The 53966-nt window shown below is 42.2% G+C and overlaps 1 protein-coding gene across 1 annotated transcript; it reads right to left on the bottom strand.

Moving 5' to 3' along the window:
* Positions 1-21197: 21197 nt before the first annotated feature.
* LOC112266939 (alpha-2-macroglobulin-like) lies at positions 21198-51971 on the bottom strand. The gene is made up of 36 exons (XM_042297305.1): positions 51718-51971; positions 48532-48715; positions 47852-48008; positions 47648-47700; positions 47350-47370; positions 47040-47208; positions 46836-46920; positions 46557-46671; positions 46341-46449; positions 46149-46258; positions 45041-45208; positions 44645-44881; positions 44302-44365; positions 43891-44036; positions 42520-42669; positions 41797-42033; positions 41451-41532; positions 41218-41371; positions 40771-40996; positions 40454-40580; positions 39712-39833; positions 39491-39542; positions 39251-39334; positions 38796-38972; positions 38276-38357; positions 37846-38002; positions 35729-35803; positions 33940-34105; positions 33665-33861; positions 33129-33344; positions 32803-32921; positions 32244-32334; positions 31945-32013; positions 31626-31731; positions 23174-23215; positions 21198-21534 (listed from the first exon to the last, which is right to left on the bottom strand). Exons 1-36 carry the CDS (start codon positions 51798-51800, stop codon positions 21512-21514), a joined length of 4455 nt encoding a protein of 1484 aa, XP_042153239.1. The 5' UTR covers positions 51801-51971; the 3' UTR covers positions 21198-21511.
* Between the last annotated feature and the right edge of the window lie 1995 nt (positions 51972-53966).

Below are 53966 nucleotides of genomic sequence, written 5' to 3'. Positions count from 1 at the left end.
CATGATGATTTTTAATTCAAACTCAGAACAGTAAACAATAAATGACAACGTGAATTTACAAAACCGAAACAGTGCCAAACACTCACACGGAAACAAACACCCACAATCCAAAAGTGAAACCCAGGCTACCTATGTATGATTCTCAATCAGGGACAACAATTGACAGCTGCCTCTGATTGAGAACCATACTAGGCCGAACTCAAAAACCAACATAGAAAAATAAACATAGACTGCCCACCCCAACTCACGCCCTGACCATACTAAAACAAAGACAAAAACAAAGGAACTAAGGTCAGAACGTGACAATGCCGGTACTCCCGGGCGTCACTCCCAGGCTCTGCTGCATCAGCCACTGCCAACACGTCAACCTTATACAGCCTGTGAAAACTTAAATATTTGTCTAGGCAGTAATGGGTGAAATGTGGCAGCTGGCTTACACAGAGGTCTGGTCCCTGACCGCAACACTTCCTCTCTCTGTCTGTAGGCATCTCCCTGCAGTTGCCAAGGTGCACCTGTGGTGGCTCACCATTCCGCCGGCGGTAAATCTCTAGGACAGGTATTCCCAAACTGGGGTATGCGTACCCCCAAGGGTACACGCAATGACATCGGGGGTACGCCAAATCAAAATGTGATTCACTTTTTTTATATATATATTTATTCTTCACATTTTCAAACAGTTCATTTATTTTTCAACAGGTCCATACATTTGGGTGAGTTTTTTTTCTTGACTGAGTAGCCTCGTTTCACTGCCAAAAATAAAATTAAACCATCTAGTGTTCAGCAAAATAACAACAAAATGTCAAATACAGGTAGCCTAGTCAAATAATTAACGTCCAATCACATTAACCGTTACTCTCTCGCAATAATTCCACTAATGGTCCCTATGTAGCCAAACGTAGCTGCTGCTCATACCATTTGCTTGTAGCCAAATGTAGCTGCTGCTCATTCCGTTTGCGTGTATGAGCTTATTATTTGTATCTCAGTGCCATTTACTTGGATAGCTATAGCCTAATGTTAACTCGCTAACATTGAACCTGGTTGGTTAGCTACGTGTAGATTCATGCAGGGTAGTAACGTCATGAGTTGGGATTATGGTTAATTGTTTACCTAGCTAACTAACGTTAGCTGGCTGGCTCGCTAGCTAATGTTACGTGTATGATCTTATTATTCATATCTCACAGCCATTTGCTTGGCTAGCTATAACCTAATGTTAGCTATCTAACATTGAACCTGGTTGGTTAGCTAGCTGCAGATTCATGCAGGGTAGTAACGTCATCAGTTGGGATTATGGTTAATTGTTTACCTAGATAGCTAGCTACATGTCTTAACAAAAGATTCCACTATACAAGTAACCATTTCAGGTGCGTTCTTAAATTCTGTCTGGCCATCTACTCCGATTTCAAAGCACTCTCGTCTGAGTATGCCAGAGCGCAGAATAACTGATTAATTTACGAACGCTCAACACCCGTTGAATATGGCCGGTGTCAGTAACAGTCTGCAAAAATGTGTAATTCAATTGTTGACAGCAGCACAGTTACAGTCCCCAACTCTCTGGATAACATGAAAACAGCCTAACCAGCTCTGCTAGGGTGAGTAAAATGGTCAGAGTGGGGTATTTTCTCATTTGTGTCTGGAAGTAGCTAGCAAGCTAGCCAATATTTGCTTGGGTGCTTGACTGCAGTTGTGAGGTCAGAACGTTCGGATCAACCCTACTCATCGGCCAGTCGCTCTGAATTATTTAGGAATGTACAATTTTACAGCACAGTTGCAGTCACCAACGCTCTGGATAACATAACAGCCTAACTAGCTCTGCTAGGGCGAGTAATGTTCAGTGAGCTGTTCTCTCATTCGTGTCTGGAAGAAGCTAGCAAGTTAGCTTGGGTGCTTGACTGCTGTTGTTAGTACAGAATGCACAGATCAACCCTTAAAGAGATGGGTGGGCTAAAACTTAAGATGGTGTGAGCGATGCTGAATGGGTGTAGACAAAGAAGGGCTCTCCAGTAGTAGTACCAAAACATTCAAAGGCCATTCTTTCAAAAGTGAGTTTACATGTTTATCTTCTTTCAAAGCACAATTACTTTCCCATTGTTGCTCAACTGTAGTATATGATATGCCATTTTGTAGCACCGAGTCTCTACTTTTATTGAATGTAAAAAACACCATTTCAAATTTTGCTACATAAGACCAATTTGAGGTCACTATGTATTCAGCCACCAATTATTCTGTTCATACATCAACTATTTAAAAAAACAATGTTATTTTTGTTAAATATATAGGTATTTTGAACATAATACAAACCTGTGTGGCAGCCATTCTATCACAGAGAGCAAAACGCCTCTCCTCATTTCTGTCTCGATGCACCTGCCTCTGCCCCCTGGCTCTCCCTCTAGCCCTGCTAGTCGGACTGCCATCATCAATTTTGTCCAACGCAACCTGTGCATACAATGAATGACGTTAGCTAGATGTCCTGCTATGTGAAATACTTTCTTACAAATATTGGCTATTACTAGCTGTAGCTGCAATGGTGTCAAACTAGCTTGGGTTTAGCAAACGTTAGCATGGGAACCGACAGAACACATCACGGAAAATCGAAAAGTTGGTTCAGAGATCGTTTTGATATTTCAATCTGCGTGTCCTGATCGCGTCTGGTGTGGGTGGACAAAATCAACATGCGCGCGACAGCGGTCTGGTCAGCATGTTAGCATTGCAAAATAAATTGACACATACATTTTATTCAATCATTGCACCCACACTGCTCGCAAGCGTCTGCATTAGTAGTTTCACAGTTCCAGGCAAAAACACATTCTTGACCGGGCATTGACATCGCATTACTAGTTTCACAGCCCCATGCAAAAAACACATTCTTGACCAGGTATGGACATCACTTTACCAGTTTAACAACATTCAAGAACACACGATAGGCCAGGAATGGTGGTTGCATTACCAGTTTCACACTGTTTACTTCAGATACAATTTACTGGATTTAATCAAGTCAAACTTTGGGATTATTCAGGAAGAACAGCAAGCACACCAGTAACTAGTAGTAGGAACCAATATAATTCAATGTGCAAGGGTATATCGCAATATCCTTTAATCCTTCCTCTTAGCAAACACTATGTTTATTAAGGTAAATGTGTGTGCTTGCTAGCCTTGAAGTATTAATGGTTGTGAAATAGTAGTACGTGATAGTGGTAATGAAGGCAGTAGGCCTAGTAATGGTAGTACTTAAAGGTAGTTATTTCGTGGTGGTTTGTAGGTGTGGACTTATTATAGTGGGTTATAGTGGGAAATTATAATAGGCAAGCGTGAGTGCTGGTGCATTATTAGCAATAGAATGGGTTTTTAAAGATTTCCATTTTTGTTTGTTATAATAGTCTGATTGTTCTGTGGCAGTGATTTCAGTTTAAAATGTTGAAGCTTGCATTCCACCATTGAAATGAATGGAGATACAACAAGCTTTATCGTTTATAAAGTATGAATGGTGGCAAAAAGCTGTGTTGAGGAAATCTAAATTAAGTCAGTCAGCACATGTCAAAATTGGGTGGTTTTTGTAGTTGAAATGGATCAAGAGCAGTGGCGAAAATTTTTTTGCTCCACATTCTAAACTGAAGTCACTGCCACAAAAATTTCTGAATGTTTAAAAATATAATTAAGCTTAAAAACCCATTATATTCCTAATGATGCTATAGTACTTACTCTAACCTATTATACTTGCCCACTATATTAACTCCACACCTACAAACCAACCCAAAATAACTAACTTTAACTAACCCATAGCCTATGACAACCCTATTACCACCAATACTACAACTACCATTAGCTACGCATACTGCCCGTCATTACCACTAATACTACTTTTTCACAACCCTAAATACTTCAACACTAGCAAGCACACACATTTACCTTAATAAATATAGTGTTTGCTAAGAGGAATGATAAAACGATATTGCAATATACCCTTCAACATCGAATTATATTGGTTCCTACTACTAGTTATTAATGTGCTTGCTGCGCAGAAATATGAACAAAATGTGTCTGCTTATGGTATTGTTTTTACTGAATTATCTCAAAGTGTTACTTGATCAAATCCAGTAAGATATATCTGAAGTAAACGGTGTGAAACTGATAATGCGACCTCCATACCTGGCCTATAGTGTGCTCTTGAATGGAGTGGTAAAACTGGTAATGCAAATAGCAACATTTGTTTTTGTCCAAGGCTCAACCAGTCTTCACTTGAACACCTAGCATCATAGCATGAGTTTTGTCTAACCTCCAAAAGCTTCAAACACCAACACAGAAGGCAGACGTTTTACGTGCCCCCAACCGTTTTTTTTGTTTGCAGCTTATTTTTAGAAGTCGGATGCGATCGAATAAACCCCCAATTCTGCTAGCAAACATATAATCTTAGGACAATAAAATGGATGAGTTACTGGGAGGATTAAATGACCAACAGGTCATTAAAAACTGTAACATCTTATGCTTCACGAAGTCGAGGCTGAACGACGACAATATCAACAAACAGCTGGCTGGCTATGTGATGTTCCGACAGGATAGAACATCGGTGTCTGGTAAGACAAGGGACGGCGGTCTATGTATTCTTGTAAACAACAGCTGGTGCATGATATCTAAGGAAGTCTAGGGCTATTACTTGCCTGGGGTAGAGTTTCTCATGATAAGCTGCAGACCACACTACCTACCGAGAGAATTTTCATCTATATTCTTTGTAGCTGTTTACATACCACCACAGTCAGAGGCTGTCACTAAGATAGCATTGAATGAGCTGTATTCTGCCATAAGCAAACAAGAAAACGCTCACCCAGAGGCGGTGCTCCTAGTAGCCGGGGACTTAAATGCAGGGAAACTTAGATCAGTTTTATAAAATTTCTATCAGCATGTTAAATGTGCAACCAGAGGGAAAAGAACTCTAGACCACCTATACTCCACACACAGATATGCATACAAAGCTCTCCCTCGCCCTCCATTTGGCAAATCTGACCATAATTTCCATCCTCCTGATTCCTGCTTACAAGCAAAAATTAAAGCAGGAAGCACCAGTGACAAGATCAATAAAAAAGTGGTCTGATTAAGCAGATGCTAAGCTACAGGACTGTTTTGTTAGCACAGACTGTAACGATTGTCGTCGGGAGAAAGAGAGGACCAAGGTGCAGCGTGGTAAGTGTTCATTGTAATTTAATAAAGAATGAATACTGAAACAAAACCAATACATGACAAACGAACAGTCCTGAATGGTGCAACAACACACAGAACAGAAAATAAACACCCACAACTCAAAAGTGAAACCAGGCTACCTAAGTATGATTCTCAATCAGGGACAACGATTGACAGCTGCCTCTGATTGAGAACCATACCAGGCCGAACACAGAAAATCCCAAATTATAGAAAAAAGAACATAGACAACCCACCCAACTCACGCCCTGACCATACTAAAACAAAGACATAACAAAGGAACTAAGGTCAGAACGTGACACAGACTGGAATATGTTCCTGGATTCCTCCAACGGCATTGAGGATTACACCACATCTGTCATTGGCTTCATCAATAAGTGCATCGATGATGTCGTCCCCACAGTAACCATACGTACATACCCCAAACAGAAGCCATGGATTACAGGCAGCATCCGCACTGAGCTAAAGGCTAGAGCTGCCGCTTTCAAATCCCGCAATGCCCTCCGACGAACCATCAAACCACCATCAAAGTAAAGCGTCAATACAGGACAAAATCGAGTCATATTACACCGGCTCTGATGCTCATCGGATCTGGCAGGGCCCGCAAACCATTACAGACTACAAATGGAAGCACAGCCGAAAGCTGCCCGGTAACACGACCCTACCGGATAAGCTAAACTACTTCTATGCTCGCTTCGAGGCAAATAACACTGAAACATACATCAGAGCACCAGCTCTACGGGAGGACTGTGTGATCATGCTCTCTGCAGCCGATGTGAGTACATTTTTAGACAGGTCAACATTCACAAGGCCGCTGGGCCAGACGGATCACCAGGACATGTACTGCAAGCATGCGCTGACCAACTAGCATGTGTCTTCAATGACATTTTCAACCTCTCCCTGTCCGAGTCTGTAATGCCAACATGTTTTAAGCAGACCACCATAGTCCCTGGTGGTGCCCAAGAACACTAAGGTAACCTGCCTAAATGACTACTGACCCGTAGCACTCCCGTCTGTAGCCATGAAGTGCATTTAAAGGCTGTTCATGGCTCACATCAACGCCATCATCCCAGAAACTCTAGACCCATTCCAATTTGCATACCACCCCAACAGAACCACAGATGATGCAGTCTCTTTTGCACTCCACACTGCCCTTTCCCACATGGACAAAAGGAACACTGTTACGAATCCCTTTTGGCCCGACAGTCTAGGGGGGATGGTAATGAGACCCGTAACATAACTCATGCAATTTATAATAGTGACAAAGTAAAAGTGAGAACGAAATAACCACGACAACTGAAATCTACCGTCAAACTCAAGGTTTATTGGAAAACACACGGTAATGGGGGGAGCAGGAAAAGGGGCTGAGCTGGACCCAAGGAAAGAAATAATAAGTATTCAAAAACACCCCTAAGCTAGACTAGCCTATTTCAACAACAGCTAACTAACTAACCACTATGTGAAAATGCTATTCATTGACTACAGCTCAGCGTTCAACACCATAGTGCCCTCAAAGCGCATCAATAAGCTAAGGACCCTGGGACTAAACACCTCCCTCTGCAACTATATCCTGGACTTCCTGATGGGCCGCCCCCAGGTGGTAAGGGTAGGTAACAACAAATCCGCCACGCTGATCCTCAACACGGGGGCCCCTCAGGGGTGTGTGCTCAGCCCTGTCCTGTACTCCCTGTTAACTGATGACTGCAATGCCAGGCATGACTCCAACACCATCATTAAGTTTGCCGATGACACAACAGTGGTAGGCCTGATCACCGACAACAACGAGACAGCCTATAGGGAGAAGGTCAGAGCCCTGGCCGTGTGGTGCCAGGACAACAACCTCTCCCTCAACGTGATCAAGACAACGGAGATGATTGTTGACTACAGGAAAAATAGGACAGAGCATGCCCCCATTCCTCGTCGACAGGGCTGCAGTGGAGCAGGTTGAAAGCTTCAAGTTCCTTGGTGTCCACATCACCAACAAACTAACATGGTCAAGCACACCGTGACAGCTTCTACCCCCAAGCTCCTAATGACTACCCAGAGTATTTGCATTGCCCACCCCCCAGCACCCCCACCCCACTGCCACTCTCTGTTGTCATCTACTCATAGTCACTTTAATTAACTCTACCTACATGTACATACTACCTCAACTTACTGGTGCCCCGCACATTGACTCTGTACCAGCACCCACCTGTATATATTGTTCTTTTTTACTGCTGCTCTTTAATTACTTGTTACTTTTCTCTCTTATTCTTATCCATATGTTTTGGTTAGGGGCTTGTTAGTAAGCATTTCACTGTAAGGTCTACACCTGTTGTATTCGGTGCATGTGACTAATAAATTTGATTTGAAGCTTTGTATTCCCGCCAAACCACCACCACAAATGCCCCTACACCCACTTAACCTTCCATGTGGGATCCAACACTGCTCTTGAACCATTTATGCTACAAACACCAAACCAAATTGTACATGTGCAGTCTGACTTAACTTAAATTGCTTCAACACAGCTTGTTGCTACAATTCATGGGTCTTTCTATAAACTGGGGTACCAGTGAGCATTTCATGTTTGGAGCTGTTACAAAGTCATTAATAATCATTTGCCTTTTTTCATTGTGAATATATTAACATATAAAGGGGGAACATACTGTAGATGCATTCATTGTAATTCATGAGTTGAATCAAAACCTATGTTTAAACCCTTTCTCGTGCTGTCCGGGTAGCTGGTCAGACGATCCCGCAGGTGAAGAAGCCGGATGTGGATGCTCATAAATGCTCATTATGTAAACAAATTTGTGAACAAAACTCAAGAGAATTAAGCTTTTTGTGCGTATGATACATTTTGCAATCTTTATTTCAGCTGAAACATGTTGCGTTTATATTTTTGTTCAGCATGCTTTAAAACAAGCTAGAGAGCACACACATGTTCTTCAAGAAATGTACAGGAAACTGACAAAATAAAGGAAACACCAACATAAAGTGTCTTAATAGGGCGTTGGGCCACCCACGATGCAGAACAGCTTTAATGGAGGGATGTGACACCATGCTTCCATGAGAAATTCCATAATTTGGTGTTTTGTTGATGGTGGTGTAAAACGTTATCTCAGGCGCTGGTCCAAAATCTCCCTTAAGTGTTCAATTGGGACGAGATATGGTGACAGACGGCCATGGCATATAGTTTACATCATTTTCATGCTCACCAAACAATTCAGTGACCACTCGCACCCTGTGGTTGAGGGCATTGTCTCTCTTGAACAAGGCATATTCCCCATGGACATGAAACACACTAAAGTTATACCTCTGTATAAGAAAGGGATAAAGTCTGACCCTGGGAATTATAGGCCTGTATCTATAATCAGTGTAACATCAAATATCCTGGAGAGAGTTTTACATGAGCAAATGTATGATTTTCAGTTGGGTTTTAGAAAAACATACTCCACTGATTCATGTCTACTCAGTTGTGTAAAGTAACGAAGTAGAAATACTTTGTTACTGTACTTAAGTCATTTTTGGGGGTATCTGTACGTTACTATTTATATTTCTGTCGACTTTTACTTTACTACATAAAAAAGTAGACTTTTACTCCGATACATTTCCCCTGACACCTTCATTACTCGCTACAAAATCGAAACAATCTGAAGCTGGAAGAAAAAAAAGAATCATGTTGGCAAAAAGATGCAAGCAACATTGTAGAGTCGGCACACACATGGGTGAACTTGTTTTGCTAGGCAGCAGGCAACGACTTACAGAGTTGATCCAATCCTCATCAGTTTGGGCAAATCCAAGGGTCCTAAAGTGTAAACCCCATCCACCTGGAGCCTGTCACTTGCAAAACAGTCATCCACTCAGCAGCACTTCGCCCAATTTTGTCCGAAATCGCACAATAATGTCCGACATCGCTCTACCACCACCGCCAGATGAGGACGAACACCCTTGGCTGTATCTAAAATAAATGTATTCTTTTCTCGGAATGAAGGATTCATCCTACCGGATGAAATGTCTTATGTTTACCAAAAGTTCAGGAAATACTAGCGTTCAAGAACTCACCGTCGATCCTAAAAAAAAACACATTAATGTAAGTCTACTGTTAGCTTGCTAGCTAGCTAGAATAACGTTAGCATGCTAATTAGTTAACCTAACATTAGCTAACCTAACTAGCCCACATTTGCGAATGCAACAAGCAGTGTTAGTTGATGCTAGCTAATCCTATATAGTTCACTAGCTAGTAGCTACCTACTTTAGCTGGCTAAAATGTGCCCAGATTCAGAAGCTTTGTTAGCTAAAGCAATCTTTTTGCAAGACGGCGCCGATAAAGATGGCAGCTTCGATTCAAGTCCTTAGGAAACTGCAGTATTTTTGTTTTTTTAGGTGGTATAATTTCTTAAGTGTTATTACATGCAACAGGGAAGAACTATTGGATATCAGAGAGACGTAAATTTACCAGAACAATCACACACCACCCACCGCTTCCGAGTATATTACTCACTAATGTCCAGTCCCTAGTTAACAAAGTCGACGAAATTAGGGCAAGAGTTGCTTTCCAAAGAGATATCCGGAATTGTAACATACTCTGTTTCACGGAGACATGGCTAGCTGGGGACGGCTAGCTGGGGACATGATGTCGGAGTCCGTACAGCCAACAGGATTTTTAGTGCATTGCGCAGACAGGAACAAACATCTCTCTGGTAAGAAGAAGGGCGGGGTGTGTGTTTCATGATTAACGACTCATGGTGTAATTGTATCAACATACAAGAACTCAAGTCCTTTTGTTCACCTGACCTAGAATTCATCACAATCAAGAGAACTCTCCTTGGTTATCGTCACAGCCGTGTATATCCCCCGCAAGCGGACACCAAGACGGCCATCAAGGAACTTTACTGGACTTTATGCAAACTGGAAACCATATATCCTGAGGCTGCATTTATTGTAGTTATTGTAGCTGGGGATTTTAACAAAGCTAATCTGAGAACAAGGCTACCTAAATTCTATCAGCGTATCGATTGCAGTACACGAGCGAGTAACACACTCGACCACTGCTACTCTAACTTCCGCGATGCATACAAGGACCTCGCCATTCCGCCTTTTAGCAAATCTGACTCCATCTTGTTGCTCCCCTCCTATAGTCAGAAACTAAAACAGGAAGTGCCCATGCTTAGGTATATCCAACTGGTCTGACCAATTGGATTCCACGCTTCAAGATTGCTTTGATCACGTGGACTGGGATATGTTCCGGGTAGCCTCAGAAAATAACATTGATGTACACTCTAACTCAGTGAGCGAGTTTATAAGGAAGTGTATAGGAGATGTTGTACCCACTGTGACTATTAAAATCTTCCCTAACCAGAAAACGTGACTTGATGGCAGCATTTGTGCAAAACTGAAAGTACGTACCACTGCATTTAATCATGGCAAGGCGACTGGAAACATGACTGAATACAAACAGTGTAGTTATTCCCTCCATAAGGCAATCAAACAAACAAAGCGTCAGTATAGAGGCAAAGTGGAGTCACAATTCAACGGCTCAAACATGAGACGTATGTGGCAGGGTCTACAGACAATCACTGATTACTAAAAGAAAACCGGCCCCGTCACAGACATCGACATCTTGCTCCCAGACAAATTAAACAACTTCTTTGCGCACTTTGAGGACAATACAGTGCCACCGACACAGTCCGCTACCAAAGACTGTGGGCTCTCCTTCTCTGTGGCCAAAGTGAGTAAAACATTTAAACGTGTTAACCCTCGCAAGGCTGCCGGCCCAGATGGCATCCCTAGCCGTGTCCTCAGAGCATGCGCAGACCAGCTGGCTGGTGTATTTACGGACATATTCAATCAATCCCTATCCCAGTCTGCTGTCCCCACATGCTTCAAGATGGCCACCATTGTTCCTGTTCCCAAGAAAGCTAAAGTAACTGAAATAAATGACTATCGCCCCGTAGCACTCACTTCTGTCATCATGAAGTGCTTTGAGAGATTGGTCAAGGATCATGTCACCTCCACTGTACCGGTTACCCTAGACCCTCTCCAATTTGCTTACCGCCCCAATAGGTCCACAGACAATGCAATCACCATCACACTGCACACTGACCTATCCCATCTGGACAAGAGGAATACCTATGAAAGAATGCTGTTCATTGACTACAGCTCAGCATTCAACACCATAGCTTGAGACCCTGTGTCTCGACCCCGCCCTGTGCAACTGGCTCCTGGACTTCCTGATGGGCAGCCCCCAGGTGGTGAGGGTAGGAAACAACATCTTCACTCCGCTGATCCTCAACACTGGGGCCCCACAAGGGTGCGTTCTCAGCCCTCTCCTGTACTCCCTCTTCACCCATGACTGCGTGGCCATGCACACCTCCAACTCAATCATCAAGTTTACAGATGACACTACAGTGGTAGGCTTGATTACCAACAATGACGAGACAGCCTACAGGGAGGAGGTGAGGGCCCTCGGAGTGTGGTTTCAGGAAAATAACCTCTCACTCAATGTCAGCAAAACAAAAGAGATGATCATGGACTTCAGGAAACATCAAAGGGAGCACCCCCCTATCCACATCGACGGGACAGCAGTGGAGAAGGTGGAAAGTTTTAAATTCCTCGGTGTACATATCACCGACAAACTGAAATGGTCCACGCACACAGACAGTGTGGTGAAGAAGGCACAACAGCGCCTCTTCAACCTCAGGAGGCTGAAACTCTCACTAACTTTTTACAGGTGCACAATTGAGAGCATCCTGTCGGGCTGTATCACCGCCTGGTACGGCAGCTGCACCGCCCACAACCGCAGGGCTCTCCAGAGGGTGGTGTGGTCTGCACAATGCATCACCGGGGAAAACTACCTGCCCTCCAGGACACCTACAACACCCAATGTCACAGGAAGGCAAAAAAGATCATCAAGGTCAATAACCACCCGAGCCATTACCTGTTCACCCAGCTTCCATCCAGAAGCCAAGGTCAGTACAGGTGCATCAAAGCCGGGACAGAGAGATTGAAAAGCAGCTTCTATCTCAAGGCCATCAGATTGTTAAACAGCCACCACTAGCACAGAGAGGTGGCTGCCTACCTACAGACTTGATATCATTGGCCACTTTAATAAATGGAACACTAGTCACTTTAATAATGCCACTTTAAGAATGTTTACATATCTTGCATTACTCATCTCATACTGTATACTGTATCCTTCACTATCTCTTCTTTACTATCTATTGCATCTTAGCCGCTCTGTCACTGCTCATCCATATATTTTATATTTATATATTCTCATCCCATTCCTTTACTAGACTGTGTGTATTAGGTTTTGTTGTGGAATTTTTTAGATATTAGGTTTTGTTGTGGAATTGTTAGATATTACCTGTTATATACTGCTGCACTGTAGGATCTAGAAGGATAAGCATTTCACTACACTCGCAATAACATCTGCTAACCATGTGAATGTGACCAATATTGGACACAAGCTAACTAACTGGCTTCTGAAGTTTCCGAATCTGGGCACATTTTAGTCAGCTAACGTTAGTCTAGCCAAATACCTTTTTTTCAAACACCCAGTCAAGCTAGTTAGCTAGCTAATGTTAGCTTTCTAATTTTAGCTAACACCCAGTTAGCTAGACATTTTATTCTTTGTGTTAGTTGATAAAGTTGTTCTTAACTTGCTAAGTTATTGACATAACCTACTGACTAGCTAGATCAATTAACATATTTGTTTCTCATTGTAATATTAAATAGTCACTAACTGTCACTTAACTAATGTTGTTTATAGCTTTAAAATTAGGATCCTATACCTTAAGTATTTGGTGATGGTAGTTATCTAGTAACTGTTTTTCTCTTTTCCTTTTCTTATTTCAGAGAAAGCATGTACAATCTAGAAGAAAAAGAAACGCACACCTATTTAGGTGAGGTGCTGGCTAGCAGAGTAGAACATTAGAAAATTAAGAAGAGCCGTACACTGAAGGAGCTCAGATGCAAAAATGTAATATCCAACGTTTCGACAGCCAAGCTCTCTTCATCGGGGTATAATCACAAACACTGCGGGATGACTCGTTTATATAGTGTCAAAAGACACACAGGTGTCTGTAATCATGGCCAAGAGTGGCCTAATATCATTGGTTAATTCTCAAATATTAAAATGGCGTACAAAGAACATACAAAAAACAAATGGATAGCATACGATCATAAATTAATTTTAGACTACACAAGCTTACAAACAATTACAATGGCAAAGTCACAATAATCACAAGAATGGCATCAGAGTCTACGTTGAGACCGAAGGGAGCAAGGGTCTTTAAGTTAAAGATCCAGGCAGCCTCTCGTTTTAACAATAAATGATCAAGGTCACCCCCTCTCCTAGGGAGGGTGACATGTTCGATGCCAATATAACGCAGAGACGAAATCGAGTGGCCTGCCTCCAAAAAGGAATTTATGATCGTATGTTATCCATTTGTTTTTAACTTAAGACAGAGCTTCATTAGTGTTACTGCCCACTGTATAGACCCTGACAGTTTCAACAGATGCTCTGCAGCCCTGGCCTGTAAACGGTTGACAGGATCGCACACCTTTGATGTGTTGGCAGGTGCCCTAAATAACATCCATTCTGAGTTTGAAATCATGGTTAAGATTGTGAGAACAACAACAGACAACGGCTCTAACTTCTTGAATGCTTTCCATGTTTTTGATGAAACAATGAAAAACAACGAGACAGTGGAAGCAGTGGGTGGTGAAGCAGCTCAGCCAGGACAGGAAGATTGCGAAGAGGAACAAGAGGAGAGTGAAGAAGTGGAGTTTGTTGATGTGGCAATGATCCTGAATGAAGATGATGGTTTTGAGTACCAGCTGCCGATGCACCAGCGCTGTGCTTGCCACAGACTCAACTAAGTATCTACAGTCAATGCCCTGAAAGCAACATTCAGAAAAAAAAGAAAAAAGAAAGTGTCCCGTTCAACATTTGGCAAGTGTCAAGCCCCAAGCACTTTGGAACAAATGAGTAAGATCCACACTTGCACCTGAAACGTTTGAAGATGCTTGTAGCTGCTGTGCCCGAATGCTACAGTACAAGGTGGAACTCCTGGTTCATGGCTGTAGAAAGACTCCTGAGGATCGTCAAAGACAAAGGAGATGCGGCCGTCAGAGTTCTCTGCACAGACTTCGAGGTTCCAATGTAAGTAAGGATTATGTATGATTTTGTCATCATTTAAGTTCTTGAATGTTTAAATCTGTTGCAGTTTCCTGACCCTTTGCTTGGGGACTTATATCTGTTTCACATGTTGTAGCCATACACTAACATTGATCCATTTAGTCAACTACTCATCCAGCCATTGATTACTGTAGTTGAATCAGGTGAAATGGTTAGTGGTCCCCTTTGTATAGGGTTAGGAAACACAGTATTATTATATATATTTTTTTTCATAGGTTCAATCCAGCTAAACTCACCTTCCTCACGGTGTATGCTGCCATCATGAGCCCAGCCGCAAAGGCCATCAACATCCTGCAGGCTGAAACCAATGTCCAGATGGGGTGGCTACTTGCAACTACCAACCTGCTCATTACAAAAATTGACCGAATCAAGTTGTCCCTGAAGTACTGTAAGCCTCTGGTGGATGTGCTACAACTGAGACTGAAGAAGCGCTTCAGCCACGTTTCACGGCCCTGAGCTGATAGCCGCTGCAATCCTTCTCCCCAAATTCAAAACAATGCGGACAAAGGATGACGCCACCACCAGAATGGGTAAGACAACATGTGGTAGATTAATAGTATTTTATTATTCATAAACAACTGTGTATAGTGTACATTTTGACACTTCATAGATTTGAGAAACACCCATTTAAAGTACAATCCTGACTTTGTGGTTCAGTCCAACGTGTAGCCTATTTACCCCTGTTGCTTGGTTTATATAGATAGGGGATGGGGATGGATTAATGTAGGCTCTTAACTGCATGATTTCTATTGTCGTCTTCTTTATATTTCAGGAATGGATTACATCAAGGACCACCTGGAAGAACCCTTGCTGCAGCTAGGTGATGGAACCAGTTCATCTGATGAGGACTTCTTCTCTGCCATGAAAACGTCTCAAGCACAAGAAAGCTCCAAACAGATGGACGGACACCTGGCCTGTTCAGCGGATCATATGGAGTTGCTCAAGTCCTTCCCGGCAGTCTGTAAGCTGTCTCTGAGGTTAAACACACCCTTACCTACATCAGCTGCCTGTGAAAGGCTGTCCAGCATTGCAGTACTTGTTTTCAGCCCCAGGAGAGCAAGGCTGGATTCCAGAAACTTTGAAAACCAGCTTTTCCTGAAGATGAACCGTAAATTCTTCAACTTCAAGTAATGACAGCTTAACGCTAGCAAGCCCAAGGACACGACTGCCTAATGCGTTTTGTTAATTTATGTTTAAAATTCACAAGTTTTACCCCCAAGCCATAAGACTCCTGAACAGGTAATCAAATGGCTACCCGAACTATTTGCATTGTGTGCCCCCCCAAACCCTCTTTAACGCTGCTGCTACTCTCTGTTTATCATATATGCATAGTCACTTTAACTATACATTCATGTACATACTACCTCAATTGGCTCGACCAACCAGTGCCTCCACATTGGCTAACCGGGCTATGTGCATTGTGTTCCACCACCCACCACCCCCTTTTACGCTACTGCTACTCTCTGTTCATCATATATGCATAGTCACTTTAACCATATCTACATGTACATACTACCTCAATCAGCCCGACTAAACAGTGCCTGTATGTAGCCTCGCTACTGTTATAGCCTCGCTACTGTATATAGCCTCGCTACTGTTATTTTTCACTGTATTTTTACTGTTTTATTTCTTTACTTACCTATTGTTCACCTAATACCTTTTTTGCACTGTTGGTTAGAGCCTGTAAGTAAGCATTTCACTGTTGTATTCGGCACACGTAACAAATAAACTTGATTGATTTGATTTATAGGTGTCCTTGTTACAAAGGTATGATCTAACACACCGATTTCTAATACAGTTCCATCAGTGGTGATGTCCTCATATTCCTACAGTGAGGTTGTGTGCAGTTCTAAACATGTACAGAATTGTTTATTTTTTTAAGTATAGGATTCTATTTTTTCTAAAGCAAAGTGTCTGATTGTAAGTGCTTGCGTTTACTGGCTATATTCCTTCATTAAGGCATAATTCTATTTTGTCTGTAAGAGATGTATTTTGAAGTGCTGCCTATTTGAGAATCCAGTTGTTGTTTTTTTTGTATCTGAGCTATTCTTGCATCTGTAAGACTACCTTTCAGAAAAGCTCAAACCAAATAAAAGGGCTGGCTGTTTTGCTTTTTGGATTTACAGCTCCTATGTTTCATACTTTTACTTTTGGAGCCAGATACTTAAGGACATCCAACAATGTTTAAAATAAGGAATTTAATGTACAACTTTTACTTTTACTCAAGTTTGAGTACTTTTTACACCATTGAACTTAAGTATATTTAACACCAGATACTTTTAGACTTTTACTCAAGTAGTATTTTACTTGGTGACTTTCACCTTTACTTGAGTCATTTTCTATTAAGGTATCTTTACTTTTACTCAAGTATGACAGTTGATTACTTTTTCCACCACTGTGTCTACATTAATTCACTGACCTCATCAGGAAAGAGATTGAGGGAAATCTCTGTGGAATGGTACTGCTTGACCCACAAAAGGCCTTTGATACAGTTAACCACTGTCTCCTAATCTCCAAACTGGAGGCACTGGGGTTAAGCAGTATCCCTCTAGGTTGGGTAAAGTCCTATTTATCAGGTAGTGAGCAAGTAGTAGAGGTTAATGGTTCACTGTCTCAGGCAAAACCAATGAGTTGTGGCGTTCCGCAGGGGAGCGTGCTTGGGCCTCTCCTGTTTTTTTACTGTATATTAATGATATGAAAGATGCTTGTTCTTGCCATCTTTTCCTTTATGTGAATGACTCCACTTCTTGTGTCTCACAAAAGTAAAACTGTTGGAGAGCATACTTATCTCAGAGCTTACTAGCAAATGGCATGGCGATAATAAGCTATCTCTGCACTTAGGTAAAACTGAGGCAATTATTTTTGGAGCCCGACCTAAATTGAGTAGCTCCTCTGAAATCAGAGTGGAGTTAGGGGGTGAGGTGCTGACAACTAAAACCTGTTAGCAACCTGGGATGCTTCCTTGATGGAAGCTTGGGAGGTGTGAGCAGGGTCTCTAAGTGCAAGGGAAGGTTAATGCCAGGACTAAGCTTTTGTCTAGAAAGTCCAAGCTGCTTGATAAGGACTCCATGAAAGCACTAGCCACTGCCCTCCTTCAATGCCATTTTGACGACGCTAGTAATTCCTGGTTTGGGGGCTTATCTAGGCTTAAGGGGAAGCTCCAGATAGCCCATAATAAGCTGATCAGGGTAGTATTGAAGGTGAAACTCAACAGGCTGCCTGTTGAGGCTAGGGTGTCCCAGATTAGACTGGGTTTGGTTTACAGGAGTATTTATGGTCCTGCACCCAGATATCTAACTGATTACTTTCCCCATGTTAGGGATACACAAAACCACAGTACCAGATCAGGTGTTGCTAATGTGTGGTTATACAGATTCAGGAGTAATGCTGGGAAAGGCACTTTTTAGTTTACTGGAGCCTCAGACTGGAATGAGTTGCCTCTGCCCATAAAATTACATCTTCTCTGGGCAGCTTTAAAAATAAAGTAAAAAACTGTTTGATGTCTTCTGTGTCCATATGAATGACCCCTATGATGTAACTACAATGATAATGTTCTTATTCTTTGTTTCAAGAGGACCACAACAGAAATGAAGCCCCAGACTTAGTGTTATCCATGATGATTTTACTCATGTATGGCTTTTTCAAGTTTTATGTTTTTTTTGTTTTTTTTAAATGGTCAAATTAATAAACTAAACATCATATGGGGGCTTTGCCATGGTAGCCAAAATCAAGGCCAGCCCAGCAATTTATACATAATCCTAAGTATGATGGGTTGTTAATTGCTTAATTAACTAAGGAATCACACCTGTGTGGAAGCACCTGCTTTCAATATACACTGCTCAAAAAAATAAAGGGAACACTTAAACAACACAATGTAACTCCAAGTCAATCACACTTCTGAGAAATCAAACTGTCCACTTAGGAAGCAACACTGATTGACAATCAATTTCACATGCTGTTGTGCAAATGGAATAGACAACAGGTGGAAATTATAGGCAATTAGCAAGACACCCCCAATAAAGGAGTGGTTCTGCAGGTGGTGACCACAGACCACTTCTCAGTTCCTATGCTTCCTGGCTGATGTTTTGGTCACTTTTGAATGCTGGCGGTGCTTTCACTCTAGTGGTAGCATGAGACGGAGTCTACAACCCACACAAGTGGCTCAGGTAGTGCAGCTCATCCAGGATGGAACATCAATGCGAGCTGTGTCAAGAAGGTTTGCTGTGTCTGTCAGCGTAGTGTCCAGAGCATGGAGGCGCTACCAGGAGACAGGCCAGTACATCAGGAGACATGGAGGAGGCCATAGGAGGGCAACAACCCAGCAGCAGGACCGCTACCTTTGCCTTTGTGCAAGGAGGAGCAGGAGGAGCACTGCCAGAGCCCTGCAAAATGACCTCCAGCAGGCCACAAATGTGCATGTGTCTGCTCAAACGGTCAGAAACAGACTCCATGAGGGTGGTATGAGGGCCCGACGTCCACAGGTGGGGGTTGTGCTTACAGCTCAACACCGTGCAGGACGTTTGGCATTTGCCAGAGAACACCAAGATTGGCAAATTCGCCACTGGCGCCCTGTGCTCTTCACAGATGAAAGCAGGTTCACACTGAGCACATGACAGACGTGACAGAGTCTGGAGACGCCGTGGAGAACGTTCTGCTGCCTGCAACATCCTCCAGCATGACCGGTTTGGCGGTGGGTCAGTCATGGTGTGGCATTTCTTTGGGGGGCCGCACAGCCCTCCATGTGCTCGCCAGAGGTAGCCTGACTGCCATTAGGTACCGAGATGAGATCCTCAGACCCCTTGTGAGACCATATGCTGGTGCGGTTGGCCCTGGGTTCCTCCTAATGCAAGACAATGCTAGACCTCATGTGGCTGGAGTGTGTCAGCAGTTCCTGCAAGAGGAGGGCATTGATGCTATGGACTGGCCCGCCCGTTCCCCAGACCTGAATCCAATTGAGCACATCTGGGACATCATGTCTCGCTCCATCCACCAACGCCACGTTGCACCACAGACTGTCCAGGAGTTGGCGGATGCTTTAGTCCAGAACTGGGAGGAGATCCCTCAGGAGACCATCCACCACCTCATAAGGAACATGCCCAGGCGTTGTAGGGAGGTCATACAGGCACATGGAGGCCACACAAAATTATCATTTTGACTTGTTTTAAGGACATTACATCGAAGTTGGATCAGCCTGTAATGTGGTTTTCCACTTTAATTTTGAGTGTGACTCCAAATCCAGACCTCCATGGGTTGATAAATGTGATTTCCATTGATCATTTGTGTGTGATTTTGTTGTCAGCACATTCAACTATGTAAAGAAAAAAGTTTTTAATAAGAATATTTCATTCAGATCTAGGATGTGTTATTTTAGTGTTCCCTTTATTTTTTTGAGCAGTGTACTTTGTATCCCTCACTTACTCAAGTGTTTCATTATTTCGGCAGTTACCTGTACTTTTCCAGTCATTATTATTCGCCTTCCACTGGAACCTCTGACGCAACAGTTTTTAAAGTTACTGAGACCAAAACAACCCCCAACAACACCCGACCAAAACTTTAGGCTGACTTTCTCTAGGATGCTTGGAAAAAAACATTTTTGATAGTACTATTACTTTTCCTACGACAACCACATTTGCATGAATCACAATGGAGTTTACCCAAACAACCCAATATTCAAGCCTATCAAAGTAGTCATAGTGCTAAACAGAACTCCACCAATCCTTAGATAGAACCTCCATATGCAGCCTACTCTGTGTCAGTCTTAAACAGCACTTCCCAATCTCCGTCCTCGGGACCCAAAAGGGTGCGCTTTTTGACCTAGCACTACAAAGCTTGATGATTAGTTGATCATTTGAATCAGCTGTGTAGTGCTAGGGCAAAAAAACAAAACGTGCACCCCTTTGGGTCCCGAGGCCCGAGATTGGGAAACCCTGGTCTAGAATGGCAACACAGTACGCTATTGAAGCACGTTCTTTCCGTGGCTTACCGCCCCCGGTTGAACTGGCTGTGCCTTCACTGCCGTGGCTGAGGAGAATGGTCATTGGAGCCAAGGGGGGGGTGGCACTGTACTGTACTGTGCTGGCTCTGGTATATTCTAGACACATTCTCCTTTCTGGCACAGTTCCAGCAATTATGCTGAATGCCCATAGGAGAACCCTTTGAATAACCGTTTTGGGTTCCAGGTAGAACACTTTTCACTGATGGTTCTACATGGAACCAGAAAGGGTTCTAAGCTGGAACCAAAAAGGGTTCTCCTACGGGGACAGCCGAAGAACCCTTTTTGCTAAGAGTGTAGAGACTACATAATGACACCACAGACAACAGTACTGGATATGTAATAAATCACTCTGTGCCTTGAGATGTCATAATACTCCTCGTCTGTTAACTGAGCAGAATCGTGCTGGTCTACAATCTTTGTTGTTGAATTCTCATACTGTTAACAGCAATACACAAGTGCATGTGAACAGTAACCTCCCCTGAATTTCAAATCAAGTTCCAGCCCCCACTACATCCTATGCACTTTCGGATTCAGGGTACATTTCAGTTTTAATAGAACATCAAATGATCAGGTAGCTTGACATCATCATTGTAAAGTATTCAGATAGGCTCCACGATCACAACAACATTTATACTCACCATCTGAATATCTTTTTTAGAGAAGACTACGCTGTGATTTTGAACATGTAAACCTCAGTGTTTAATGTATGGATTATAGAGATTTTGTCAGATTCAAACCACTGTAGACTCAACATGGCCATAGTTTCATTAAAACATTTCATTTTCAGTAGATGCAGTCGTATGCATTTTCATCATCGCAGTAGAAACATTGAAATGTCTCACAACTTTAATAGCAGGTTTAGGGTTACAACAGCAGGTTGTGACATGTGTTAGCACAAATCAAATTAACAAAATAAAAAAAGGAGTTAAAAAGGTAAAATCCTACGGCCCATCTACGCCCATGTATTAAAATGTTTTTGTTCACTTACAATATTAAAAACAGATCATGAGTTGGTCAATGTGTTACCAGGAACTACAAGCATCAAACCAAATAAATGGAGAGGTTCTATGAGCTCTGCCTAAAAAAACCCACATGACTTCCTTCACATGAAAGCACTTGGTCGGGTCCAGGTCCACTGTCTGTCACACTTCATTGACTTCGTCACCTGTGAAAATGTAAAATCATCAATAGAACATTCCCTGCTTGGCCTAGGATTTTACTCCATATAAAACAATGAACATCAATCTTCACAGGGCCGGCTCCCGACCAAATAATATTAATATATATTGAGTATATAAAACATTAAGAACACCTGCTCTTTCCATGACAGACTGACCAGGTGAAAGCTATGATCCCTTATTGATGTCACTTGTTAAATCCACTTCAAATGAAGGGGAGGAGACAGGTACGTTTTTTATTTTTAAGCCTTGAGACATGGATTGTGTATGTGTGCCATTCAGAAGTTTAATAAACAAGACAAAAAATGAAAGTGCCTTGGAACGGGGTATGGTAATGGATGCCAGGTGCACCGGTGTGTGTCAAGAACTGCAACGCTGCTGGGTTTTTCACACGTTTTTTTTCTCCACAGTTTCCCATGTGTTGTGTGTTATAATTGTAGAATACACAAGGTGCAGTTTCGAAATTTTGTTGTGGATCAGCAGTTTCTCTTGTTATGTCCATCACTCAATCAGCCATGTCAGCTCACAATTCTTAGATTGGAGTCGCTCTGGATGTGCCCAATTAAAGTAACCGTCCACTTGATCAAGGGCACCAACAGATTTTTCACCTAATTGGCTTTGGGACTTGAACCAGCAATTTTTTTGTAGTACGTTTACTAGTTTCTCCTCAATTTCATAATATCCATTGGTAATTACAGTCTTGACAGTCTTGACCCATCGCGGCAACTCCCCTCCAGACTCGGGAGAGGCGAAGGTCGAGAGCCATGCGTCCTCCAAAACACGACCCTGCCAAGCCACTCTGCTTCTTGACACACTGCTCGCTTAACCCGGAAGCCAGCCGCACCAATGTGTCAGAGGAAACACCATCCAGCTGGTGACCGGGGTCAACTTGCAGGTGCCCGGCCCACCACAAGGAGTCACGTGAGCGCAAGGTGGACAAGGAAATCCCAGCCGACCAAACCCTCCCCTAACCCGGATAATGCTAGGCCAATTGTGCGCCGCTTCATAGGCCTCCCGGTCACGGGATTGAACCCCGATCTGAACCCTGCCTCAAGCACTGCGATGTAGTGCCTTACCACACCACTGCGCCACTCATGAGGCCCCTCAGCCCAATGATCTTAACCGCTAGGCTATCTGCCACCCCGCTGATTTTGTTAGTCACTCTCATATCATTAACATGACAAAATGTGTAGAATTGCAGGACATTAGCTTGAAAAACATAAAAACTTCTCTCAATCCCATGACAAAATGGGAAGAATTGTAGGAAATTAACTGTAAAACTACACATTTTATACTGTAGAATTGCATGGAATTTGATATAAAGTTGCTAAACTTCTCTCTGAACCATGGCAAAATCTGTAGAATTGCCAAAAGTTTGCTTTAGAAATGCAACATTTTCTTTACTCCCCATGACAAACGTATAGAATTGCAGATAATTAGCTTTACAACAAATATATTTATCTCCTCCGTCAAGAGAGGGGGGCCACTAAATGTTTTTCCTGGGAGGTGCAAATCTCACTTAGGGCACTCAAAAGGCTAGGGCAGGCCCTGCATCTTCATTCCTGTCATTTAAGCATGAGTATGAGAAATGTAGGTTTGGTTATAGAAAGGTTGTTATGTACTTACTCTCTGCACACGGGGAGCTGTATTCACTCACAGCTTCATCACCTGAGAACAGAAAAGAGGAGAATGCAGAGGTCAGTTCCATTCTAATGATAACTACTTCCCTGTCAGTCAACGTCATTAAATTCCCACTTCAATGGTGAACCAATGGGCCCATACTGGTGATGTCTCATTTCCTTCTTCAGGGAACTAGAGTTATGGACAGTACCAGGCAAAAGTTTGGACACACCTACTCATTCAAAGGTTTCTTAATTTTTTTACATTGCGGAATAACAGTGAAGACATCAAAACTATGAAATATGGAACAATTTAGTAACCAAAACAAAGTGTTAAACAAAATCAAAACATGTTATATTTGAGATTCTTCAAAGTAGCCACCCTTTGCCTTGATGACAGCTTTGCACATGCCTGGCATTCTCTCAACCAGCTTCATGAGGTAGTCACCTGGAATGCATTTCAATTAATAGATGTGCCTTGTTAAAAGTTATTTTGTGGAATTGCTCTCCTTCTTGCATTTGAGCCAATCAGTTGTGTTGTGACAAGGTAGGGTTGGTATACAGAAGATGGTATTTTACCAAATAGGGCTAAGTCCATATTATGGCAAGAACATCTCAAATAAGCAAAGAGAAATGACAGTCCATCATTACTTTAAGACATGAAGGTCAGTCAATGTGGAAAATTTAAAGAAATACTTGATTGGGCCAAGAAACATGAACAATGGACATTAGATCGGTGGAAATCTGTCCTTTGGTCTGATGAGTCCAAATTAGATTTTTGGTTCCAACCGCTGTCTTTGTGAGATGCAGAATAGGTGAACTGATGATCTCTGCATGTGTGGTTCTCACTGTGAAGCATGAAGGAAGAGATGTGTTGGTGTGGGGGTGCTTTGCTGGTGACACTGTTGGTGATTTATTTAGAATTCAAGGCACACTTAACCAGCTTGGCTACCACAGCATTCTGCAGAGATACGCCATCCCATCTAGTTTGTGCTTAGTGGGACTATCATTTGTTTTTCAACATGAATGACCCAACACACCTCTAGGCTGTGTAAGGGCTATTTGACCAAGAAGGAGAGTGATGGAGTGCTGCATCAGATGACCTGGCCTCCACAATCATCCAACCTCAACCCAATTAAAATGGTTTGGGATGGGTTGGACCGCAGAGTGAAGGAAAAGCAGCCAACATGTGCTCAGCATATGTGGGAACTCCTTCAAGACTGTTGGAAAAGCATTCCAGGTGAAGCTGGTTGAGAGAATGCCAAGACTGTGCAAAGCTGTCATCAAGGCAAAGGGTGGATACTTGAGAGATTCTAAAATATATTTGGATTTGTTCAAAACCTTTTTGGTTGCTACATGACTCCATATGTGTTATTTCACAGTTTTGATGTCTTCACTATTATTCTACAATGTAGAAAATAGTTAAAATAATGAAAAAAAACTTGAATGCGTAGGTGTCCAAAATTTTGACTGGTACTGTATCCCAGACAGGTATGGCAGTGCCACCAAACACTGAGCAAAAATATAAATACAAGATGCAACAATTTCCAAGATTTGACTGAGTTACAGTTCATAAGGAAATCAGTCAATTCAAATAAATGAATTAGGCCCTAATCTATGGATTTCACTGGGCAGTAAATCACTATCCACAAATGCAATTCACTATCCACAAACAAACACCTTTTGATTTGTATTTGTAAATCGATATATTGCATTAGATTTTTTTTTAGAACTGCAGGTCATTTCCAAGGGCCTTAAGTAAAATGACTGCCATAGAGACAAAACGTTCTCAGGCATAGAAAGTGATTTGTAGTCGTAGAAAAAAAGGTTGATCCCATTGATGCTGTTGACTCGGATCACTGGTTGCTGCGGAAAAGGAGGTGAGTGTAACCGGTGTGAAATGGCTAGCTAGTTAGCGGTACACGCTAATAGCGTTTCAAACCGGTGACGTCACTCGCTCTGATACCTTGAAGTTGTTGTTTCCCGTGCTCTGCAAGGGCTGTGGCTTTTGTGGAGCGATGGGTAATGATGCTTCGAGGGTGACTATTGTCGATGTGTGCAGAGGGTCCCTGGTTCAAGCCCAGGTTGGGGCGAGGAGAGGAACGGAAGCAATACTGTTACAAAGTCTGATCCCATATCCTACACCTCCCCTTTGCATGCCTCTCCTGGGGAAACATTTAGAGGCTTCAGGAATACCTATGTCTCTTTCATGCTCATCGTCTGTGCAACTTGAGACAGCGAATGGATTATAATCACTTACAATGTATGACATAGCACCACTAAATGTGAAGGATATCACACTTGCCAGCTAATTCAACTATTTGGGCGATGAACAGGTGTACACTACAATAGCGTTGCAAATATAGAGTAATCTAGGGTTTCGATTATTTACGTTGGACATTCTGTGATTACACATATGGTTAGCATATTATGGTTACCATACTATAATTTCTGCAGCCTTGAAAGGCAGGCATCAACATGGCCGAACGAGGCTGCCAGCGATGTATAGAAATCACCCTACAAATCGCTTTCTATGCGTAATAACTTCTTTCTATGTGTGAGAACTTTTCTACGCAATCGAACTGTCTTTTTCTTGTCATCAAATCCCTGCCAAAAGTCAGGTAGGTGACCTAAGTGCTTCCAAATATGGAGTTGCAGGTTTGCCATATCTGTTATGTTTGCGCATATGTCTCCAAATCTTTATGGCAGCCATTTTACTTAAGGCCCTTGGAAATGATCTGCATATCTGCAGTTATAAAAAAATATATATAATCAATATATCGATTTACAAATACAAATCTAAAGGTGTTTGTGTATTGCGAATTGCATTTGTGGATAGCGATTTACATTTGTGGAAAGTGATTTATATTTGTGAATACATTTGGCATGATATTTTTGTGCGTGTTTTGCATGTTATTTTGCCATTAATACGTGTCACATATCAGTTTGCAAACAATGTACAATTTTTATAATCGATGAGTTAATAAAGCTGTATACAAACATGGTCTCTTTTTTTCTTTGAGTAATGCAGGTGTTTCAGACTAGCCCAGTGCTTTCTGTGGTGATGGGGCAGCCAGAGGAAAATACGGAGCGTAGGGGGTTGGTAATGTTCTCCAATTACGCCGTGATTGGCTCAGTGTTCTGTCACTCATGGGGATACTATGTCACTGCAAAATGTACGGGTAGAGCTAAAAAATTCAAGCCCTTTGGATGCTGCAATAGAGTTGCATTAGAAGTGCCTATCCAAGAAGGCTCAAGGTCATTGGACAGAAATAAAATGACGTCAAATCACGTTATATCTACCGTAGCTTTAATTGGACTGATCATGTGAACATCGTCATTTCAGAATCTCAGCTAGCAAGCTAGCAGTCATCATCATCATGAATCAAGTCAACAATCTACTGGCAAATCCTTTTCCATCATTGTCATATGAAGATAAATTATGAAGAGAAATGATAGATCAAACACTGGTGATCATTGGCCATAAATATTACGCAAGTTGGAAAATCGCAAATTCAACAATAAGTGGTTTGGAAGGAATCAGTAGCTAACTGCAAGCTCTGCAAAGCAATCACTAGCCTGCTTATCAGTGGATTGGGTGTGTGCTCCAAGTCTGGATTTAAGGGTCAACATTGGCCATTCAACATTGGCCATGCTTTCAATCCAACATCACTTCAAGACAACTGGGAACTCTGAAACTCTGAAAAAAAACAAGCTCAGACTGGGAAAATACATTTTGAACGGTCATCTAACTCAGAATTCCAGGTTGTAACTCGGCCTCTTTCTAGAGCTTTTCAGTTTCCTGTAGATCACTGACATCATGATTGGACCTTGTTTTTTTGTTGTTGAGTTCCCAGCTGTCTTGAAAGCCCTTCATCAAAAAGTGCATCGATGACGTCGTCCCCACAGTGACCGTACGTACATACCTGTTAGAATAATTTGCCAAATAATTGGACAAAGGTTGAATGAATGTTTAATTATCATTATTGAAATTGAAAATTCTCGTGACAATATCCCAACCAGAAGCCATGGATCACAGGGAACATCCGCACTGAGCTAAAGGGTAGAGTTGCCGCTTCAAGAAGCTGGACTCCAAACTGGATGCTTATAAGAAATCATGCTATGCCCTCCGACAAACCATTAAACAGGCAAAGCATCAATATAGGACTAAGATTGAATCCTACTACACTGGCTCCGACGCTCATCTGATGTGGTTGGGCATGCAAATTATTACAGACTACAAAGGAAAGCCCAGCCATGAGCTGCCCAGAGGTAGGAGCCTACAGACGAGCTAAATGACTTCTATGCGCGCTTCGAGGCAAGCAACAAAGAAGCATGCATGAGAGCACCAGCTGTTCGGCTATGGAGAGCATAATCACACAGTCGTCCCGATGTGAGTAAGACCTTGAAACAGGTCAACATTCACAAGGCCGCAGGGCCAGACGGATTACCAGGATGTGTGCTCCTAGCATGCGCTGACCAACTGGCAAGTTTCTTGTTCAACCTGTCCCTGACCAAGTCTGTAATAACAAAATGTTTCAAGCAGACCACCATAGTCCCTGTGCCAAGGAACACCAAGGTAACCTGCCTAAATGACTACCGATCCGTAGCACTCACATCCGTAGCCATGAAGTGCTTTGAAAGGCTGGTCATGGCTCATATCATTATCCCAGAAACCCTAGACCCACTCCAATTTGCATACCGCCACAATCTCGATTGCACTCTGCCCACCTGGACAAAAGGAATACCTACGTGAGAATGCTATTCATTGACCACAGTTCAGCATTCAACACCATAGTGTCCTCAAAGCTCATCACCGAGCTAAGGACCCTGGGACTAAACACCTCCCTTTGCGACTGGATCCTGGACTTCCAGATGGGCCGCCCCAGGTGGTAAGGGTAGGTAATAACATCTGCCACACTGATCCTCAACACAGGGGCCCCTCAGGGGTGCGTGCTTAGTCCCCTCCTGTACTCCCTGTTCACCCATGACTGAGTGGCCAAGCACAACTCCCAACATTAAGTTTGCTGGTGACACAACAGTGGTAGGCTTATAGAGAGATGCAAGGACAACAACCTCTCCCTCAACATGGTCAAGACAAAGGAGATGACCGTGGATTACAGGAAAAGGAGGGCCAAGCACGCCCCCATTCTCATCGACTGGGCTTTAGTGGAGCAGGTTGAGAGCGTCAAGTTCCTTGGTGTCCACATCACCAACAAACCATCATGGTCCAAACACACCAAGACATGAAGAGTGAAGAGGGCATGACAATGCATATTCCCCCTCAGGAGACTGAAAAGATTTGGCATGGGTCCTCAGATCCTCAAAAAGTTCTACAGCTGCACCATCGAGAGAATCCTGACTGGTCACCTGCTATGGCAACTGTTCGGCCTCCGACCGCAAGGCGCTACAGAGGGTAGTGCGTATGGCCCAGTGCATCACTAGGGCCAAGCTTCCTGCCATCTAGGACCTCTATACTAGGTGGTGTCAGGCCCTAAAAATTGACCCCGTACGGCCAGCGGTATTGGAGCGCGAAGTCTAGGTTCAAAAGGCTTCTTAACAGCTTCTACCCCCAAGTCATAAGACTGCTGAACAACTAATCAAATGGCTAACCAGACTATTTGCATTGAAACCCCACCCCCCCCTTTTTTACGCTGCTGCTACTTGCTGTTTATTATTAATGCATAGTCACCTTACCCCTACCTACATGTACATATTACCTCAATTACCTTGACTAACCTGTACCCCCGCACATTGACACGGTACTGGTATCCACTGTATATAGCCTCCTTATTGTTGCTATTAAATTTCTCTTCGTTTATTTAATTGTGTTGTTGAGGGCTCCCGAACAGCGCAGCGGTCTAAGGTTGTGGCGTAACTACATCCTGGGGTTTGATCCCAGGCTGTGTCACAACCGGCCGTGACCGAGAGTCCCATAGGGCAGTGCACAATTGGCCCAGCTTCGTCCGGGTTAGGGGTGGGTATGGCCGGGGGGGGGGCTTTTTATTCTGGTTAGGGCCAGTTTGTGCTGTTCTGTGAAGGGAGTAGTACACAGCGTTGTACGAGATCTTCAGTTTCTTGCATGGAAAAGCCCTCATTTCTCAGAACAAGAATAGAACGACGCGTTTAAGAAGAAAGGTCTTTGTTTCTGGCCATTTTGAGCCTGTAATCGAACCCACAACTGATGATGCTCCAGATACTCAACTAGTCTAAAGGGCAGTTTTATTGCTTCTTTAATCAAAACAGTTTTCAGCTGTAAGGTCTAATACCTGTTGTATTCGGCGCATGTGACAAATATAATGTGATTTGAAATCCATAGAATGCCAGACTTTGATGACGAAATTTCCCCACGATGGCCTGCTGCACCACCTTCCTGTTCAAGTGAGCACAATAAGGTAAGTCGAAAAATGTATTGTATGCTGCTGCATAAATTATGTAATATGCCAGGGAGATACATATACTGTAGCTAATTAAGTAATACTAAGTGTATGTTCTGTAGTAAGCTAGTATTAGCCCATGTGCCTCACCCTAATAATTTGGTCCCTTACCCCTCATAATTTAGGCACATGTAGCCTATAGCCTGTTTAGAGAAATGTAGTCATTGAATATTGTAAGAGCTTTCATTGTCTGCTTATTTGCCCCTTTTACTTATCCTACGGTTCTGACTTGGTGTACAGGGAGAATACCTTCAGAAAGCCCATGTTCTGAATTATGTCGCTGTACATTTCAAAAGTGCTGAACAAATAGTTATATTGACTACGTCCGTCCTAGCTCGCTCATTAATGTCTTAACTTCTTTGGGGTAGGGGGCAGTATTTTCACGTCCGGATGAAAAGCGTGCTCAGAGTAAACTGCCTGCTACTCAGGCCCAGATGCTAGGATATGCATATTATTAGTATTGAAAACATTTGGATAGAAAACACCCTGAAGTTTCTAAAACTGTTTGAATGATGTCTGTGAGTATAACAGAACTCATATAGCAGGCAAAAACCTGGGAAAAAATCCAACCAGGAAGTGGGAAATCTGAGGTTGGTCGTTTTTCAACTCAGTCCCTATTGAAGATACAGTGGGATATTGGTCATGTTGCACTTCCTAAGGCTTCCACTAGATCACAACAGTCTTTAGAATCTTGTTTCAGGCTTCTACTGTGAAGTGGGAGAGAATGAGAGCTGATTGAGTCATGGGTCTGCCAGAAGGCCATGTGCTCAGTCAGGCGTGCACCCGTGAGAGTTAGCTCTATTCCCTTTCATTTCTAATGACAAAGGAATTCTCCGGTTGAAACATTATTGAAGATGTATGATAAAAACACCCTAAAGATTGATTATATACATTGTTTGACATGTTTCTACGAACTGTAATATAACTTTTTTGACTTTGTCTGGACATAGTGCCTGCGCATTTGGATTACTGTACTAAATGCGAACAAAAAGGAGGTATTTGAACATAAATGGACTTCATCGAACAAACCTAACATTTATTGTGGGACTGGGATTCCTGGGAGTGCATTCTGATGAAGATCAAAGGTAAGTGAATATTTATAATGCTATTTCTGACTTTGGTTGACTCCATAACATGGCGGGTACCTGTATTGCTTGTTTTGGTCTGAGCGCTGTACTCAGATTATTCCATGGTGTGCTTTTTCCGTAAAGCTTTTTGAAATCTGACACAGCAGTTGCATTAAGGAGAAGTATATATTTAATTCCATGCATAACAGTTGTATTTTCATCAACATTTATGATGAGTATTTCTGTAAATTGACATAGCTCTCTGCACTTTCCCAGGATGTTTTGTGGAGGCAAAACATAACGCGCCAATGTAAACAGATTTTTGGATATAAAAATTAACTTTATCGAACAAAACACACATGTATTGTGTAACATGAAGTCCTATGAGTGCCATCTGATGAAGATCATCAAAGGTTAGTGATTAATTTGATCTCTATTTCTGCTTTTATGTGACTCCTCTCTTTGGCTGGAAAAATGGTTGTGTTTTTTTTGTAATTAGGTACTGACCTAACATAATCGCATTGTACGCTTTTGTCGTAAAACCTTTTTGAAATCGGACACTGAGGTGGGATTAACAACAAGTTTATCTTTAAAATGGTGTATAATACATGTATGTTTGAGGAACTTTAATTATGAGATTTCTGTTGTTTGAATTTGGCGCCCTGCACTTTCACCGGATGTTGGTCAGGTGGAACGTTAGCGTCCCACATACCCTAGAGAGGTTAATCGAAATGACGTATTGCCTCTTATCCGCTCGTCGTCCCCTTATGCCATAGTTTGTACATCTCAAATGTCAGTAGAAACCACATTTGTTTAGGCAAGTCAGCCATATGAGCCATGTATTGTTTTCTTTTAAAGGCAGTAAAATTAGGCTGAATTAACTTTTTCACTGCCAGACAAGGGTTTCTGCGCATGAGATGACATTTTTGCTGTCTGTGTTAGATGGAATTCTTACTTGTCTGGTAGTAGTCATACACTTTCACCACAGCTGGTTTCAGATTCCTCACAGGCACATCCTCCTCTATGGCCAGGCTGTACGTCTTCGTTTCCTTCTGCTTGAGCTGGAAGAAAAGGAATAATACATTTGACATTGCAGTTCAATGTTATAGATTCACATAGTGTTACTGTGTAAAACCTCCACTACAGTCTTACTTTGATGTTACTGTTCAAGTTAAATCCAGTGTGTAGATGCAAATGAGACCACATCCATCTTGGTTCTGTAACCGATAAAGACAGCCCCGTTTAGATGCAACATTCATTATTCATGTTCCTACCCCATCTAGGTAGATGATGACATGTCCTTCCTCCAGGTCAACACGTTTGACAGTGGGGTCATTTTTCAACTGGAAGAACAGAACACAGGATAAGATCGTGTCATAGACAGTTCAACTGATACGTTCGAAGGACAAATACTGGCATTACAATTAGAACAGACGCCATTATCATGTTATACATCAACTAATCCTCAAGGGGATTATACTTAGGGCCAGGAGTGTTCCCTAAACTGGTAAAACTCCTGGCCCTGATTAAATGGTGTTCCCCTCAACTGAGGTTCTCTTTCTTATTGACTCACAGGCCTGAGGGAGGACTTGTCCAGGACGAAGCCGGAGAGAAGCTTGACATTGATGATCACCATGTTGGTCTCCTCTCGCCGACCGTTGTACCTGTCAGTCACAGAGTCAGATGAAGGATGGATATTATCTTAAAGGTGCAAATATGCAGGAATCGCTCTGCCATTTCCTGATTGCTAAAATTCTACTAGTTAGCTTAAGTTAAGTTTGTGACAAACAAGCAAGAAAATAATTGTACATTCTAAACCGCCTTGAAATATATTTTCAGTAACCAAAATGGTTTTATTTTATGCTGTTCAAAACCAAAAGTAAAAGACGCAAAAACGATACTTAAGAATGGGAATCATAAAATAGCGCACATAGAACAGATCTAACACTTCTTAGACTTGCTGTCAATAAGGATGACAGATCTATAACTCATATTTCTACAAGAATTTGGTCAGGTCGCCCAAAACGTTACACAGTGCAGCTTTAAAGATACTTTTAAAATGCATCTACACACTGGTGGTTCAGTCATTATTTTCAGCTGCTATTAGAAGGGTAAAAGGAATACCACTGTACCTGACAGCCACAGACACGATCAGAGATTTCTTGGTGCCGTCACATTTCCCAAGCGTCTCTGTTGAGATGTTGAAAGCAGAGAAGTCAGGAGGAGGGGGAATATTGTAGTGCATGGCGATCTGAAAAGACAGACGATACTACTGAGATGCATGAAATCAACATACACATTTCAATGAACAGTAGTACACATGCATTTCCATTAATGCTGAAATTCTAGGGTTGAAACGTTAGTTTTTGTGCAACAGTGTGCTCTACTGAACACAAACCAGATACTCAGTACATGCAGTACTGAGAGGCAGCAAAGGGAAAAACGACTGGAGCCTGACCTGCACAAACACGCAGCTCTTGCCCTGTGCCTTGATGTTGTAGTCCCCAGGGACCTCCCTCAGCTGCTCCTCCTGATAGAGCAGCCTGTTGTTCTGATTCACAGTAAACTCCATCTTCAGGCCGCCGGCCGAGCTCACACTGACTGTACTGGCGCCCTCTGGACTGAAGGTGGCAGCACCGTACTTGGCCAGGGCCTGCAGTGCAACCACTGTGTCCTGGTGACAGGGGCGAGGTGGGAAGAAAAGTACTGTTGCAAAAACAAATCCAGGTCGACTATAGCTTGGGTATGGATGGAGAGAATCAATATAATAAAGCAATACATATGAAGATTGTAAAATGAAGCACAACAATTCAAGGAAATCCATGTGTTGTGTTATGAAATTATTGTAAAGCTTTAATAAAAATGTCCAATTTACTATATTTCATATACAAATAAGGATTTGGTGTGATCCATGTTTGGCCATGTACTAACAGTAGGATCTATTGGCAGAGGAGTTGCTAGAGTGAATAAATGTCTACCAGACCAATAAAGTACCTGTGTGGAGGCGAATCCGCCGTAGGGGTTCTGCTGCTGGGCCAGCCAGCGGACGATGCCAGTGGAGTAGTCCAGCCCAAAGCCTGGCATGGTGGGACCGGAGAGCAGCGCCAGCAGCACATAGGATGTCATCTCCACCTCCAGAGAGTCAGTCTTTGTCCCAGAAGCCTCTGGTCTCTCCCAGTGACGATTGCCACCTGTGGGAATTTTCATTGTCAGTTTCCCAGCAGTCAGAAAGGTAGAGAGAGACATTTTCACCAAGAGACAAGACATACCGGAGGTAGCAGACATCTTGTCCAGGTGGGTGATGAGCTTGGCCCTCATGTCCTGGTTTTGGGCCAGGGTGAAGGTGTACGATAGCAGGGCCATGGTGTAGGTGTTCTCCAGCTGGTCAGACACTGCTGCCTTCAGACACATCAGACTCTTCTCCACCATGGGGTCCTGACACACCCACATACAACATGATTGTGTTTATTAGGCACCAAACAGAGGAGCACTGATTGAAACTGGAAGGTAATATCTGGACCAATAAGAAACATGCACATTATCAGTTGCAAAATGTTCATGGGTTTTCCATTGCGCTCCCTAATGAATACAACCAAGACCTTTATTCACATTTTAAATACAGGTATGAGTACCAGATAATTTTAGCAATATAAATAAATTAACTAGTGTATATACTGTGTAGTGACAGAGCTTGAGAGGATCTGCAGAGAAGAATTGGACAAAATCCCTATATATATATATATATATATATATATATACACACAATAATATATTTTAGATTTTCTCCCATTCTTCTCTGCAGATCCTCTCAAGCTCTGTCAGGTTGGTTGGGGAGTGTTGCTGCACAGCTATTTTCAGGCCTCTCCTGAGGCAAAACAGTCGGAGGTCCTGAGCGCTCTGGAACAGGTTATCATCAAGGACCTCTCTGTACTTTGCTTCGTTCATCTTTGCCTTGATCCTGACTAGTCTCCCAGTCCCTGCTAAAAAACACCCCCACAGCATGCCACCACCACCATGCTTCACCATAGAGATTGTTATCTGCCTTTTTTCACTCTTGTTTCTCAAGGTCTTTAGTGGCTTCTGCCTTTTACTAAGGAAGTCTGGCACTCTACCATAAAGGCCTGATTGGTGGAGAGCTGCCGAGATGGTTGTCCTTCTGGAAGGTTCTCCCATCTCCACAGAGGAACTCCAGAACTCTGTCAGACTGACCGTCAGGTTATTGGTCACCTCTCTGACCAAGGCCTTTCTCCCCCGATTGCTCAGTTTGGCCAGGCGGCCAGCTCTAGGAAGAGTCTTGGTGGTTCCAAACTTTTTCAATTTAAGAATGATGGTGGCCACTGTGTTCTTGGGGACCTTCAATGCTGCAGAAATGTGTTGGTACCCTTCCCCAGATCTGTGCCTCGACACAATCTGTCTCGGAGCTCAACGGAATTTTCCTTCAACCACATGGCTTGGTTTTTGCTCTGGCATTCACTGTCAACTTTGGGACATTATATAGATAGGTGTGTACCTTTCCAAATCAAGTCCAATCAATTGAATTTACCACAAGTGGACTCCAATCAACTTGTATAAACACCTCAAGGATGATCAATGGAAACAGGATGCACCTGAGCTCAATTTCAAATATCATTGCAAAAGATCTGAATACTTGTGTAAATAAGAATGTTTTTTTATTTTCAATACATTTGCAAACATTTCTAAAAACCTGTTTTCGCTTTGTCATGGTGTATTGTGTGTAGATCGCTGAGGTTTTAAAACATGTTTTTAATCAATTTTAGAATAAGGCTGTAACGTAACAAAATGTGGAAATAATCAAGGGGTCTGAATTCTTTTCCAGAAGGAACTGTATATTGGGATGTTGTTTAACAAATTCGAATACATAGCAAGTGAGGTGTTCTGTGGGTGATATCATCTTATTTAGAAGTGTGAAGTAGTTGGGCGGCTAAGCAGAAATATCCACTAGGGCCGTTCATGTTTTGATAAAAGCACCAAATGTGGCCTTGTTAATCAATGAGATTTTTTTTTAAATACTTGGATATGAAAGAGGTGATAACTCACAGAAGTGTTGCCATCCAGCTCCAGCAGTGCAGCGGTGATGTAGGCAGTGAGTGACACTTGATCCCCAACACCTCCCTATGACAACAAATGACGCCAGTAAACTTCATACAGTACTCCAAGGTGTTAGTTTCAAAGTCACATTGATATCAACTGATATCAGGTAAAAACATTGCACTGTTTAAAACATTCACATGATAATGGTGCACAAAGATAAGGAACAAGGGGTAAAAAAAATGGTGTATTGTTTTGGAGATGCACAAAAGCTGTCGGGACTAGTCAGACTGAGGTCCCTTTAGGGAGGTGGTGTGTTCTCGGGACTGGCTAAAACATGCTTGGGATTCTTGTTGTGCTCAGCGTGTGCCATTTTGTGCTCCTTTGGGGCACACGTGGGGTTCTAAGGTTCTCCTGACCAGTACATGTCAGTGCAATATGAAGTATGTAAAGTACAGTCATGGCCAAAAGTTGAGAATGACACAAATATTAATTTTCACAAAGTCTGCTGACTCAGTTTGTATGTTGGCAATTTGCATATACTCCAGAATGTTATGAAGAGTGATCAGATGAATTGCAATGAATTGCAAAGTCCCTCTTTGCCATGCAAATGAACTGAATTCCCCAAAAACATTTCTACTGATTGAGTTTGAATAACAGACTGGAAGCTTCAAAAGGAGGGTGGTGCTTGGAATCATTGTTCTTCCTCTGTCAACCATGGTTACCTGCAAGGAAACACGTGCCGTCATCATTGCTTTGCCCAAAAAGGGCTTCACAGGCAAGGATATTGCTGCCAGTAAGATTGCACCTAAATCAACAATTTATCGGATTATCAAGAACTTCAAGGAGAGCGGTTAAATTGTCGTGAAGAAAGCTTCAGGGCGCCCAAGAAAGTCCAGCAAGCTCCAAGACCGTCTCCTAAAGTTGATTCAGCTGCAGGATCGGGGCACCACCAGTACAGAGCTTGCTCAGGAATGGCAGCAGGCAGGTGTGAGTGCATCTGCACGCACAGTGAGGCGAAGACTTTTGGAGGATGGCCTGGTGTCAAGAAGGGCAGCAAAGAAGCCACTTCTCTCCAGGAAAAACATCAGGGACAGACTGATATTATGCAAAGGGTACAGGGATTGGACTGCTGAGGACTGGGGTAAAGTCATTTTCTCCGATGAATCCCCTTTCCGATTGTTTGGGGAATCTGGAAAAAAGCTTGTCCGGAGAAGACAAGGTGAGCGCTACCATCAGTCCTGTGTCATGCCAACAGTAAAGCATCCTGAGACCATTCATGTGTGGGGTTGCTTCTCAGCCAAGGGAGTTGGCTCACTCACAATTTTGTCTAAGAACACAGCCATGAATAAAGAATGGTACCAACACATCCTCCGAGAGCAACTTCTCCCAACCATCCAGGAACTGTTTGGTGATGAACAATGCCTTTTCCAGCATGATGGAGCACATTGCCATAGGAAAAAGTGATAACTAAGTGGCTCAGGGAACAAAACATTGATATTTTGGATCCATGTCCAAGAAAATCCCCTGACCATAATCCCATTGATAATGTGTGGTCAATCCTCAAGAGGTGGGTGGACAAACAAAAACCCACAAATTCTGACACACTCCAAGCATTGATTATGCAAGAATGGGCTGCCATCAGTCAGGATGTGGCCCAGAAGTTAACTGACAGCATGCCAGGGCGGATTGCAGAGGTCTTGAAAAAGAAGGGTCAACACCGCAAATATTGACTCTTTGCATCAACTTCATGTAATTGTCAATAAAAGCCTTTGACACTTATGAAATGCTTGTAATTATACTTCAGTATTCCATAGTAACATCCGACAAAAATATCTAAAGACACTGAAGCCGCAGTCTTTGTGAAACTTATTATTTGTGTCATTCTCAAAACTTTTGGCCACGACTGTACTCATATTTGATGTTAGACTATGCGTTGTTATCAAGTCTTTTGTTTGTTAGTCATCTAGGATTTTATGCAGACTCCACCATTGCACTCTAAATAGAAGGGGACACTTGCACCAGAACCTCCTGCTGAATCTCTGCCCATAACGTCACCTTCTCACATTTGGTGGCAGCAGTATAATACTCCTCTTATTACCCACTGAGGTCTGACTCCCCTTTACCTTCATGCCGTTATGGAAGAGTTTCCCCACTGACGCGATGCAGCCATCCGTCTGCTGGTGACTGGCCAACCAGGCCTTGGCCTGGGCAATGTGGGTGGGGTCCACAAAGATGTAGGGCTTGGCCCCTCCAAAGGACTTCAGCACAAAGGAGGTGAGCCTGAGTGGACACAGGTCAGATGTCGTGAGCCTTGCCTAAACTATGGATCATAGACTCTAGATAACAGTAGCCATACTGTATTGTGCAGAAGCCAACTATATTTGCCATAGCACATACTAGTATGGATTTGAGACCATCACATTCCTACTTTGATTACATACTACAACCCACTTTGATCTAATGTAATTTTTATGACTTAAAAAAAACGAACAAATGTAAATTGAGGAATCATCTAAGAGAAGGTATTACGACTGTGTGGACAATTGAACCTACCACGTGTTTCCAGACTCATCGCTCTTCCCAAAGGCACTGTAGGAGCCATCGTCATGCTTGTAGTTGAGCTCTCTCTGGTAGCCTGCAACACAAATGGCCAAGTGAACAAAGACACTCCTTCTAGGGACTTGTACTGTATGTGGAAGGTGACGTTAACTGGTTCAGAGCCAAATATATACAACAGCTTGTTGCTAGTCAGAGGCGAGATGCACACAGGATCAGACAAACTGTCAAACAGTATTGATCTTTGCAGAGTCCTGTTCAATCACAGCTCATTATTTAAAAAGTACAAGGCTTACTGCAAATTCTCTTGTCATATCCCATTCTATGCATTAGGTTAAGCAATAGTCTTCAGAATAGATAGTGGTTTATTTCACCAGGGTTATGATCAGTAGGGAGATTACATTTTTATTGAGTAAAACGGGGAGTGCAGGCTGTGACTGAACATGTCTGATAATAATTGCTTGGTTTTCGTTGCAACACATGTTGTGCCTTACTGAACTGGATCCAGCTCACTCACCACTGTCTAGGAAGCCTGTGGCCCTGGTCTGGATCTCCTTGGTGAGCTGCCTGGTGCTTTGCAGGTAGTTGAGGATGTAGATGTTGGGAGCAAAAAGCACCATGTTCTGCTCTCCACAGCCATAGGGCATCTGCAACAGGCTGTCCAGGTTCTTCATGGCCCGACCCATCAGGTCGCCTGGTGAAAGAGACCAACAATTAAGACAATCAAACAAACATAGGTCTCTAGTCAATGGCAATGAATATTTGACCGGCAGATCCCTAAACCTAACCCTAAAATGAACCATGCTTATCCCAATCATAGATCTGCAGGTTCATAGATCTGCACTTCCCTCGTCATGAAGAGGGATGAAAAATCTGCACCAAAATGGAAACATATCCTGAAAATGTTATAAAACTTATATATATATATATATTAGGTGTGAAAACTCAGCAAAACAGATGGAGAATTCTCACCCAGTACTGAGAGGGAGGCCTTGGCAGAGCCCTCCACAAACACCTCAGGCAGCTTCAGAGAGATGTCCTTCTCCACTGGGCCCTCTGGTGACGCGAGACAGGTAAACGAGAGACTGAGTGAATTGAGAACCGTTTTAACCAATTAAAAAGTATCTGTCATCTAAACCAAAACAAATGCACGTCAACTTAATCATCGGGGTAATTATGAGAACGTATGTCTGATAGACGCCAGGAGATTACCTGCAGGGCAGAGCAGAGCGTTGTGGCTGACCGTCTCCTGGGTTCCCTCGGCCTGACAGAGGGAAAGTGACATTGAGAAAAGAGTCCACTGGCTTTCTTCAGCACTAAAATAAAACGGTCTAATGACGACAACTCTAGTTCATTCCATTATAGAATTTATATGTATAACCACTTAAAAAGGTTAATTAAACGTAGACTTGCTATACAGGACAGACACTCACCTCCACCAGCAGTGTTTGCACAACGGTGTCAATACGTCCTTTCTCTGGCACCGTGGCCACCTCGTTGCCGCAGAGCTCCTCAGTTTTCAATGCCTCGGCGCTCACTTTCACACTCACCTCCCCTATAGTTCAGGCCAGGGAGACATTAACATTCCAGTCTAGACCAGTCACACATGAACCTGCCCCTCCATCAGCTTGCTCCCTTTCACCCACTCCACCTCCAGCCTCATGTACCCTGGCTCAACTGTTCCCGCCTTCCCTCCTCATTCCTTCCCTCGTTCCCTGCCTCCATTTCTCCAATAGCCATGGATACCCCCTGAGGGAGAGCTTTCTGAGCATGTCATCAGATATCCCTCCTGACTTGTTAGTACAAGCGATTGTCAACATTTCTTTACAGGGCTAGGACATATACAAGGAATTTATTTGAGTCATGTCAATAAGATAAATAATTGAATATTCTTACATTTCAGTCTGACAAGAGCTGTGCAAAGTGAACAACCCTGTCCTTAGGCACCACAGACGGAACAATTCACATCCTACCCCCTCCACTCTGGCCCTAACCTTTCAACATTTGCATGAATTGAGGGTCTGGATAGCTATAAGCAGTATAGTGGTGGAGATACCACCTTATTTCTTAAACCTTACAGAAGGGTTAGGGGGTAAGGGCCTAGGACATAGGGAGTAAATGTGGAGTCTATTGCAAGAGCCTTGTGATAGATTGACAGAGTACTGTATGGCTCACCTAAAGCAGTTGGGGTGAGGATCCACTTGAAGGTCCTGCTCTCTTCAGCACACAGACACAGTGTGTACTGGCAGCCTTCACATGGCCTGGCTGTGAACTGGTTCGACTCAGCTAGAGTCACCTTCACCTAGGAGAAACACATGGAGTCAATCGCAAGTCTTTACTAGATTCCATGCATTTCTCTCTTCTCTCGTCCTTAAAACGTCAGAGCATCTATAGGTTGTCTACGTCAGAGCATCTATAGGTTGTCTACAGGGACTATCCAAATGAAGTGGGACTGGAGAGGTAAAGAAAGAGACAACCCTGGGAGGGCTTACCATGATACACTTGGAGAGGTAGTTGAACACTGTGGCCTTGAGTGTGAACACCTCCCCCCGGATGACAGAGTAGGGCAGCGTCAGGCTCACAAAGAAGGGTTGAAAGGCAGTGAGGCCAGTGTTGGGAGCCAGGCCAAAACCCACTGGGGAAGTACAGAACGCCCCTGCAGCCCACTTAGTGATGGTGTCTGGGACAGTCTTCTCAACATTCACTTTTCCTGTAAGTCTGGTCGTGGTGAAAAGGGTACAATAAAAACAATGTATATTAACATCAGAACACATAACATGGTCAATTCAATAAATAAACCTACCCCATGGACAAAAACATTCTTGTAGTCTCAGTATAACCCCATTACAAGGCAGTGTCAGTTAAGCACCCCATGAAAAGGGATGTGCATTAAACTAAATATAAATGGATACAACTTTGGCGTCCGTTACAATGCTTACCCCACAGGAATCAGGTCCCAGATCCAGGTCTCAGGGAAGTACGTGCGGACGGTCTCCTTAGGCCCGTCAGAGGCTCTAGCGGCTGAGGTCTCTGGCATCATGTTGGCCATTAACACTGGAGCATCAATTTCTTCTACTGATTTAAATTGAATAGCTGTAAATAGAAACTAATCCTTTATTATTAGGTTAAGACTAGAAAGGTTCACACATTATCGTACCCTCTTCTACCATACCGTCATATTCCATTGAAAAGGGTATAATACAGTGGTAAGGTTTTTTCACATCAGAGTTGGTCAGGATCTTGATTCCAACTTCCTAAAATGAAAAGTAAAGCAATAGAACAGTCAGTGTAAAGGCCATATCATACCTGTATTTCAGTTTTGCTCAATTATGTGGGTATTGGTTTAAAAACCCAAACATTTGTATAGATACGGTGTATACGTCTTAACAGACTGCATTCCATTTTAATTCATTCAGTGTCTACTTTCTTACTTAAATAAATATTAAGTATTTATTTATACATTTTCCATATTCCAAACAGACAAAAACAATAACATGAAACTTATTTGATCCTCTTACTTTAAAGATGTTGTAAACATCGTTTTTGTCATTGTTGGGGCCAAACCAGAATGAGCGTTTTTTCCTGTCAGGTACGGGTGGTGCTTCTAACTCCTCGGCCAGTTTAGGGACAGGTGGTGGGAGCACTTCCATCTCCTCTTTAATGATTGGAGGAAATGGTCGGCATGGGTAGGGGTCAAAGTCTTCTACCCTGTATGAATATCCAGACAACTTCTGAACAGGCAGCTGACTGAAGACCTGCGGAGAGAGAAGTAATATACCTCTAGTAATACTGACTTTATAATCAGCAGCACCTTGACATGGTCAGAGCGTGGTCGGTGCATGGTCAGATTGTGGTCAGAGGTTATAGGGTCAGTACATAGTTAGGACAAGGTCAGTGCATAGGATAACACCTGGGTTAAATACATACGGCTAATACTTGATCTGTACTCGAATTAGCTTGAGTGGTACAAGACAACCAACTAAATAGTCCCACAAGTTGAAGCTTCTAAACTTTAATTATCAGACAGTGGTTAAGACATGGTTAGAGGAAGCTGAAAATGAGCCAAATCCTATCTTGAAAAACATGGGTGCACAAAAACAATGCCAAAGGTGATGTGTTCAGTGCTTCGTGTGGTGAGTGGTGGTGGTGAGTAGTGTGGTGAGTCAATGGTCCTGGTCAAAAGTAGTGCACTACATAGGGTATAGGGAGCCATTTGGGACGCAGAACCATGGAGAACGTACAGAGTCTAGGCTGAGCTCCTGTTCAGGCTGCAGCAGCAGCACACTCTGGTCGATGGCCCTGAGAGAACACAGAGACCCTGGGTGGGCCTGGAGGCTCAGAGAAGTCTTCTCCCCTGGCAACTCCTGGAGGGACGAGAACTTCAGGGACACCTGGAGAGGAGAAAAGGAAGAGACATCACAGCTATGTTTAAATATATCTATACTAGCATACATGGCTAACGCATTGGTTCATTCCAAGTATAGTAGCATACTGGTACAGAGCCCATAACACAATGGTAGTACTGTGTAGAGCAGGGGTCTCCAACAGGTCGATCACAAGCTACCAGTAGGTCGTAGGCCACCTAGGAGTAGCTTCTGAAAGTACATGCAATTCTCACGTGTTCTACAGCAAACTATCAGACACCGTAAGCTCTCAGATACCATCTAATCAACGCAACATTGACATCCCAGCCCTGGTTAGCCACTATTGGCTTAAAAAGCCAAACCTAACCATGTCTGCCAACTCATTTCCATTAATATTACCCCATTCTGTCTGTGCGGTGTGCATGTTAGCCTATCACTGTGTAGCCAGTTGTTGTGATAACCATCTTGTGGGTTGGCAGAAGTATTTTCCCCTCCAAAAAACTCAATTTTAAATGTTAACTACGAAGTAGGCTGACCTGGCAGAAGTATATCATGAGTAAGTGTATCTGTGGGGCTTGCGCAGCAAAAGCCTCAGCTTAGATATTCATACTTTTTCAGCACGCTACTCCTCCTACACCGTTTAATCTAGACACGCAGTTCAAACTAAAACGTGCGGAATGGTCTCACTCAAGTTACTTGTATACAACTTTGTTCTGACTGGAAAGAGCAGGTTAGGAATAGCTTCTACAAATAAAAATAATTAGCTGTTTGTCAGAGTTCAGAATGACAAAAAAAAGTGGCTACTCTACTAACAGCTGAGTTTCATTATGGAGCAGCCCTAACAGAGCCATTGCTACTCACCAAACAGAGGGTGACCACAATTACTGATCACAACCACGCAAATATTGACCACAACTGCTTACCAGATCCATTGACCACAACCACACAGCTAGTTATCACTCAACTGCTGACCACAACTACATATCTTCTGACCATTCATCTTCTGACCTCAACCACCTGGTGACCAAAACCACTGACTCATCTACACCACTACTGAGCACGCAACAACTGACCTCTGACCACATCTAGACAGAAACAGACCCAACAAATTTGTGATGATCCAAAAGGTGCAGTTGAAGGATTTCATATCATAGTCTGATGTGAAGTCATTTTGGAAATTGATCGTAGTGCACGTTGCCCCGATAGATCACATTTCATGTAGCTGGTGAAAGACGCCTAGTTGCCTACCTTGTTTTTAAGGCAGAGGTGAATGGGGAAGTCTTGGCTGTCTGCTACTGCCTCCCCATCAGGCAACACGGTGTACACCACTACCTGGGCAAAAGGGGTCAGCTCAGGCATCTGCTGCAGCGAGAGCATCAGATGACCTTGGTTAACTGAAAGATGGACAATGGGATGGCCATTAGCTCACCATAAGCCACCAATACGGACAAAGGCTAGTCACTGAACACTTTGAAATATACTGTGCAGTAAGAGCTTGTATTGAAGATGTAATCTGGATGATTGAATCCTGTCGTGACAGCTTTTTATCCCATGCCAGCTTAATGCCATTAGGCATGTCCTCTAATCAAGTGGGGTTCTGAGAAGTTCTAAAGAAAAAGTCAGGAAGCAGTCGGGAGAATCCAAGACCACTTTATTTACCTTTTCTTTCTTTAATGGTCACAGGAAGACGGCCGTGCTGCCGAATGCTGCCTCTAGATATGACCTGGGACATAAGAGACAGCCAGGTGGCATCATCAACATTAATAACCAGAGAGCGTTACTGGCCAAAACCTGGAGATCAGATATATTACTAAAGCGATATATTACTGTGCATCAGCTAAGGTGAAATATTCAACTGGAAGTCAAGTACTGTATGGTTTTCCCAAGCCATTAAAATATTTCCAGACAAAACAATCAAATACTGAAGTAAAATATCCCAAATCTTGTGGTGGAATAAAAATTTTTTAAAGATATTTTGAGTGAAACATCCCTTTAATCTTACCAGATAGAAAAAGTCCAGGGTCGTCTGTCCCTTTTTCAGCTCCACCCCTTGGATGATGTAGTGAGCAAGAACAATACCGTCCTTCTCACAGGAGAACTTCCCTTCGCCCTGCATTATCTTCACAAAGCTCTTGCTCTTAGAATAAAATTCTCTTGCGAAGTGGTAATCCGATGAATATTCTGGTCTACGCACACCCTGCTCGTATGGATAATCCTCCTCAACCTTTTGATAACGAGCCTGGTTCAAGAAACACAGAAAATATATGAAAATTAAACTATTGTAGTAACCTTGGAGAATACATCAGGAGAAATTGATCAGTCAGAACAAACTGAATATTTACAGTAAATAATATATGATTAAATATTCAGAGGAAAACATGAGTGAGTGACCACTGACCGACAGAGAGACAGAATCAGAACTCCATAGAGAAGTGTCTAGAGAGAAGGAAGCAATGCCCTTGCTGTCTGTGGTGAGAGTCCAGTTCTCAGATTTGCCACTGTTTTGTAGGAAGAGATACACAGGCTCATTGGGAACGGGACTAGAGTCGGGACCGGTCACCTTGATCTGAAAACACAGGACAGGACTGCAGCAGTTTACATCCAACATACTGAATGTCCCATTGCATATAAGACATCAAAAGCCTAGTTTAGACATCCAACATACTGAATGTACACTCCCATTGCATACAAGACCTAGTTTAGACATCCAACATACTGAATGTACACTCCCATCAAAAGCCTAGTTTAGACATCCAACATACTGAATGTACACTCCCATTGCATACAAGACATCAAAAGCCTAGTTTAGACATCCAACATACTGAATGTACACTCCCATTGCATACAAGACATCAAAAGCCTAGTTTAGACATCCAACATACTGAATGTACACTCCCATACATACAAGACATCCCATTTAGCATAACATACAAGACATCAAAAAGACATCAAAAGCCTAGTTTAGACATCCAACATACTGAATGTACACTCCCATTGCATACAAGACATCAAAAGCCTAGTTTAGACATCCAACATACTGAATGTACACTCCCATTGCATACAAGACATCAAAAGCCTAGTTTAGACATCCAACATACTGAATGTACACTCCCATTGCATACAAGACATCAAAAGCCTAGTTTAGACATCAAATACTGAATGTACACTCCCATTGCATTCAAAAGCCTAGTTTAGACATCCAACATACTGAATGTACACTCCCATTGCAAACAAGACATCAAAAGCCTAGTTTAGACATCCAACATACTGAATGTACACTCCCATTGCATAAAGACATCAAAAGCCTAGTTTAGACATGTACACTCCCATTGCAATTCAAAAGCCTAGTTTAGACATTACTGAATGTATTTATCAAAAGCCTAGTTTAGATGCAATGTTAACATTTTAGATGCATCAAATTACTTCATGTTCAAATCCATTTTTCTGAGTAAAACATTTTCTGCAGTGTTATTAAAAAGGCATTTGTTAATATAGTTTGTCCTCACCTTCCCCTCGTATGCAATTCCTGGTTTATATGCTTGGGGCACGTCCTCAAAACGAACAGTTACGATGACATTGGTGAAGCTTGCCTTGCCACTACCTTTAAGGATGACCCCTGGAGAGAACATAGGCAAGGGTCAGAGGTTAACAGTTCAGCATGTAAACACCTCTACGTTCAAGACAAGGTTCTCTCCTACCAGTTCCATATTCTTCCAGCTCAGTCTCCACTTCGAAGTCCCCAAAAGATTCACGTAGACGGAACCGGGTCAAGTCGATCATTTGGGTTGCACAACCAGTTTTGTCAGTCTAGGATGAATGAGTAGTTGTAGGTCAGCTTAGCTCAGCTACAAAAACCTCAACGTTTTGTCCACAGTGTTCTTCAAAGAATACGGCGTAACAATAAAAACACTTACTTTGATAAGATACACCTCGCAGATATTACTAGAATCAAATACCCAGTAATATTGAACGGCAATTCTGCAAACTTTCGCAGTGACAGACCCCACCACTGGTTTTCCATAAGTGTATCTACAAATAAAGTCACCAGAAGACAATTAACTTCTGACAATTAACTGTTCCAAAAAAGTAGAAACAGCTTTGAACATGAGCAAGTATCAAACATGCAACACACAAATTAAGGCTTAATATTCTGTCCATAAAGTGCCCCAGTTTACATTATCTTATGCACTTACTTTCCACAAACTCTCAGTGTTGCTTGCTTGTCCAGAATAGTGATTGTTTGGGGTAGATAGACTTTGACCTCATATTTGGGTAAAACTGTCAAAAATACATAATGTTATTTCCTCATTGTCTATGAAACTACACCAAAAACATGGAATCACCATGTAAAAAACAATATAATCTGATTTTTTTTTATCCCATGCCAATTTCCTCACCATATTCTTTGATGTCAAAGGTTTGGGAAGTTTGCTCTCCCTTCTCATTCCATGCAGTGATGATGTAACTTCCTTGCGTTGCCTCTGCAGACATGGGGTGGGACAGGTCCAGAATTCCACTCACTGTTGACTGGTTCAACCACTGAGCAATGCGGTTGGAGTTTGGGTCCTGTATATAGATTCATAATAGGTTGAAGGTAGGTATTTTTGTTAGGCATTGTATAAAATCATGCCACAGTACATATTGGCAGGTAACATTTTTTTATACAGCTTTGGTTTTTAGTTGCAATGGATTTTAAATTGGTCTCACCTGAAGCTCCACTGTTAGATACTAGAAAAGAGAAAAACATTCAGCATTTAGCCTAAAAAAACCTCCGACTTCATTATTTCCCAAAATTGTTTTTACCGTAAGCCTAAAGGGAACTACTATTGTGTAAAAAAAAAAAAAAATGGGTTTGAAACATTAGTTTCACCACTTCCCAAAATAGTTTCTACAGTACAGGCATCTTTATCTACAGAGTTACAGTAGCGCAAATAAACTCTGACCACGTTTGCCGAGCCAGCTACACAGTCTGTCTGACCCAGACAATACTGAAAGAGTAACTTACCATCTGATTGAATGACAAGAAACTGGCATCCAGCGAGACGATTCGGAACTTGACTGGAAAAGGGGTAGAAACATTTGTCTATACATGTGTACAGTATATCCATCCTCCATTTCAGTAATGACCTTTCCTCAAGCTTATGGCCTCACAAATATACTGTAAAGTACACAGACATTTCAGTGTTCATCAAAGATTGTATCTAACTACCTGTCTGTCCAGGTTTGTAGACTGGTTTGTCGGTCTGGAAAATGGTGAGGAATCTTTTAGGCTTGATAAGGATCTTGGTCTTTTTACTCATCTCATCCTTCCTTCCCTTGATGCTGACAAGAACAGTGGCCACACTGTCAGCCTTCACTGGGGGTACCTACAATATGAAGAACAGAAGAATGGAAGCTTGGTAGAACTTCTACAATCCTCTAGCTCCTAACCAAAGTATGGCTCTCTGACTGAGTAGCTTGAGAACAGAGGGCTTTTTGTTAAGTGGTAGATAGCAAAGTATGATTAATATAACTGCTATTGCCTTTCATAGGTTGGATCATTTTCCATACAACACCCAGCCTGTAATCCAAGTTGAATTCCACAAAACATGATTGACTACTCATAAAATAATGAAGTGTTGAATGAATGTGCATAGCTAGCTTGAGTCTAGTAAGAATTGTGTTCTTTAGATGATGGTAGAGGATGACCAGTACTAGTTTCCATAGTATTATAGAAGATCCTGATATATAGCGCATCACATCGTTGTGGAACCTTGCAGTTAGAAATGTCATACAGAGCTGGCTTGATACTTTACATGTCAGAGAGGCATGTTGGTTCTACATGAAATATTTATATCAGAGCGGTCCACAACGTTGTAGCCTGCTGAACACAGCACAGTTACAGCTGACCTGGAAGGAGATGCAGCGATAGAAGTCCTGTGTTACGTCTTCCTCCAGTAGAATGGTGCCGCTGCCACCCTCCATTTCCAGCGACACCTTCAACAACAGAGGCTCTGTGGCTTGGTGGACCTGAGCACAAAGTTTCTCTGTGGTCCCTCCTACCACCTCTGAGCTGACCGTCACAAAGTAAATCCTAAAAGGGGAAAGAGTCAGCATGAATGCAGCTGTGGTAATAATACTTAAGTGGCAGTGTACTCAAACAGCTCTTTAGTTCCTTTCTACCCTACTGATTTTTTAAAGTTAGGGACAAAGTGACCTTATTTGTCTCTGGCTATGTGCCCCACTCAGTCCAAAGGAGGGCACAATTGATTATGTTTTGGAGAGTGTAGAAATGGATACCAATGAGTTGTTTTCATGGACTGTCAACCATGTGTTGGGGATGATTAAACAGAGGGAAAGTGAAGGAAATCAGACCAAAAGGGGGAAGTGTTTCAACATCTAAGATGCACATACAGTGCATTCGTATTCAGACGCCTTGACTTTTCACATTTCTTTACTTTGGCCTTATACGAAAATGGCTTAAATAAATGTTTTCCCGCAATATAATTGAATTTACCACAGGTAGATGCCAATCAAGTTGTAGAAACATCAAGGATTATCAATGGAAACAGGATACACTTGAGCGCAATTGTGAGTAATTTATTAATTTAACCAGGCATGTCAGTGAAGAACAAATTCTTATTTACAATGACGGCCTACCGGGGAACAGTTGAGTGGCCCAGCCAGAGCCCTGACTTGAGCCCAATCGACATCAAAGGAAAGACCTGAAAATAGCTGTGAAGAGATGCTCCCCATCCAACCTGAAAGAGCTTGAGAGGATCTTCAGAAAAGACTGGGAGAAACTCCCCAAATACAGGTATGCCAAGCTTGTAGTGTCATACCCAAGAAGACACGAGGCTGTAATCATGGCAATAGGTGCTTCAAAGTACTGAGTACAGGGTCTGAATAATTACCGTTGAAGTCAGAAGTTTACATACATCTTAAAGCATTTGTCTTACTCAGTGTCACAATTCCTGACATTTAATCCTAGTAAAAATTCCCCGTCTTAGGTCAGTTGAGCACCACTTTATTTAAGAATGTGAAATGTCAGAATAATAGTAGTGATTAATTTCAGCTTTTATTTATTTCATCACATTCCCAGTGGGTCAGAAGTATACATACACTCAATTAGTATTTGGTAGCATTGCCTGGAAATTGTTGAACTTGGGGCAAACGTTTTAGGTAGCCTTCCACAATAAGTTGGTTGAATTTTGGCCCATTCCTCCCGACAGAGCTGGTGTAACTGGGTCAGGTTTGTAGGCCTCCTTACTCGCACATGCTTTTTCCAGTTCTGCCAACAAATTTTCTATAGGAAAATGAGGTCAGAGCTTTGTGATGGCCACTCCAATACCTTGACTTTGTTGTCCTTAAGCCATTTTGCAACAACTTTGGAAGTATGCTTGGGGTCATTGTCCATTTGGAAGAAACATTTGCGACCAAGCTTGAACTTCCCAACTGATGTCTTGAGATGTCGCTTCAATATATCCACATCATTTCCCTACCTCATGATCCCATCTATTTTGTGAAGTGTACCAGTACCTCCTGCAGCAAAGCACCCCCACAACATGCTGCCACCCCCATGCCTCGTGGTTGGAATGGTGTTCTTCGGCTTGCGAGCCTCCCCCTTTTTCCTCCAAACATAACAATGGTCATTATGGCCAAACAGTTCTACTTTTGTTTCATCAAACCAGAGGACATTTCTCCAAAAAGTACAATCTTTGTCCCCATGTGCAGTTGCAAACCGTAGTCTGGCTTTATGGTGGTTTTGGAGCAGTGGCTTCTTCCTTGCTGAGCGGCCTTTCAGGTTATGTCGATACAGGACTCGTTTTACTGTGGATATACTTTTTTACCCGTTTCCTCCAGCATCTTCACAAGGTATTTTGCTGTTGTTCTGGGATTGATTTGCACTTTTCGCACCAAAATACAGTCATGTCTAGGAGACAGAACGCGTCTCCTTACTGAGCGGTATGACGGCTGTGTGGTCCCATGGTGTTTATACTTGTGTACCATTGTTCGTACAGATGAACATGGCACCTTCAGGCATTTGGAAATTACTCTCAAGGATAAACCAGACTTGTGGAGGTCTACAATTTATTGGTCTTGGCTGTTTTCTTTTGATTTTCCCATGATGTCAAGCAAAGAGGCACAGAGTTTGAAGGTAGGCCTTCAAATACATCCACAGATACACCTCCAATTGACTCAAATTATGTCAATTAGCCTATCAGAAGCTTCTAAAGCCATGACATCATTTTCTGGAATTTTCCAAGCTGTCAACTTTGTGTATGTAAACTTCTGAAGCACTGGAATTATGATATGGTGAATTATAAGTGAAATAATGTCTGTAAACAATTGTTGGATAAATGACTTGTGTCAGGCACAAAGTAGATGTCCTAACCAACTTCCCAAAACTATAGTTTGTTAACAAGAAATATGTGGAGCGGTTGAAACAATTATGTTGCTGTCATTAACTTGGTTTATGTCAAATTCAACTGTATGTAACATGTGATCGTTCTCTTTAATAAATTGGCAAACATAAAAACAAACAGGGTTTGCTGTGTCTTTATGGGGTACTGTCTCTAGGTTGATATTTTTTATTAAATCAATTTTAGAATAAGGCAGTAACTTAACATTTGTTAAAAGTCAAGGGGTCTGAATACTTTCTGAATGCACTGTATAACAGCTATCACAAGTAGGATTTCTCAACCCCAAAATCTATAGTTCAATTTGCCAGCATGTCTCATAACAAATGAAAAGCCTCACATGCAGAGAGATAGAGGTACTGTATGTATAACAGTGATGTCCTGTGGCCTTACCACTATCTTTTTTTGTATTATTCACAGATATAGATGCTTGCAATTATCTATTCAGTTGTCAGTGCAGTGAGCATAGAAAATACTGTTTTATATTTCATATGTTTATAACTAAAATATTTATATCGTTTAGGTTGGCTATTCTACACCTGCATAGCGTGAAGAATTCAGAGTATAATTAATTCCTACATTTGAAGTCTGTTGCATCCAGCCAGACATGTAAATAAAAATAGATGATTGTGTGTTTAATCTACTGCTTTCTACAAATGTTTTTTAGTGTACTTACGATTTGAAGGTGCTCGATGTCGCGGTTTGTATAATCACTGATGTGATCAATACAAAGAAAAGTACATTGAGAGCCATGGCCATAGCTTCGGGAACAGCCAGTCTTCCTCCGCACTTCGTGATGCTCCCTTCTCTTCCTCGTCCAGGGAGATTGTCAGGAAAGTTGCACAAACGGTGCTATATATACCCAAATGCACCCTCCCGTGTCACTCCCTTCCAAATAGTTTGGAACACTGCAGCCAGCTCCCGTTTCATCCCAATTACCGCTGAAGTCCTCAACTAGTCACAGCCCCCGACCAATGGGATGGTCAGAATGATGATGAAGTCACCTCAGGCTATTTTGGCCGGAACACCTGAGAGAAGAAATACCTATGTAGCCTGGCTAACCTGTCGATTTAGTCCACCTGTCAATTTAGCCATTATTCATGTGAAAAGCCACCATAGCCTACAGCTTTCTGCTTTGACTGATAAAATGCAACATATTTGCTAACCAACTTTACTTTACTATTGATATTTTTGACAACTTGTACTTTTACTTCACTACATTCCTAAAGAAAATTATGTACTTTTACTCCATATATTTTCCCTGACACCAAAAAGTACAGGTTACAGTTTGAATGCTTAGCAGGACAGGAAAATTGTCTAATTCACACACTTATCAAGAGAAGATACCTGCTCATCCCCATACTGCCTCTGATATGGCGGACTCACTAAACACATGCTTCGTTTGTAAATGATGTCTGTAAATTTAAAAAACAAGACAATTATGCTGTCTGGTTCCATTTATACTTGTACTTTTACTTTTGATACTGAAGTATATTTTAGCAATTACATTTACTTTTGATAGTAAAGTATATTTAAAACCAAATACTTTGAACCTTTTACTCAAGTAGTATATTACTGAGTGACTTTCACTTTACTATTCATTTTCTATTAAGGTATCTTTACTTTTACTCAAATATGACAACTGGGTACTTTTTCCACCACTGGTTATTCTAAACATTTGTTTCTGGGTGCTGAAATTAGTCACATGTCAATGTGAACAGTTGTTATGCCATTATAATGTGGATATCAGGCCCCATGTTCCCCCAGGAATGAAGAGGAGTAAGTTAATAATGTGGATATCATGGAGAGAGTTTTCCATAAGCCAACCATGGCTGATATAAATAATATGAAGATGGTGAAACAATGACATTTCCTAAAGAAAATATGTATGCTTGGTCGTCTTGAAGTATTATGATTATGATGCAGTAGCCACTCTTACTGGGATCCACATAAAATACAGTCACATCTGAAATGTATTAGCACCCTTGATAAAGATGAGCAAAAAAGACGGTATAAAATAATTAATAAACACTGAGCTATAATGTATGCTCAATTTTTTTCTGAGAAAAATATTTACTTTAACAGGTATTGTTTTTGAAATCTTAAAAAGATAGGTGTGGCCAGTCCTTGCAACCATAGCTCTGTGTATGGATGCAGAGAAGTTCTCAACTAGTCGCAGCCTTCTGACCAATGGGACGGTCAGAATGACGACCAAAATACCCCCAGGCAAAAACATTTTTTTACACATGTTGGCAGTAACACTTGAGAGAAGAAATACCTGTTTAGCCTGGCTAACCTGTTGATTTAGCTCACCTATCGATTTAGACATTAGCCATGAAAAAGCCACCATAGCCTACTGCTATGTGCTTGGACGGATAAAATGCAACATATTAGCTCACCAATAGCATATTTATTTCCCATTGTGTGAGCAGGAAATGTCCTTTTCTAGTTTCACTATCTTCATATTATTTATATCAGCCATGGTTGGCCTATGCAAAATAACTACATTAAAATAAGTGAAATCAACACATAAAACCAGACACTTTATCCTTTCAAACCCTTCATTCTATGTTGTACAATCTAACAAGTAAGTCATACCGTTACACACATGCTTCATTACACAATTTCATTCATGGAAATACTATCATCATAATAAAGCTTAAGTCTACAGGCAAGGTATTACTTCTGTCAACGTGACACATACACAAAGGATCTGTAGACCCAAGAGGTAAATACATCTCAATGTTTAACCATTGTTTCCATAGCTCTTACCACAATGGGGCTGCATTGAAATACAGTACCAGTCAAAAGTTTGGACACGCTGTCACGTTCTGACCATCGTTCGTATGTGTTTTCCTTGTTTTAGTGTTGGTCAGGACGTGAGCTGGGTGGGCATTCTATGTTTCATGTCTAGTTTGTCTATTT

Source organism: Oncorhynchus tshawytscha, linkage group LG14, assembly GCF_018296145.1.
Source record: "Oncorhynchus tshawytscha isolate Ot180627B linkage group LG14, Otsh_v2.0, whole genome shotgun sequence".
Classification (NCBI taxonomy): domain Eukaryota; kingdom Metazoa; phylum Chordata; class Actinopteri; order Salmoniformes; family Salmonidae; genus Oncorhynchus; species Oncorhynchus tshawytscha.
Note: the sequence above shows the minus strand (reverse complement) of the source record. Positions and strands in the feature narration are given on the sequence as shown.

What these genes read in the sequence shown, in the direction of transcription:
- LOC112266939 (XM_042297305.1), bottom strand. Translation starts at nt 51,800, where the DNA reads ATGGCCATGGCTCTCAATGTACTTTTCTTTGTATTGATCACATCAGTG. An exon ending in CTTTGACATCAAAGAATATG is followed by an intron (nt 46,921 to 47,039) that starts GTGAGGAAATTG and finishes TATTTTTGACAG; the next exon opens with TTTTACCCAAATATGAGGTC. An exon ending in GTATGACTACTACCAGACAA is followed by an intron (nt 23,216 to 31,625) that starts GTAAGAATTCCA and finishes TTCTGTTCTCAG; the next exon opens with GTGATGAAGCTGTGAGTGAA.